The sequence below is a fragment of the Helianthus annuus genome, chromosome 16, assembly GCF_002127325.2.
Source record: "Helianthus annuus cultivar XRQ/B chromosome 16, HanXRQr2.0-SUNRISE, whole genome shotgun sequence".
Classification (NCBI taxonomy): domain Eukaryota; kingdom Viridiplantae; phylum Streptophyta; class Magnoliopsida; order Asterales; family Asteraceae; genus Helianthus; species Helianthus annuus.
The window spans coordinates 104,299,781-104,371,869 of NC_035448.2; the positions used below are offsets into that span (position 1 = coordinate 104,299,781).

Below are 72,089 nucleotides of genomic sequence, written 5' to 3' on the forward strand. Positions count from 1 at the left end.
TCACCATTGGACAACGAGTTAGCCAATGGGTGATATGACCATAGTCACAGATACGGTCGAGTGACAAATACCGATTTGGGTAATTGGTTGATATATAAACATTGTAATCGCTCTTAATACTGTAGATTATAACAATGTGTCGTTTTGTACAAATTGAATGACTCGCCAGTATTTCCCCGCTGATAAAATCTTTTTAAACATGTTTCAGGTGATTTACTGTGAACAAGGAAAAGTGCCGTGTAGCACTCCAATTTGAACGATGTGGCTCAGTAAATAAATAAACATGTTTTTGTAATCAGGGAATTTCTCAGGGAAATTCCTTTATTGTAAATTACAGGGTTTGTCCCAAAACTTGAAATAAAATAAATGGGTGTTTTCAGTTAAACGATCCTGTTAAAATTTCCGCTGCCAAATTAAACACCAATACCACGGGTTTCTGTCCCGCGGCTTCCGAACCAGGAAACTGGGTCACGGGTCGTAACAGGAAGGTACAATGTACACTAAAAAACGAAGCATGTTTGGTTTCTTAAGCTATTTGTTTTTTTGTATTAGGTAATGATTTGTTGCACAAATTTTGATAACAGTTCAAGGATATCAGTTAGGTGTATATATACAATGGTAACAATGAATTCATGTCATATTTCGTTACAAAATTGGGATTTACTTCATCTTCGAATTTAATTAAACCTTAGATCAAGAGAGGCCTTTGTTTTGTGATGTAGGATTATGGGTATGCATGTGTGATGCGGCTGTCTTTAGTTTAATATTGCTGCTTTTCTTTCTATTGATTGAGATAACGCTTTTACATGACCTAATCCCATTTACCCAAATAAAAAAGATGGGAAACTTACAAACAAAACAATAAATATGGTGTGCAAGGAATTATTTAGACTTACAAATAAAACAAAAAATGTTTATATGATCGAGTTTATTTTCTTTGTCTTATATATGCCAAGTATTTTTTATTTTGAAGATGTTGTAAACGTTTAATTAATATACCTTATTCGTCATACATTAATTGTGTTGAATAAAATTTAAATATCCGAATCCGTGAGTATTCACGGGTGATAACCTAGTCAAATACATACATAATCATATCATATTCAAAAGAAATGTTATATTCCAATAACTGACTACTTTTTTCTCTGTTTTCTCTTAACGGCGAATTTCTTGCTCCTTATGAAACTTAAACCCAAGACTCACATTTAAGTGTATTAAAAGGTCTTGCCTTGCTACTACAATAATCCACTACTCATAAAGGATATCTAAGAATCAAATGAAAATATGTATCAAAGATTAATCAATACATACATAATCATATAATATCACAAAGAAGAAAAAAAAACAAAGGATATTTAAGAATCAAATGAAAATATGTATCAAAGTTATCACATAATATACAAATGCGTAACTAGCATTTGATTTATGAGTTTTAAAGAACAAATATAACTACCGTATGCATGACAAACGGAACATTGAATTGAGAAGTAACATATATTACACATGAAACATAACGAATAACGTATAAAAAATGCAAACTATTACAAATCAAGAACAATAGATTTTTTTTTTAAAAAAAAAAAGATAAAATTTATACACAAAACAACTATCATCAATCTTCCTAATGTGAAAAGAGACCTCGGGTCTTGAACAAAGCTACATAGAATAATATATTCTTAACTAGAGTTACGATGAAAAGCCTTATGATTTTTAACATGAAATTCGGTTTCAACAAGAAAATGTTGGATTTGATCATACTTAGCAGTATTTTCTATAGGTTTTTTGTATGCACTTATGAGGAGTCTTAGGGTTTCCATAAAATCACTTGGATATGCATTTGTGAACTGTCTTTCCCCTCTCTTTTGTACCTTATTGTCAAGAATATGAAATAGGGTGTCATTTTCTCCTAGTTAAGGAGTACGCGTGTAAGTTTTCCTAACCTAAAAAAATGTCTCATGTAACATGTTATGGTATTCTAACACGAGCGAAACTAGAAGTATAAATAAATTCATATGTGCACGTGCACTATTGAGGAAACCAAATCGTTGCATGAACCACAATATTAACTTAACAAATCATTTATACTTTAAAATCCGTACTTCGTGTGTATGATGGTGATCATAAATATATTATCATCGTTATGGGGTTTTTGCAACAACATTGACGTACTCAATTTAATTAACATCTTCTAATTCGTCGAAGATATCTGTTATTCCACGAGTTTTATCAATCAATGCATCGTGACAATTAATACATATTATCATCGTTATAGGGTTTTCTGCAACACCATTGACGTACTCAATTTAATTAACATATTCTAATTCGTCGAAGATACCTAATATTCCACGAGTTTTATCACTCAATGCATCGTGACAATTAATACATATGATAAATCATTAAATACTAGCTAAACTAGGAAATCACGCCGTTGATACCCCATTGGTTCAACCCGAGTCAACGACATAGTGATCAAACCATCGTCATGCGCTCTATGGTACCCGGTCTACGAATAAGTCAACAACATAGTGATCACGCCATCGTCATGCGCTCTAGTAATCCTATTCACCACTTATAGCCGTCACCAAGGAACCGACACCGCTGTTGAGGACGAGGAGCTTAACTTGTCACAACAAACTTGAAAACTCTACCCACAATCGACCAACATTGACACACTGGGATTACTAATTAAAAACCGTAGTTAACACCAAAAATCAATTGCAATTGAAAAACTCCTTAACCACTACAACTACATATCCTCACACACTACCTATTGTTGACAAAGTGTTGTTGTACATCACTGAACCTACTAAAAACCATAGGTAAGTATGATTAATGCCAAACATGTAGGTATAATGGTATCTTATTCTAAATATCTACAATTTATAATTAGCCTACAAATCTTGGATTTTTGTCGGCTTATTCAACAAAAATAATTCTTTGATATGCGTAATTTTTTAGGTTTATTACTCCTTACTTTGAAAGCAAAAATGTCCTAATATTTTCCCCTTATTTCTCTTCACACAAACCCATCCAACTACCTACAAATATGGATGCAATTGGCTTTATGGTCGAATTGCATGGGTTGATGGTTTGGGATCTTTAAGGTCGCAAGTTCAAACCTGACTTAAGGGGGGGTTTTCCCACGGTGGTGGGTTTCCTCCTTGATGGTGTTCTTGGGTGAGCCAAGCCTAGAGCGTGAAAATCAGTATGAATGGTTGACATCTAGTCTCAAAAAGGCTCACTGGGTATTGAGGGTAGTTCAAACGCCGTTCAAATGGATTTAGTTTTGTATTCGACTAAGTTTTCAACACTAGAATTGTACCCGCTCGTAACTCACTATGATTATTGGGATTCTTCGTCCATTGTTAACATACCGGGTTAGAAACCTCTGTATTACATTGTTGAATAAAGAAAATATAAAATAGCTAGTAATAAAGGTTTAAAAATTACAAACAGTATTTAGAGATAAAATATGACTGAAATTACGTATAATTTAAGTACTTTAAGTAACAGAGTAATAATTTTGAAAATGAATGTTTTTGCTTTTAGAAATAAAATACGAAAGGTTGAAATAGCAAAAGAAGGAAAAAATAATATTTGGCTGATAAAATTGTGATATAGGGTGCAACCAGTTACTTATTTATTAAGTAAAAATTAATAAACATAAATTAAGATATAAACTCCAGGACACATTTTAAAAAGAGAAAAACACGATGGTTCACATGTGTATTCCCGTATGTTTCATGCCTTGGAGTGCAATCATATCCTAGGACATGTATTTCATGTGTCAATAGTGTAAAGGTATGCACACAATTGAATTCCGCTATAAAGAAAGTCATAAACCATGGAAAAGATAAAAAGATTCCGTTATTCGTCTCAACATCAGTGTTTGGCTCATGTTTTTCTCATCCCCAAACTCACTCGAACATTTTCTTAATAGACATACAGACATGTTAGGTGAAATTAAGAGCATATCTTGATGTCATCCAAGGTGTCCTTGGAGATGTTATGGAGTCCAATGTATGGTATCCCCTTTTCCTAAGAAAACAATGTTATGAATTCTTTGTCAAATAAAGATTGGGTAACATATTCACAACAATGTATAATATTTTCTCAATTTATCAAAATTTACTTTCAACTCGGGCGCAATATATATATTCCCCATATCAGATCTCTTTGACAAAATCCTTTTGATAGAAGTATTCATTGGAAAGTGAACATCTAACAATTTACTAAAGTTAAAAAAATGAAAAAAAAAGTTTCCAACATCGTATTCCAAGAGAAAATTAAAAAAAAAAAAAGTTCTTATTGAATTGATCTAAAGAAGTGCCAATGAGTCATGATTGGCAAACTAGTGAGATTCCCTCTCGGGCATTCAGTTGGTATTAGTTTGATTCATTACAGTATCAGCACTTGCTATAGTAATCAAAAGAGGATACCTTACATCGATTGAAAACAGGAAAACAAATATCGATACCTGTACTAATGTTGTTTAGTTGATATCGCTCCGGTGCGTTCTATGTTTATTGTTTTCTAACATTGCGATATAAATTATATTGAAAACGAATATTGTGCCAAATCGAACTGAAACCGACTGAACAACATATGTATTATTTTATCGTTTTTGCTTTCAATAAACTGATATTGTATCGTTGTCATACTGTTCAAAATTAGTACAAGTATGTAATCATTTCATTGTTTCTTGGTTGACAACGGATGGCGTGCCAGTAGTGAACCCAAACGAACAACATTTGTTTTGGTACCAGTATTTATTTTTATTGTTTTTTGTTCTGATAATAGACACGTATCGCTACCGTTACCGTATAAAAAACATAGGTGACGGTACCAGTATTTATTTTTATGGTTTTTGGTTTCGAAATTTTTTTATTTATACAACTCTGCCAAGTGCATGTATCGTACCGGTAGTGTAACAAACCAAATCGAACCGATACAGATCCAACGCTTGTGGTAACGTACCGTCGAATGTTAAAAAATTAAACATAGACGTGGAATTAGTTTTTTTTTTTAAATTAGAATCAAAGTAATTAAAATACTATTAAAATTTAAAAAACAAATACTTAAAAAATTGAAGTTATTTTAAGTTCCAATAAAATTAAATAATAATTAAAATACTATTAAATTATAAAAAAAAACAAATACTTAAAAAATTAGAGTTATTATTTATCAGCCCTTTGGTTTAATATGTATAAAATCTATGGATATAGCTATTCTCTCAAAAATTAATGGTATTCAAATTGGTGGCGTATGAGAGCTTGTTTTTTAATGTTAGGATGGAATTTAAGTTTTTATGTTGGTGGTGTTTATGATGGAGGTCGTTTTTTTGGGTTTGTAATGATTTGAGTTATAGATTGGTGCGGTACTGAAAAATGGGATCGTAGATAAAAAGCATGTGGTCACGACGGTGTGGTTTCACGTCTCCAGTCACCTTATCCATTTTTGCGTCTTTACACCCCCCCCCCTCCGCTAAGGGAGATGTTATCCTTGTCCTTTGCCAAAGAAATAGCGGGCGTGAGAGGAAGATAGCAATGGGGTCCATCTCCATCAACCAATGAGATTTTGTTCATATTTATCTTTTTTTCTTTTTCTTTTAATATAGTTAAAAGGGGCTTTATAGGTGGCGTTATTTCATACCGTGCAAGTTAACGATAAAAAATCAAAAAAAATCTAAAAAATCAAAAATATTATAAAAAAAATCATAAAAAATCTAAAAAATCAAAAATAAAAAAAATTCTAAAAAAATAAAAAAAATCTAAAAAATCTAATAAATAAAAAATATCATAAGAATTCTACAAAATCCAAAAAATTCTAAAAAATCAAAAACACTATTAAAATAAAAAATATTCTAAAAAATCAAAAAAAATCAACAACGGGATTTTTTTAGAATTTTTTTTTATTTTTTAGATTTTTTTGGATTTTTTAGAATTTTTTGGATTTTTAAATTTTTTTAGAATTATTTGGATTTTATATATTACTAGGTTAGAACCCCGTGTATTACACGGGTTGAATAAATATAATTTTATATATTAAGTAATATAATAGTTATATCTTTTAAAAACTCGTGTATTGCACAATTTAAATAAACACATGTCTTACATGAATAATGTAATCGTTAACATATTTAGTCATCAAGATGTGTTTTCTAACAAAATGAACTTTGAGATACTATTTACTTATTGTAACATCTCACTTTATTTTTTATTAGGTTAGAGAGTTGTTTATTACATGGTTTATAACATTTTACTTTGTTTTTTTATTTATTATTAGGTTAGAAACTTACGTATTACCTGATGTTGGATAATAGAAAAAATCAAAGAAATATTTTAGTAAAAAATATTAAATATACAAGAGATAAGCTGGATATTAGGATTTAATATTATTATTTCATTGGAGTGTAAAACGGGGTAATGGGATCCTTTATTAGAAGTAGGATTCTAAATATACCACATGTATAAAAAAAATACATATGTTCTACATGTATCGAATAAATCCTTTTAACGAAACAGTTGATTAAAATAAATATTTTTATTTTAATATGTGATTATCAGTTATCCTTGTCCTTATCATCAAAATATAAAAACAATTACAACTACCAAGAGTAAATTGCCATTTTAGTCCCTGAGTTTTTGTCCAAATTGTCATTTTAGTCCAAATAGTTTTTTTTCTCCTCTGGGTCCCTAACTTTTCCTTTTTCTTGCCTTTAATTGGGTTAGTGCTAAAGGATGAAATGTGTAATACGTTTTCCAAATAAAGGATTGTGACTGTAATTATTGAAGTTAAAGGCTATCTATTGCAACCCGCTACAAACATAAAGGACGAAAAGTGTAATTTACCCATAATTGAATTTCCATAATAAATATTTAGAAAAATAATTAAGAACGCCTCATAGAGCGCCATGTGTCCCAAACATGGTTTCTTTTATTATATAGTATAGATTTGTTAAAAGAACCGATACTGTGTGAACAACGTTAGTGCCGGTATCGGTATTGTCGAAACCGATGCATCAATTTATTTTTATGGTTTGATTGTTATATAATGTGTGTCGCTATTTTCACGGGCATATCACAACTTTAATATTTTGGCTTTTCTATTCAGTTGATTTATGTCTATTGTATCGATACTATAATGAACCGAATATATATTGACCGAATGCCTGCCGTATAGTGCTGGGAAATCTCACTAGTTAATATTAATAGCATATTTTGTAGAATATAGAGTGCTCTCGGGGAAAAAAAACGCTTTGATGAAAGTATACAATCGAAAGAGAATAACTAATGCCCTTAGGTAGAATAGAAAATGGGAAAAAAAATTATGTCCTTTAAATCATATTGAAGAGATTATTTGGAAAGTAGTTATAATCAATCTAAAGAAGTGCCAATAGGTTACAATTTGTTGCAAATTAAGTGAATGTAGTGATACTCTCGAATCCGATATTGATTTCATCATCCTCGTATTCCAAATTATTTAATAGGTTTCATTATTCTATGGCATTTCAATTATGTGGCATACGGAACGTAGGCTTTTTTTTCTTGTTTTTGGTTATAGGGTAGATCTTAGATTTTTATGTACGTATTGTCTAAGCTGCAGCTACTGGGCTGCAATTTCCAAACTGAGAGAATGTAGTTATTCTTTGAAAATCCAATATTAATTTCATTATCGTCGTATTGCAAATACATGGAATAGGTCTTAGGTTTTTGTTTGTGGGGTACGAAAGCTAGGGTTTTTTTGGTTTTTGTTTGTGGCGGAGCTTAGGTTTTTATGTAAGTATTGTCTATGGTGGTGCCAATGGGTTACGATTTCGCAAATTGAGTCAACGATTTTTTGGTTTTTGTTTGTGGCAAAGCTTAGGTTTTTATGCAAGCATTGTCTATGGTGGTGCCAATGGGTTACAATTTGTAAATTGAGTAAATGTAGTGATTTTCACAAAAAAAAAAAAAAAAAAAAAAAAAACCTCGACATGGATTTGATCATCATCGTATTCCAATTTAAATGTATTTAATTGGAATACTATTTTTGTTAATTTGTTTTTATCTATTTCATAACAATTATCATGGTATTATGGGTTTTTAGTATTTATATATTTGATTGAATGATTGATGAGTTTATATTATATGAAGATTTGCGAATAGGGCCCAAATTTTTTATCTCGAACAGGGCCAAAAATTTTTTGTGATTTTCGGAGACGGCCCTGAATAGGTCTGTTAGCCTACAATGTTTCAATTTTGCGGCATGCAGAAGCTAGGATTGTTTTTGTTTGGTTAGGGTGGAGCTTAGGTTTTCATGTACGTATTGTCTAAGGTGGTGTCAATGGGTTACGATTCGCAAATTTGGTGAACCTAGTGATTCTCATGAAATCCAATTATGATTTCATCATCATCGTATTCCAAATTTATCTAAAGAAGTACCAATGCTTTATGGTTGACAGTTTGATAATATAGCTATTCTCTCAAAATTTATCGTATGCCAGTTGCATTTGAGGTCCCACCTAACCTACAATACATATGAAGCCCTTGTTACTTTTTGTTAGGGTGGAGTTTTAAGGTTTTATATGTGGTCTAGTGATACAGGAGGAGGAGGTGAGAAACTTTGTTTTTTTGAAGGTATTGGGTTTAAATCAAAATAGAGAGGATTACTAATTTGGTGATATTAACATACCAACTATTAACCCAGTTAGAAACATTCTAAACATACACGTTCAAAAAAAATATGTCATAAACTGGATTTTGGTTTTTGTTCTTGTCTTTTGATGCCTTGTAATTCCTAGTTTATAGTTTTCTCAATGAATTGTCTTTACCTTTTAAATATATATAATTTTCAAAACATGGTTTCCCAATTATATCAGCTAGACCCAAAACTTCATGGCACACAAAAACATCTAGGGTTTCTAACACTATTGTTCATGCCGTCTAATGCTACAACAACCGTCACTTAAAGAGGTCAGGGGAATAGGACGTGTGATAGTTTAATTACTAACAAATAAAAATAAATCAAATCTTACTATATTATAAAAGAAACCATTTTTAGGACACTTGTCATCATATTACATCATCTCTTATAGATAATTATTATTTTAGTTTAATCTTTTTTAGATAATTATTATTTTATTTTAATATCTTATATTATAGATAACCCTTCTACTAAATATTATTGGTTTAATATCTTATAGATAATTATTATATAGTTTAATCTCCTTCTCATTTATAATATTATTTATTTGAATTAATTATATTTAAACGTTTTGGTTAGTTTGGTATCAAATAGATTTTACGAAACTTAAAATAAAAATAAATAATATTATTTATCATTTATATATTTATGGAGTTTTAAATAAAAAGTTAAATTTATTGAGACTTCGTTAAAAAATTTTGCAACAACAGAATAATCTATTTTTATCACGAAAACCAAACTTTGTATTAATATATTAAATATTTTTATTTTCACTATACAAAATTACATTTACTCGACCCATGTAATACATGAGATTTTTTTAAGATATAACTTTTTATTATTTGATATATAAAATTAGATTTATTGAATTCATAAAATACACGGGTTTTTTAAGGATATATATATTTTTTTATTTAGTACAGAAAATTACACTTATTCAAACCGTGTAATGCGCATATTTATAAAGATGTAATTTTTTTATTATTTGATAAACAATATTACATTTATTCAATCCATGTAATACACGTGGTTTTAAAGATATAACTTTTTTATTTGGTATATAAAACTACATTTATTCAATCCGTACAATATGGTTCTTATAGATATAACTTTTTATTATTTAATATATAAAATTATATTTATTTAACTCGTGCAATAAATTAAGTTTTTAAAGATATATTGTTTTATTATTTAGTATATAAAATTTATTTATTCAACCCGTGTAATACACGGGGTAATACCTAGTCTAATACTAATAAAAAGATCCCTTTAATGCCACATGACATTCTTTTATAATTGAAGATTTCACTAAAAGTCCATGTGGCAATTTATCATATTACCTCAAACATAATAAATAATAAGAAAATTAATATAAAGATTATTAAATGATTGAATTTAATCTATATACTATATATAAGCATTTCCCATGTACAAAATAGTAAATTCATATCTTTTTTTAAGATGGCATATGAAGGGTTAAGTTAAAATGGATAATTTTTTTACCATTTTGTTCCATCTCTACCCTTATTAGATGGCTAAAATAGTAAATTCCCTCGCCATCATCTGAGAGCATTGAATCGCATCCCTTCACCTCCACTTCCAGTTAAATCTTTCAATTCAATGCCCTGAATCATAACCCTAACCCTTCGATTTGCTAGCCGTTCCAACTGAATATGATTTAACCTGTTGTCAATGAAAGTCAGATGCAAGCAAGGGTGTTCGATTAGGGTTTCTTACAGCTCAGGAGATGAGGGTTATGGGAGAAACATGGAGATAGCACTCAAGCGACGATACTCAGCCTAGGGCAATTGAAACCTATCAGGTCGATTCGGTTCCTTCAAACAATTTCAATTCATATTCAATTTACACTTTGAATTGAATCCACACACATCTACACATACGAGAGAGAGGGTGAGACGAGATCCAGGGGAGATGATAACACGATTCAATGGCGGTTGAAGAAGATCCAACGGTGGCGATGGGGGTTTCAAGGTTGTGGTCGTTTATCTCATAGCATTTTAGGGTTTGTGTTTTAGAACAGGGGAATCAGATATCATCATCCTAACAATATTTTTTTTTTATGATTAATCAGGAAGGTGATGACAATGTCAGTATTGGAGCTTCGACTATTTCCGGTGACCGAAGGATAGTAAGCCTTCAATTTTAGTTTTTCCGGTTGATTAGGTTCTACACATCATTGTGTTTTTTTGTTTTACTTATTTTTTAATTTACATTGGATCTGGGTTCGGTAACATTGCCAGTTTTGATTTATGTATTCTTCTATGATTGCCTGATTGTTGAAGGTTGACAGCATCATTTCCCAATTGGGTTTTTTAAACAAGAACAATACCCTTCTTCTCCACGATTCAGGCAAGGATTAAATCAATTTTTGGCATACGTGTTTTATGTCAACCCTTCAACAAGTAATTCTCATATGGTTGCACATGATGCTCTTAGGTCCGGTAACTCACACACATTTCCGGTGTACCGAGCACTGGTAGAAGGTTACTAAGAGATCGGGGATTTCATGGTGGTTGGTATGGGCGAAGTCGGCAAAGAATTTTTCCGGCACCAGGGTTACAAGGTATCCAATTTTGATTATTCATTGAGATGTAATAGCATCTTATAAATATTATCCGATTGACTGTTGGTTAATTTACAGTTGTGATTTCGAGATGCAGAAGCATTTGCGAGGTAATCTTCGCTTCATTACTTGTTCTAAAGCAACTGACACAGAAGGTGATAGACATTCAGCCATGTATATCTTGTTATCTTTTAATTTCGGTTTCTACATTCTGCATACATTGATATCCCTCAATGGTATTTTAGTTTCTTTATTAATCAGATCCAGTAAAGAGAATTGAGTTTTTGATATCTTTTATTCTATATGCAGTCAGGCTTCAGCACAGGAGAAATTTTGCGTAAATACAGCCGATATGCTTTAAATGAAAAGCCGTTCAACCCACAACTGGTTGCAGCAATGTTTCAACTCAAGAAAGCAACAATGTTGGATGTTCTCAAGTTGCTGAAATTCTGAATGATATTTCAAGGCGGATCGTTAAAGATTATGGTACAAATCTGCTTATATTTTATACAAACACGTAATGTATAATCTAACAAATCTGCTTATATTTTATGCAAACATGAAAAGTATAATCCAGTGCAAGTCTTGGTTTCTATTTCTCCTTAAAAGGTAGCCTAAACAAACTACACGTGTTATGAAAAAGTAAACATATGACAAATAATTGGTTTCTTATAATGATTCTTCCATATTGCAGGTCCGGTCGTCATGGATACGTCGAGATATTCTGAAAAGGGCTTAAGGAGAAAGCTTGCTGTCCAAGCTCTCTTTGGAAAGATCTATTATCTTTCAGAGATAAGATTAATAAAAGTGATCTTTTTCTACATCTGTATTTTTTAAGTGTTATTACATTTTATTGTTTGAAGAAGTTCAACATTCTCCTATGTCCATACATGTCATACATCATTTTTTCTAATTGTACATACATCATTTTTGTTAAACTTAATTACATTTTTAATGTGAATCATCAAAGAATTGAGATGATTAACATCTTATCTTCTTTCAAACTCCGTTTGCATTAGTTAATTCTATTAAAATAAGACGGGAAGTCGAAAATGGATAGATATTCATATGAAACATACTTACATAAGTATGTCTTTTATATCTATTTTTTTATTCTAATCTATACTTAAGTTGATCACTTGATTGTATTCACCTTACACTTCAGTCGGGCTGGCAAGTTGACCCGTTAACCCATTTCTATTATATTATATTTTTTAAAATATGTTTTATGTCATAAATTAAATTGGGTGTGTATTTGATGCTATAAATATAACTTAAAAATGGAAGTTGACATAAATTTTTATGATTTTAATGTAATTTTATTATATAAACTTTTGTTTTTTTGTAGTGTTAATTTTAATATGTTAATTTGCTGAAAAAATAAAAAAATAATAAAAAATTCGGGTTGAACGGGCCGGGTTTGGGTCAGTATGCAAATATTCGGGTTGGGTTCGGGTTCGATTCGGGTTTATATTTATGGTACGATTTTCGGGCTCAGGTCGTGTTCGGGTTCATCTAAAATTTTCGGGTTCGGATCGGGTTGAACCTGCCAAACCTCAAACACGACCCGTTTAACACCCCCCTATAATTAAGGAATGTGTTTTTCTTTGATGGTCTGATCTTGAATTGTATATTAATATGTCATGATTATCTTGAGATTTGAAGATGGTGTTTATATTTCATATATGTCCCCACTTTATTAATATTGAAATTAATAAAATGACTAAAATGCCCTTGGCAGACTTAACAAATATGGATGGAGTTAAGTCAGTTGGACCAAAATGGCAACGATGAAACATTTTTGGATCCAGATGTTAAAAATGAAACCTATGGACTAAACTGGCAAAATGGGCCAAACCACAGGGACTAAAATGGCAATTAACTCATTATGGTATTTATATAACAACTATTATTGTTGCTTAAAAATTGTGAGTGCGCGTTTACAGGTTTGATTCTATGCCGTTTTTTTTTACAAAACCAACTGTTTGTATAAATTTTTAGGAACACATTATATCCTAGCCTTTTCAATATCCCGCTGCAACGCGCGGGTGACGTCAACTCGTTAATTAACATTTTGTAATCACTGATCAAAAGAACATATAGTTCCATCACATGTTTTTCTATTGCGTTTTTCTTGACTATTTTTGTTGGATGCAGTTTAGAAGGCGCATCCGGGTCATATACTCATATATAATAAATGTATGTTCCTCAATAGTACTTTTATGAGTATTCTATTAAATTTGGTTTATTATCTGTGTAAGTAATTCATTAAAGAGCAAAACTTTTACAGTTATCTATTTCTGAGTTAATTTTTTTGGTGTTATATATATATATCACTGTTGTGTTATTGACATTGTTGTTCATTATTTGCTGGCTTATTATTGCACCAGATTTAATTATTTAGTAGGCCGCTTTGCCACTGGATTGCTTTGTCGACACCACCACCTTTCCTTGATGCAGTTGATTACTGCCGTTGTCGGGGTGTTTATTTATATAGATCCATTTAGTATCGTTTAAAATAAAATATATTTAGTTGGAACCAAAGGAAAACCACATGATTGAGAAAATAACAGAAAACGAGTACAAACAACACTGTAAATTATCCATTTCGCCAATACAATCTCTTTTACATGTGTATGGAGCTCCCGCCGCAACGCGCGGGTTTTCCACTAGTATATATATATATATATATAAATATATACTAAAATAATCTTATATTCATGATTATATCTCTTCAATATTCTTAATTCTTAATATTAGTTATCTATTTACCTATACTTTAATATAATATCTCTACTTTAATAACTAAAATTATACTTATCAAAAGAAGATAAGATAACCAAAAATATATACATCCATCACTACTTGATGTAACCAAAAATTTCAAACTTATATTTGTAATTTGTTATTATCATTTTCACAAATGTTAAACATATATATAAACAATATATATAATCTTAGATAATGAACTAATTCCATTCTATCTTCTATTTGATATCACTTTTTAAAATAACAAAATATTAATTTGAAATAAAATATACGAATCCTTTTGTATTCAAAAACAAAATTCTTATTTCGTAAACGCATCATTTAAAATGAGTAATATTATATTTTTCTTTAATTTTGTATGTATAATTTATATTAGGGTTATATGTATTCACATCAAAATTTATATTTATTATGTGTGATGCAAGAAATAAAATGAAATATAAAAAAGTTCAAAATTTATAATTGCTATGTCTTTCATACGCAACCAACCTCAACGATAACATATTTATTTTTAAAAACTCATTCAAGTTTATATAAACTCAAACACACGTTTTTTCCAAAGAACTCGATCAACTCCATGATTATCTTAAAGTCTTTCATTTTCTAATTTTCTATCCTCAAATGCATGTAACACGTGGGTCTATAACCTAGTTTATTATATAAAGTGGACCACTCATGAGTGAAGTTACCAAGGGTAAACTAGCATACTCAACCTAACCTATTTTGCATCAATAACACGATCAAAACAATGATAATGATACTAAATGTGAATCAAACGAACATCTAGATGGATTTTGTTAGTGCCGATTTATAATGTTTACTCACTAACGAAGATGAATAAATGATATATTTCAGCTATAGATGGCTAGATTTGATTATGTATGCGGTTATGAAGCGCCTTAGGGGTTCGTTTATATCACTTTGGATGCGCATCCACCTCTCCTCTATTATTCCTTATTCCCTTGAATAAAAATTATTGTGTCATTCTCTCTAGTTATGGAGACCGGTGGTTAGTATTCGTAACACAATAAATGTCACATGTAACACATTATGGTACTTTAGCATGAGTGAAACCATAAGTAGAAACATATACATATTTTAACATATGAATATGAAACGATTGGTCTTACATAATATTATGGTACCTTACATAAATATCTTAAGATCCTTAACCTATAAATGGAAACAATCTTGTTATCCTATTTAATAACAAAAGGATTTCATCCTACCTTCTTGTATTTATTATGGACATAGAGCTAATTTATTTATTATAGACTTGGAGCTATATAACACTAGACCTAGTCACCGTGCATTATAGTCGCCACAACTCATCTTACTCACCATGGATCCAACACCACCAACTCTCGAAAAGCTTAACCACCATCATTGTAGAAATTTTGAAAACTCAGATATGTGAAAACCCTAGCTAACACCAAAGCTTAAGCAAACATAACTCCCAAAGGCCTCAACGACTGTATTTGCATATACTAATACACTAACGTCAACAAAATTCACTGAACATTTAAAAACCCTAATCGATGCTACACCAATGAGCCATCACCCAGAAAAATACATATGATGCTTGATACACAAAACCGTAAGACTCGAGATTTAGAATCTCAACACATGATCAAGATATATAATTTCCGTACTCTAGCTTGTGGAAGTACAATGACATTATAATTAGTGGCAAACATGTAAATATAATGACATCTTCGTTAAACTTAAACAAATTTATCTACCAAAGACCTCAGCCACTATAGTTGCACATACTAACCACTAACGTCGACAAATTTTACTGAGCATCTTAAAAAACTTTATAGATGCATAACAAAAGGTTTTATGTTGGTCTAGTGTTGCACTAAGGTAATGAGCCATCATATATCTACTAAGCAAATACATGAGGCTTGATACACAAAACCTTAAGACTTAATATCTAGAATCTCAACACATGATCAAGACTTCCCTGTCTTCTAGCTTGTGGAGTGTATTGAGTATATTATATCTATAACATTATAATAAGTGCCATATAGGATTAGGATTAAATACAAATGCTTTTAATTGTAAGAAGGGTACAAAGTCTTTAAAAAAAACTCACTACAAAAAAAAAAAAAAAAAAAAAATCTAAACACCCACCACCACCAAAAACCTAAACCCCCCACACCCCCATCACCCAACCCCAAAAAAAAATTTGTTTCTTTGTTTTTTTTTTTTTTTTGCCGAGGGGGTGGGGGTGGGAGGTTTAGGTTTTTTTTTGTGGTGGTGGGTGTTTAGGATTTTTTTTAGGTTTTTTTAGGTTTTTTTAGGTGTTTGGGGGGGGGGGGGTGGCGGTTACTGAGAAACTAAACCGAAACGTAAAACAATAGAATAAAATAACTAAGTCCATCCAGGACTCGCATGTTGGACGAACTTGTCAAACGCAGAAAAATAGATGTGACGCGACGGGTCAGTCAAACGGGAAAAAATATACGAAAAAATGTTGAACCCCACACGCACGTTGCGGTGCGTTAACTTACAAAATTTAGAACGGAACGAAAAACTTTGGAAAGATGAAAAGTATGATGGACCAAAATTGAAGTTATTTATTAAATTTAGATAAAAATAAGGATAAAAATAAGTGATATCTATATATTAGTTAATAATTAATATTAATATTAGAAGAAACTTATTAAATAAATATAAATAAAATTTATGAGGTTGAAGGAGAGAATGTCATGTGACATTATTTGGAATCTTTTATTATAAGTTAGATTATTACTATAATTTTATCCCTCGTAATCAGTTGGGTTTCTTTTATTTATTGGGTTATTGGATTTTAATAATTCTAAGTTTTACCAGTTGGCCGATAATAACTCTAACTTTAAAAATTCCCTCCAATAATCCTAACTTGTAAAAGTTTGGCCGCCATTGATCATTTTCAAACATATAAGAATTTGACCTCCTCAATAGATTCAATTACACCTAGAGACTCCTTAATTGATTTAAGTGCACCTATGTTAGAAAATGACCAATGACGGCCAAACTTTTACAAATTGGGATTATTGGAGGGAATTTTTAAAGTTAGTATTATTATCGGCCAACTGGTGAAACTTAGGATTATTAAAATCCAATAACCCTTATTTATTTATCTAAGTATAAAATAAATCAATAAACATAAGTTACGAAATAAACGCCATGGCACATTTCAAAAGAAAAAAAAATTGTGATGTTTCACATAGTGGTATGTACATGCCTTGGCATGCATTCCTATACATGCTTACGGGCTGTTTGTTTACTTCTTAATTAGTGGCAGAACTTGATTAAAAGTTCCGAAGGGGCGGAAAGTCATGGGACCCAATTTATATTTTGTATAAATGTTTGAGCAAAATAATTGGGGGGGGGGAATCCTAAATAATTTTAAGACGAAAAATATGAAATTTTACACTTCTAATCGAAACATTCAGGGGGCGGGTGCACCCCCCACTTTACACTAAGCTCCGCCATTGCTCTTAATGAGTCTCTTAATGGTTCAGACCACTTACTGGTTCAGCACTTAATGGTTCAGACTGTTTGTTTCACGAGCAGATGTCTGAATGGTTCAGACATTTGCCTCTGAATGGTTAAACATTATACAGAGTCTGAATGGTTAAGACATCTAATCTGAATTCGTCAGACATTTGCCTCTGAACGGTTAAGCATTATACAGGCTCTTAATGGTTCAGACCTCTTACTGGTTCAGCACTTAATGGTTCAGACCTCTTATTGGTTTAGCACTTAACCATTCAGATGTTGCCAAATAGCCCTTTAGACATGTATTGCATGTGTCGATAGCTTAAAGGTTGTCAAGTCACAAACAACCAAATTTCACCATAAAATACGCCATAAATCATGTAAAAGGTAAAAAAAGAGTCATTAAGGGTTGAATATATTTGACTCAAATTCGTTTTTCGACTCATGCCTTTCTTGTTTTACAAAAACTTAGTGTGATATGCAATGTCTAGTTTCATGTGATGAGCACTTGTCACATTCACACCTCATCCTCTATATAACAGGACTCAAATATTTTCATTATAGACATACAAATATTTTTCATAAGAGACATTCAAACACAATACTAAACATGGATCCGAGAGCATATTTTGATGTTATCAATGATGTCGTTGGCAATTTTATGGATCCATTTGTACCCACTGTCACAGTGACCGCGTACTTTGGTGACCATAGGTTGACCAATTGTAGTGAACTTAGATTGGCCACAGCTCAAATTGCACCAAGGGTTGTCATAGGTGGTAACCAGGATGAGCTATACACACTGATCATGGTCGACCCGGATGCGCCAAATCCTAACGAACCATCGTCGCGGGAGGTGGTTTTGTGGTTCGTCACTCACTCTATTAATTTTTTTTGGGTATTTTCTTTTTGGAGTTAATTACTGTTTTCGTCCCTGTTGTTTGTCAAAAATCACTATTTCACTCCATTAGTTTAAAAATTGTGATTTCAGTCCTTGTGTTTTCACTTTCGTAACCATTTCAGTCAATCTCGTAACCATTTCAGTCCTTGTACTAACAGAATAAATGGATTGAAATGATTACGAAAGTGAAACCAGAGGGACTGAAATGGTTACGAAAGTGAAATCACAGAGACTGAAATCACAATTTTTAAACTAATGTACTAAAATAGTAATTTTTGATAAACCACAGGGACGAAAACAGTAATTAACTCTTCTTTTTGTGTGTACAAATGAAAGCCTGTTTTGCTCCGTGTTTCAGGATAGTGACAAATATACCTGGTGGAACTTCGACTGCTGAAGGTAAACAAGTTATTTCGAGTTTAAGAGATTTAAAACATTTCACGTTTCTTACAAGTACTTGTGTATGTTATAGGAAGCAGTGTTGTAAAAGTCGGATTACTCGGCCGAGTACTCGGCGAGTACTCGGTCCTCGGACCCCCTCCGAGGCGACTTCCTCCTAGGCGGTCTCAATTAGTCGGCCTCGGGATTACTCGGGAGTACTCGGTGCCTAGTCGGCCTAGTCGGCGCCTAGTCGGACGTAGTCGGCCTAGTCGGTCTAGGCGGTCGACGTGGTTTGTTGACTTTTAATCGGTCAAACTCGGTCAAAATCGGCCTACTCGGCCTTGTACTCGGACTACTCGGCCTTGTACTCAGACTAGTCGGACTTGTATTCAGAATATTTGAACTTTAAACATGTTTCATTTTAAATTATACTCAGTTGACATGAATTATGCTTATTTTAACACATAAATAATATATAACAATTAATTTTCTTTATATTTACCATGTCCGCGTACTCCCCGAGTACTCTCCGAGTACTCCGATTACTCCCAACTCCCCAGTCGGCCGACTAGGGACCGCCTAGCGACTTTTACAACACTGATAGGAAGGGAATTTATGGCATACGATGTGCCCAACCCTCAAGTCGGGTTCCATCGTTTTATAATGCTTCTGTACAGGCAAGCATCACCGCTCAATGAGATTGAAGCACTTCCATCGCGTGATTGCTTCAAAAGCAATGAGTTCGCTGAGAAGCACAACCTTGGAACACCGCTCGGGATCGCTTACTTCTATGTCCGAAGGCAAGCAAGAAGGAATGCTTAAGGATGACTCGTTGGTCATGCTTCAGACCTATGTTGAGTGATGCTGTTATTGTATATTGCATAATAAAATATGATCAGAAGTCTTCTTTTATCTTTATTTGACCATTTATCACAAAATAATTATACATCTTTTTACTATTATAACCATCAAATGTCTCAAAAAAAAAAAAAAACACTAGATATATTTTTTACTGACTGTTATATACACTAAATAAATATAGACTATATACTGACTTGATCATCGGAGGGTGTTTGAAAACCTTTTGATAAACGGGTCAACCCAGTAACCTGTCAGGTTGATCCAGACACGGGTTGTGTAGCTAAATATATTCGCGGGTTTGATCCAAACCCTGAACCCATTTATACTAAACCCCAAGAGAGAAATTTCATGTGAGATTTATGTTGTATTTTCATCTACATCCATATAGATGTTTAGGTAAATTTATTACAAACACATATAAAAGAGGTCCGAACCGTGTTTGTTCGGCTGATGAATCATATTGTTTGTTGCCCCTCAAAAGTCCACAAATCACCATGGTGGTTTTAACTTGGATCTTGGGCCACTCTTTATTGAAGAGCCCATCAAAAGCCAACTACTGCAGTGTCGCATACTAATAGGTGGGCTAGAAATCCAATTTTGTATTAATAAATAATAACCTACGTTATAGAATGTAGAGTGCTCTAGGAAAAAGAAAGGCCTTTTGATGAAAGACAACCAAATGGATGTTGGGTACAAAATGGGTTGTGGCTTGCTAGTTAATGTGTTTGTGTCTAAGCAGTTGGTCATGGGTTCGATCTCTGCCAGCTGCAAATGTTTTTCTTTTAAACCTAGCTTAAGAAATAAAAATAAAAGTATTTTTATTAAATGACCATATTAACCCTAAGCTATGCACATTTTTTTTAACTGGGGTTAACTTTTTGGACTGAAATGACACGTTTCTAGAACGTCGGGGAGGAAAATGACGCATTTTTGAAAATTAGACTGAAATGAACAAACCACAGGGACGAAAATAGCAGTTAACTCTTCCTAATTATTTATTCCTAAGTTTCGTCCTCTAGTGCCTCCTCACTGCCCTATTTCTTTTTGGGTCCATTTGCAGCCTAATAACCATTTGTTAAGCCTCTGGGATGCGGACTTCAATTCACAGCCCACTAGCTCTTATAAATATAGAGTCTGCAAACAGTGAAAATTTTAAAATCAAGCCCTGTTCCAACTTTTCATACAAAAAAGCTTTATTGAATTTTATCATCCTTAACTACTGGCCATTGGCCGCTGCCACCCCCAACTATCACTTTGACGCCTGCCACCCCCAACTCAACACTTAGTGTGTTCTGTCACCAGATCACTAACTTTTAATTCTGTTACTATACGTTTGGGGGTGTCCTAAGATCCCTAAAACCTTCCCAAGATCCCTATGACACCCCAAAAAGTGTAGTAACAGGATCAAAAGTTAGTGACCAGTTAACGATTTGGTGACAGAACACACTAAGTGTTAAGTTGGGGGTGACAAACGTCAAAGTGATAGTTGAAGGTGGCAGCGGCCAATAGCCAATAGTTATGGATGATAAAATCTAATATCCCTACAAAAAATCATTGAACTACATCCACTAATCCATAGTAAATTCTAAGTTCATATGCAATTATGGAATTTTCATTTAGTTTCCTCCACCAATCAACTTCATCTTGCTTTTCAACATTTTGCAAATAATCATTGTTTGTATTATAAAATAAAAAAAACATTTAATAATAATTAATATCTAAATACATGTTTATAAATGCATCGATAGATTATGTATTTTTACTAATTGAAGTGTGAATATTGCAAGATATTAATATATAAAATATGTGTAATTTAATGTGTATTAGATACTCAACATCTTCACAACTCTTGCATCCTCTATATAACAAGACTCGAATATTTGCATAAGACATTCAAACACAATACTAAGATGAGCTCAAGCTCAAGAAGTCAGGCTATCACTGTCGCCCTTCAGGGTATTGTGGAGCCATTCGAACCGACGGTTGATATGACAGTGTACTATGATAACCGTTGGATAACCAGTTGTTCGACACTTAAGTACTCAGACGTTACTCCAAATCCACCAAGGGTAGAAATAGGCAATGAGCAACCCAACCAACTATACACATTGATCATGATCGACCCGGATGCTCCCACCCCAGATCAACCATCGCATCGGGAACTTGTCACATGGTTCGTCTCTCGCACTTTTTTCATGTTTTACTTATTTGCTCTTTTTATGGTTGCAAATGAAGGCATGTTTTATTTTGTATTTCTTATTTACTTTTGACCAACGTGTCTCAGGATTGTGACCAACATACCCAGTGGGAGCTCATCTGCATCTGCTGACGGTAAAACCATTGCTTTCAGATAAATGTTATTGGGGTCTATAAGATTTTAAACATGTCCCGTTTATTTTGTAGGTACGGAAGTCGTGCCGTACAATGTTGTTAACCCTCGAGGTGGGTTCCATCGACAAGTCATGCTTTTGTACAGGCAAAGTTCGATAATCACCCAGATTATAACAGTTCAGCCTCGAACTAACTTCAGTAGTAGTGGCTTTGCAGCCACACACAACCTTGGAAATCCGGTAGGGGTTGTTTATTTCCATGTTCGTAGATAAAGACAAGCTTAATAAGTAAACGCGCGCTTGAGCATGATTCATGGGTCATGCTTCAAATATATGTTATGATATATAGTTATTTATAATATAATTTGAAATATATGAATTAGTACATTATATATAAACAGATGGGTTTAAGTCTTGTCTAACTGGATCAAACTTCCTCCATGGCTGCAACCAAATTATCAAACTTAGCCTCAGTAACTCCTTTTACAATTTTACCAAGTTTAAGGATCTTGAAGGTAGGAACCACCTTTATGCCTAGCTCCTTTGCCAATGGCTGCCAACACACATCAATATTACCAAGAGAATTATGTGCAAAAAAAATTTGTTGGATACAACTCGGTTTTTAATAAATTAGAAAAAATAGACAATTATTGCCGAACAAAATAGTGTTAAACTATAGTTAATCCATAAACGCTTGTCACGTTCAATTGTTTAACAAGGATGGCATATAACCAAGTTAGATAAGTGTGGGAAGCTCATGCCTCGGCTGTGAGCACCTCACACTTTTAAAAACATAGCTGACTTGTGACATGTGGACTATGGAACCTAATCAACCTATGTAGATAAGTGTAACATAACATATAGATATACTGACTTCCTACTTTCACAGTTCAAATTGATTAACATATAATAAACCTCCTAATCCAGTGGCACATGTTCATATATAAGATTCATAAACTTCAATATCCTTTATCAGTTGTCCTAACTGATGATTACATATTATTGAGCTTATTTTCACAGATATGTTAATGACTTAATTCTACTTTTCAGATCTGCAACTAATTCTTAACGATGATTACATATTATTGAGCTTATTTTCACAGATATGTTAATGACTTAATTCTACTTTTCAGATCTGCAACTAATTCTTAACAATCAACAATTAAACTAACAGAATAATGCAGGATAAGTAAATAATAATGATAAGTTTACCGTTGAGTGTATATATCGAGAACGACAGTTTTATCACCGGCGGCATGGCCAAATCGAGAATCGTCATATTCCATCATAAAAAAATGCCACAAATCATGTAAAAGGTCAAAAGCGAGTTGATGGTGAGATCTAACATAGAACGATTTCTCAAATTGAGAATCGTCATTTTTTGTCTCATTCTTTTATTACTCGACACCTATACAACTCTTGCATCCTCTATATAACAAGACTATAATTTTTTAATTATGTATAGAGAAACATACTAACTCTATACTAAAGGTGAATACCAACGTCTTAGAGTGTGTGTAGCGTAGGCGATTGCATAGGGCCGAGGAGGATCAAAAACATTTCTAGTTGGTTTGCATCAACCATAAAATGCAAATCTAGCCGGAAAAGATATGTGTTGGTCATGTGTGAGTGTCACACTATACTAATGAGCCACAATTCGTATTCGAAATCTATAACGAGTGCCGTTACCATAGCGAACCAAACCGGTACCGATATCGGTATTATTGATGTGTGCAAATACTACCTATAATTAATACTACGCAATTAGATGCACATATTCAAGTTCCAAATTTATAGAACGATCAGTAGTTATCAATAAAACTATAATACACACGTGTAGGACGTTGTACCTATCATTATCCAGTACAATATAGGTAAAGTATCGAGTATCGAATCTGTGGACATGGTAGCTGTTAATACTAAGTCCTATGTTAATATCTAATCAATGAAAAGGAGTTGGTTTTAATTTTAGAAAGAAGACAAGTAAGTACATTTGTGAAATAAGCATTATTATGGAAAACTTTGAAAATATTATATTTAGAAACAAACCATTTAGATATGAAATCATCAATGTAGGAAAGATCGTTAGATTTGAGTTTACTTATGAAAACCCTTATAAGATTCAGATGAAATGCAAACATCGAACTTCATGTAAAGTGCTTGAATGAATAAAAGTCCAATAGGTTGATCCCATAAGACCAAGAGAGTAGTGCTATAAATTGACACTAACAACCCTAATTTCATGAAGCAAGTTTTACTACCTTCCCTTATGATTTAAGATTTTTATATTAAGATCCGGACGATTAGGCAACCGACGAGTTGCAATTCGTGATCCTGACCAACATAGTAAAAACTAATTAGTTTTAAACCATTTTGTTCAGATCTATTCCCTAAGTACGTAGTTCACACATTTTACTAATTTAATACCGATTTGTCTATTACCTTGGTAAGGTGTCAAGCCTGAGGTTAATGATCAACAATATAACCCGAAGATAGTATGTATCAAATAAAACAAGCATAGCATCTTAGAAATGTTAACACAACCACACAAAACCAATACATAATATACAGCTAGATACATTGCTTTTACATGGAGTTCTTTCTGAAGCCGCATGAAATCGTGACCAATGTTGCCGCTGATGCACAAGCAAAAACAAAAAGTGGGAATGAAATGATGACTTTTATCTAGTATTGTAGTGTTCTAAATTAATAAAATGTGGTCCTTTTTTTCTAGTATTTTAAAACTAATGAATGTGTTTTTTAAATTTAATTATTATATATTTTGATATTTTAGTAATATATTTAATTTAATACTTTTTTACATAAAGGAGAGAGAGTTGTAGGATGGGTAAGATAAAAAATATAGATATCTCGTAGCCTAATGCCTAACGGTTATATATGGCGGTAACCATAGGTTGATCAATGGTTCCAAACTTAGAGTGGGCCTTGCTGAAATTACATGATTCTCACAAGAGGTGAACATGACGAGCTCCTAGCTCATATGGACCGTCGGGGTCGCTTGTTTCAGTACCCATGACTTTGCAAACACGCACAACCTGGAAAGTCCAGTCGGGGTCGCTTATTTCAGTGTTCATAGAAAGGCTAGAACGAACACTTGAGCATGGTTGATAGTTATTTATAGTTTAATTTGAAACATATAAATTAGTACTTATAGACAGATGGGTTTAAGTTTTGTCTAACTGGATCTAACTTCCTCCATGGCTGCAACCAAGTTATCAAACTTAGCCCCAGTAACTTCTTTTACAATTTTACCATGTTTAAGGATCTTGAAGGTAGGGACCACCTTTATGCCTAGCTCCTTTGCCAATGGCTGCCAACACATATCAATAATATTACCACCAGAAGTCATACAAAATGATATCAAAATCAATTCTATCGGTTTTTTCTTTTTGTCAGTTATGCAGAAAAATACTTTATGATGGATAACTCAGTTTTTTCAAAAAACATATAAATATATCGAAGATAAAGACAATTAGGCGATTTGGATTTTAGTAATCCAAGCTATGACCCGTTAGCCAATAATAATTCATACTGGTTCCTAACTTTCATTTTCGTCACTATGGTCAATCCCACTTTAATGGAAAAGTAACTCCGTCTGAACATAACAGTATATTTAAATTTATATATTAGATACTAAGATAAAAGCTAAGTTATATCTTAAATGAAAATCGGGAAAAAAAGAAAAATGTTATATATCAAACAGGGTGAGCTGCAAAAAGAGAGAACTCTAGTAAACCTCGGTTACTATACGTATAGAAAACAAAACAAAACAAAAGAAGTTATTATATTTAAGAACTTGTTTGAAACATACAATAACTTTAAAAAACTTCATAGCTTGATTGATAGTCTAAATAGTAATATTGGTGGTATACATACACTTCTTGGAATATTATAAAACAACTATACCTTATTTTCTTGATTGCAGTCAAGCTTTAGAAATACAACATCAAGATTCTTCTCAGCCAATTCTTGGAACCTTGGCGCGATTATCTTGCAAGGACCGCACCTATCAAGATCCAAACAAATCAGAAACCGTGAACAATATAAAACCACACTGATTACATAAACACCATTACACATACGGTTATGTTATAATTATAATTAACAAATAAAACCATGTCTCATACAACTGTTTACCAAGAAAAAAAATTACAATAATCAAGTCGGATTCAAACAATACTCGTGCACACCATACGTTTACCCTCTCATACGAGAAAGTTAGGATGAATTGCATGTCTAATGAAAGATTTTGTATAAAAAATCTTTTCCAAATGGATCAATTTTTTACTGTTCAAACCAAGTAAAAAGATGTTCAGAAGTCAAGATTTACTGTTTTTTGGGTGGAGGAGATACCTTACAAGATATTGCCCAAGATATTGCCAATTAGAAGTTGCCACAAATATAAGTATAAAAAAATGCTAACATAAATATCATTCATACATAAGTTATCCCAACACAGTAATAAAGAACAGGAGAAAGAAATGTCAAAAAGAAAAGTCAAGTATATGTGTTAATGTATGGATCTAGTTGTAATTATATAAAACACTAAGATCTAAGTATATAAGTTATGCTTCAAGTTTGTAATCCAGATTAGGGTTGCATCCGTTTTCGAAGCGTTGTGTCCCTTCCACCAAAACCGTCCCCTATGTATGTACATAGTGAATCAATCTCCTAGAAATATATCAGTCCTTACTGTTTACTAAAGTTTATGTATTCTCTAAACACTCATTGTTCCATTGTTTCTAATCTTGTTCCTGATTCAATCAGAACAACTCTGTGTTGTTTTGTTCCTGGTGATTAATTCCTGTCCAACACATAAAGCTTATTTTGGCTTGTACGGAGAGCAACACCTCGCGTATGTGAAACTCGCGTCCCAGCTTTCGAGACCTAAGAACCTCTTAGCACCTCACACTTTTATGAACATAGCTGTCATGTAAACTATGGAACCTATATAGTAAACTAGTAAAGTATAACACAATATAATGTTTAAAGTAATTAAGTTTGTATCTATAGCATCTTATTGAACTGACCTAAGAGATACACTAATTTCCTACTTTCATAGTTCAAATTGACTAGCGATCATGCAAAATTTCTTACATATAATTATAAATTATTAATTCTACTAAATTATTCCCAAACTGAAACACTCTACTAAACTTAATTTCACAATAAGTGAATTCTACTTTCCAGATCTGCAACTAATTCTTAACAATCAACAACTAAACTAACAGAAAAATGCAATATAAGCAAATAATAACTAATTTACCACTGAGTGTACATATCGAGAACAACAGTCTTATCACCGGCGGCATTAACGATCGGCCAAAACGTATCCTTATCGACCTCCGTAACCACACCGACAACCACCGCCGTACCAGAGGCTTCCAAACTCGATCTCACCGTCAAATTCCTCAATTTGTTGGCGGTTTTACTACTCGTCGTTTTCACTAGATTGAACGACCGGCGAACTTCTCCGACGATGTTCGATTGCTTAGTCGGCCATGACGACGGTGATAGCGAGGGCGGCGGTGACGGTGACGGCGGTGAAATAGGGCGGCAGACGTGATGAATTTGTAACGCCATTGTAGTGGTGGTTGTGGTTGTGGTTGGTGGAAGACGGTTATGAGTGAGTGTGTTTTGGATGTTAGATGGTTGATAAGTGATAATATGATATCTGGTGTGAAAGGACGGAGTTACCCTTGGGTTTGGTTGATTTGATGGGGGAGATATGTGGGTGATTTGGGTAGAGAATTTATGTGTGGTTGCCATGCAGGTTTGTACTGTGACAGAATGATTGGTGGATGTGTGGTTGAGTACTATTGCATATACAATCGATTAATTATTATTTGATTAATTATTGTCTTAAATCTTTTAATGATAAACTGATAAATATTAGTCTACTATAGTGTCATAATGTCATATGAACAAATAAAATAGAATAGTGACATTTGCTCAAAATGTAAAAAATATATAAGACTGGAAGGTATGGAGGAGGCAAGTCATTTAAGGATAGGCCATCACGTAGACTGTCACGTAAGCGGATGTGATGATGGACCTAAAAGGGATAGATCTAAGGGGTGAGGATGAACCCCTTTATATGTATGCATGTATGTATGTATGTATGGGTAGAGGATCCTGTAAAAAGTGCCCAAAGTGTGAGAAGTGTGAGAAGTGTATTATAACACTATATATAACACTATATAACACCATATAAACACCGTATAACAATATATAACACCATATAATACCATATAACACTTTGTAATACTATATATCATTATATAACAAATATAACACTATAGGTTGTCTGATAGCATGTCTATGATAGATGTATAGTGTTATATTTGTTATATAATGATATATAGTGTTACATAGTGTTATATGGTATTATATGGTGTTACATACTGTTATACGGTGTTTATATGGTGTTATATAGTATTATATATAGTGTTATAATACACTTCTTACACTTCTCACACTTTAGGCCCTTTTTACACTATCCTTACCCTGTATGTATGTATGTATGTATGTATGTATGTATGTATGTATGTATGTATGTATGTATGTATGTATGTATGTATGTATGTATGTATGTATGTATGTATGTATGTATGTATGTATGTATGTATGTATGTATAGGTGTGTGTGAGGGGGTGAGGCCCGGCTTGGGCGGCTTTGGGCGAACGAAGAGGACGGGCGACGTAGCAAGGGGGTGGCGGCAAGAGGACGGACCTGGGGACGAGCCCCATACCGTCTGGTCTAACTACCATGGTTGTAAAAATCACGACTAGACGCCAATTAATCCTCGATTAATCGTCAATTAATCTCGATTAATTGCCTATTAATTACAATTAATCCCGGTTATATCCGATTAATCCCCGGTTAATCCCGATTAATCGTTAGTCCCCACCCCACCGATTGACTAGCGATTTCTACAAGCATGATAACTACAACAAGAAAAACGAAGGAGTTACCATTTTCTCTTTTATTTTATTCATCTTTCTAAGTATATTTCATAAACATCTTCTTCATGAAACTTCATTTAAACTAGTTTTTTTGTCTTCGCGCGCGTTGCAGCGAAACCGAGCAAATGAAAATGTAAAACAAACATGATTTGAAAATAAATAATGTTGTTTAGAAAGCCAAACTATTAGAATGATTTAGTTTGTCATCGTACTGTTTTATGATACCAAATAAATACTTTACTATAAGTACAATTTCGTTTTTAACAAAACTTAAAATGGAATGGTCGGGAAAAATCAATCATAACTACGTACTTAAGTTTTAAGAAAAAGTTATAAACATATAATATTAAAGAATTATCAAATTAATCGATAATATATGTTCTAAAAAGGAAAAGAGAATTATTAAAAAAACGGTATAGGAAATATATGGTTTTAAAAAAAGAAAAATAATTAAAAATATATTATTAAAAATAAAAAATAATAAAAAAGCTATACATTATTATAAAAATAAAATTACTATTCATCAAGCTTAACTAATAATATATATATATATAATATAATATATATATAATATATAATATATAATATAATATAATATAATAATATATATATAATATATATATAATGTGTAAGACTTGGTTTTATGAAAATATTGTTTAGAATTTATTAGCTTTTGTGAGTTCATCTTTCATCACATACCATGATACTATTTAAGGTTCATCGATTTTGCATTTTCTCATTTGATATTTTTTTCTTTATATTTACTTAGTGTATCCCGTTGTTGAGAAAAATATGTTTGCTAGTTTGCAGGGACGGCTCAACCATTTTGATGGTTTAAAGCGAAGTACAATTTCGAGACCTTTTCCAAAAAAAAAAAAAAAAAAAAAAAAAAAACCACACACTCATTTTGCTTCTTTTGCCTTCTAGAATGATAGAATTCATTCTTACAAAATCTATTTGCTATTATATATCGGATCAATCAGCAATGGTAAATATGGTATTAACTATTCCCTTCAATAGCCGCCCCTTTGTTCCAGAGTTCCCATGCCGTGATACGAATCCCTACAAACCCAACCAACCAAGCCCATATTTCACACATAATTAAAAAAAAGGTTGATGCCCTAATGAATTGAGGGCCTAAAGCTCTAGCCTCATTAGACCTGGACTTGGACCAGCCCTACTAGTTCGATAGTCAATCCACGACAAACTGCACATCAACTTGCTCCAATTTCATAGACCATATAATGGTCTTTGACCAACATGTAAAACTATCCCATAACATATAAGACCCACACAACTTGTAAAATATATTGATATGGCTTAAGTGCCAAGAATAGTTACCTATCACATAAATTTGAAAAGACCCGACATAAAACTAATTAGACCACATGTAATGGGGTTGTATATGACGCCTTATCCTCCCATAACGCCCCATAGCGCCTATGAACACCATTACGGGGGCGCAATGTGGGGCCTCTCCCTCCTCCTCACGAACACCATCACGATGTGGCCCTTTCTTCCTCACTCACACATATATATACATACATATATATATATATATATATATATATATCCCCACTACACATTCAAGTTATATAAAGCCCATAAAACCACTCTCTTACGCATTTCGCCACTTGTCACATAACGTCCCCACAAAGGGCTTTATAACTACACTATCGCCTTAGAACTAGAGTTTGTTTTCGATAGAATTAGATTTGCTATTTAAAATTGAAAAAAAATAATAATAATTGAGATATTTGTTTCATTTACCAAACAATGACTTGAAAAATAGTATTAAGGGTAGGGGTTGGAGCCATACATACATTTGATTATTCAAATGCACAAACAATCACGCAATTGCATTTTCTGTAAAACATTCAAATCCTCTAATAAAAAAGCAACCTCCTTTTGATCGATAATGAGGTGTTTGACGCATGCAATCGTGCATTCGTGATGGTGGCTGTTGCATTGTTTGTAGGGTTTGTTGTTGGGGCATTGGTGGTTGTTGTTGTTGAAGTTGTTGCTGTCTTGTTTCTTATTTGGAAATTGGGGGAAAAAGAAGAGGTTAGGGTTGTCAATTCTCTAAAAGATGATGATCAACTCCAATTTCCCTTTCCTAATAAACAGGTACTTTCTTTAATTTCATGTTTCATTTATCTGTCTGTATTTGAGAAATTTTGTTATGAAAGCACTCATATAATAATTAGTTAAAATGTGGCGGAAATGGCGAAGAAATGTGCATCTCGTTGACCTGCATTTTACCTGGGATGGTTTAGATTGTTTGAAATATTAATGCATTAACCGGATTGTTTTGAGATAGAACGATAGGAATTCGGTTAGGGGTAACGGCTAGGAATAGCATTCAAACCGAAAAAACGGATAGACAGCGGTAGGTTGATCGAATTACATAATTCACTACTCGAACTAATCGTTGCGCAAGTCTAAACTCAAACGTAGATACCGATGACACCACAATTCAAACTTTGTCTGACAACATTCATCATTCGTTTGTGATTACATAGAGGAAAACTAGAAATGCAAACCCCACATTGGCTAACATTTAGGAAAATGGTAAACAACTAACGAAATTCATCATCATCATATTCAGTAAATCCCACCAATAGCAAAGCAAAGGTAGGGTCTGAGGAGGGTAAGATGTAGACAACCTTACCTCTATCACGTAGGAATAGAGAGGCTGCTTCCAGTGAGACCCCCGGCTCGATAGTAGTTTTGCATCAAGCCTTGGACATAAGGCACATAACACTCGGCAATCGGGACAAAGACCGATTAGTGCATGTACCCTTTTGTCTTTCAGCTATCAACGCCACCACATGATGCATGATTAACCGTCCTCAGCTTTTAACGTTATTTTCACGAAATTAGTAAAATAACGTTAAAATTAGTGCACTTTCACTTTTGCCCCCGATGGCCCACACATATATACATTAGAGTTAATTACATAGTTAGTCCCTCCATGTTCCGATTGCTGAGTGTTATGTGCCTTAAATAAATAAAATAACATAGAAAGAAAAAAAATGGGATGAACTTGCATGCCTGCATGTTCACGTCGTCAATTCACCAAACAAACAGGCTTGTGGTCTTGAACCGGTGTCTTGTTAATGATAAGTCCATAATCATGAACGGGTCGGTGACCCGATATACAACATAGAGGTTGAAGTTTTTTGTAAAACTATTGTTATCGTGTAATATGTGTCTATTATTGTCTATAGTTCAACCGTTGTTAAAGTTTCGAATGTTGTACTTGATGAGAAATGGTCTTTGAGTGTTTGGTGTTGCATTTTGGAAGTGATTGTATGATTGTTGCATTAACACATGACCGTCTAAGTAGGTCGAACCGCATTGTTAACACATCAAATGCAGTATTTCATATTAAGAAGATGTGAATATGGCGTTGGCGTTTTGCTTTCAAAAGTGATTATCCGATTAGTGGGTTTTCAAGATGTGAATAATGCGCTCTGATGCACGCAACGTTGTTTCTTATGTTTTTTTTTCCAGATTTTATGAACGGGGTTCGGTTTTTTCAATAATTAATATCTTAGTATGCTTGATTTGAACCCAAAAGCACAACTCTTATCTTCTTATTACGTCATTGGTTTTACTTTAAGTATGTTTTTAAAAGTTTTTATGTATAAATAATTTTTTAATATCTTTTTTTATAAAGATGCGCTCGCATTGCGCATCACGCATCAGATTTTTGGACCAAACGCATCGGAGCGCATCACACAATTTAAAACCAAGGTTGTGCTTGCAGACTTGCAATTTTACGTATATGCTCGAATGTATAAACTCTTTTTTTTTTTTTTTGAAATATAACAATCTTATTTCATTCATGTAACTCCTTCTAAACTGCTTGTTTTCTTCAGGGATGGATTTGGATTTTAGAAAAAGAAAAGATCCCAAAGACTTCACAATCCACCGATAAAACTTTACGCCAACAAAAACGTAAAATTGAGGCCTTTGACGTTACACCTGTGAAGAAGCATGCAACCATCAAGGATAAATCACTCATGATCACAGAACCAGATGGGACCCTCACAAAAGTTTATCTATCAGGCTGTATTGTAGAAGCCGTTTCTGCTGCAAATCTAGCCTCCAGAAAATGGTTACGTGTTCTTTGCCAGAAACTCTGTATTGTGATTGTTACTTCGTAAAGAGACAGGTGGCACTTTCGACCCATGCTCATCTGTATGGGTGATTCGGGTTATGTTTGATCTCAAATGGGTAAACGGGTAATATATAAAAAAGGGTAACAGGGTCCACATGTCAAATGGGTTGAACGTGCCAAAAGGTTAGAAAGGTTCAAACAGGTCGAAAGTTGCCCAAGATGTATTTTGAAGAAGAGTAAAATGCCATTTTCGTCCCTTAGGTTTGACCACTTTTGCGACTTTCGTCCAAAGGTTTGTTTTTCCGCATCTGGATCCAAAAGGTTTTAAATCTTGTGATTTTCATCCGACTCGTTAACTCCATTCATTTTTCAACGACAAGTCAGGGGTATTTCCGTCATTTAATCTTGCCATTTTGATATAAATAAACAAAACAAATAGCTAAAATGACGAAAATGCCCCTAACTTAACGTAAAATAATAAATGGAGTTAACGAGTCGGATGAAAATGACAAGTTTTCAAACCTTTTGGATCCAGATGCGAAAAAACAAAGTGTTGGACGAAAGTCGCAAAAGTGGCCATACCTCAGGTACGAAAATGACATTTTACTCTTTGAAGAATAAACTAAAACATTTTTGTTCAAAAAGTTTCATTTTTATTGAATAACTACGGATTTACCTTTTTACAGGGCCAAAAAATATCCTGTGAAAGTGGAGAACAAATCATCAGATATATATCATGGAAGCAAGTTATTCTACTTGTATTTCGAGACATCATGTGAAAAAGAATCGTGGTGTAAAGTTCTACGTCTTGCTTCTTGTGAAGATAAAGAGAAACTTATATGGTTTTACAAATCACGCGCAGAATTTCATAACTATCTGGCATCATTAAATGTAGAATATCCTTCATTTTTAAAACCATCTACAGGTATTAATCCAGAAATAGGGGATAGATCGGTTAAAGTAGATGGTTCATCTTCAAAAGTTCGCCATTTTTTGAAAAAACTTACAAAAAAAACTTCTAAAACTGCCAAAGAAGATAAAAAGAGCAGTGAAAATTCGGTCGGCGGGTCTTCGAAGCTTACTCAAACGGAAAAAAAATCTAATGAAGGTGTTGAAGAGAAGATTATCCAAGCGATGATACCAAAATCGGTTCCGTCTGGAAGCAGAAATTTAGGGTCCCAAAATTCGGATACGGATTCTAATGATAAAATGTGTAGGGACGACGGAACTTTATGCTGCAATTTGTTGATATCGCGGTTGTTTTTTGATGCGAAAAGCAGTGTGGATTTGAGGAATTTGATGCAAGCACATATTCAGGTTTGTAGCATTTTTTTTAAATAATGTCAAATTTGTATGATCTTCCTTGAATTTCCAAGGTGACAAGGATGTATAAATAATTAAATATATTAGCAAACATTTTGCTCATATTTAAGGGTTGTTTGGATGTGCATTCTAATTGTAAATATAACAACTTTAGATTCCCGAATCAGATGAATCACATGCTCAAAATAAAAAATATTTACATAAAATACTTTTCTACTTGTCTCTGTATTCAATTCATCTACAACTTCTTACCTACTCCAAATCAAATTATGTTTTCCCTCAAGAATCAGAACATCATGATCATAAATCGGTTCTTGCCTTATCGGTCCCCATGTAAAATATCAGTGTCAAATATCGGTTTTGGCGATATTGACCGATGTGTGACTGATATATCACCGATTTGTCGTTCTTCTTATTGCTGCTGTTAGTGTTTTGCAAGTTGCAAAAGATAAATTTCTTAATGGTAGGAGAGTATACTGAATTGTTAGTGTTAATTGTTATATATATAAATTCTGCTTGATATTATAATTACCGATATCCTATTATCCCATTCCCACCGCGATAACCTATACCTCAAATATCACTCCTTGACCTATATCCGATTTTTTTACCGCATTAACTGCATAACCCTAAACTGATAAATGGTATAAGTGTGATGAAAGTTGTTGGCGTTATTTGTGCCTAAAGACATTTTTCTTGTTTGTTTGAAACTTTGAATAGATAGAAGGTTTAAATAATTATATAAATGATTATTTTTGTGTATGTAGAGAATGTTATCCATCGCAAGGACTCCGAGTTTCGTAGGCGAAATAATTTGCACAGACGTAAATCCAGGGGTTATTCCACCATATATTCATGGTATGAGGGTTGTACCATCAGATCTGAAAGAAGTGGTTGCAATGGAACTCGATATCGAATATTACGGTGGGGCCGTGTTAGATATTGAAACAAGGATTGAAATGCAGGAGCTTGAAAATTCAGATTCCAAATCTGTTGATGATGTCACCACTGATCTTCTAGAAGGTTTTGAGCATTATGAAGAACAGATTAAGCTTAATGAACAAACTAATCAAGCCGTGGAGCTTAAGGATGATGAAAGACACAAATTGGGTAAGTTTAATCATTTTTATCTGAAGTTTTGTTGGTTTATAAATTATAATATTTCAATATGACATTTCGCAGCGTCTGATTTGCGTTTTGGAATTGATTGTCTGATCGCAATAAGCGTCTTTTAATGTTTGGATTAATAAATTCTACTTTAGATAATCACTGCCAAGCCCGTGTTCGCCCAAGCTCAAGCTCTGTTCGGGCCGGGCTTGTTTATTATTTTCATAAATATATAATTTTTTATTTATATACAAATATAATTATTTATACATATATATGCACACACATAATTTAATTTATACTGTTTAATTATTCTTATCATAACTATATATTTATTATATGGGGAATTATAAATAGGAAACTCACTTGAGCTTAGGAAACCCATGGAACTTTTCGTCACACACCCAAAAGAAACTTCTTTTTATGAAAAAATAAACAGACGTAATATACATGCCGAGTACTTTTAAATAAATAAATAAATAAATAAACTTTTGCTTTTACGTGTGTAAACATATCTGCATTTTGCTGTTTATATAAATATGATGTTACCTATGTAAAATACGGATTTTGTTTTTTGTTTTTTTTAAACCACTCAGCGATTTTTTGTTTTATTTATTTATTTATTTTTTGCTCAAAACGTTTTCATTAAAAAAAATTTCTATGAGTTTCCACGGTTTCCTCAACTAGAGTGGGTTTTCAATTTATCCTCCCCTTTATTATATAAAATAAAAGTTGATATTGGTATAATTGATAGGCTCCATAGCCTAGTCAAGCTTGGCATGTGAAGCTCAAGCTCGGGCTCGAGCTCGTTTATTAACTGAACTTCAATTTTTTTAGGCCTGAGCTTGCTTAAGCTCGGCTTGGCTCGTTTCGAGCTTTTAGTTAGCCGATCTTGAGTAAATCACAAGCGGCTCAGCTTGTTTATACCTCTAGGTCAGACTATTATCATTTTAGCTAAAAAGGAAATGAGTTGAATATTCTAACATTGGTCCCTCGCGTAAGTGTTTACAACCTCCTGAAGAAATAGTCTGTAATCATGTTCAACGTATCTATAGGAAATTAAAATAAAAAAACAAGTTAAGTGTAGCGGGTCAAATCATCTTGACCCCGTACTGTTTTTTTTTTATCTAATTTATTTGTTTTCTCAGAGGAGACCAAAAGTTTTAAGGGCAATGAACAAACAGCATCTACTTCTACTCTACCAAAGTGGAAATCTGTAATAAATTCTGTCGCAAAACAAGTCTCTCAGGTTTGTAGAACAGTCTTTTCAGGCTTAACGCATATTAATCATGACTATATAGAGGTGACAGTTTCGACCCATTTAGTTATGAATGTGTTATTTCGGGTTATGTATTATCTCAAACGGGTCAACGAACCTGTTTTGGCCTGTTGTCTTGTTCCTAATAATATTGTCTTCTTGTTTGTGAAGGTGCCGCTTTCACTGGCAATTAGGGTAACAACTCTTAGAGGAACGCTTAAAGTATACATAAAACCTCCACCTTCTGATCAAATCTGGTTCGGTTTCACATCAATGCCGGATATAGATTTTAGTTTGGAATCTGCCGTCGGTGATCACAAGATAACCAGTGGACATATTGCATTGTTCATAATCAATAAATTTAAGGTAAGATTTATTTTCTTGTGCAACTTTATGCTTTTAATTTCTTATATATACACCAGAACAATGGTACATGTTGACTTTTAAGGTCAAAACACCTAATCTCCCAGATTTTGAAAAGTATGAAACATTGTGAATGTTAATTATCACATAACATATATTATTTAGTAAGGCTTCTTTATAATCTATATACAGTGATATATGTTTAATAATTTAATGCCCCGCTTGCGGTGTGGACATATAATGTATATATGTGTGGGTGATCCGGGGGCAAAAGTGAAATGGTACTAACTTTAACGTTATTTTACTAGTTTCGTGAAAATAACGTTAAAAGCGGCGGATGGTTAATCATGCATCATGTGGTGACGTTGATAGCTGAAAGACACGGGGTACATGCACCAATCAGTCTCTATCCCAATTGTTTGAGTGTTATGTGTCTTAGGTCCAAGGCTTGATACAAAACTACAATCGAGCCGGGGATCTCACTGGAAGCAACCTCTCTATTCCTACGGGTAGAGGTAAGGCTGTCTACATCTACCCTCCTCAGACCCTACCTTAGCTTTGCTATTGGTGGGATTTACTGAGTATGATGATGATGATGATGATGTTTAATACTTTAAATAAAAAATTATATAAATAATAGGCTTGTTTAAGCATGTTCGAGCTTGAAACATGAAGCTCTGGCTTGTTTACTAAACTAACTTATTTCTAGACTCGAGCTTGTTTAAGTTCGGCTCGATATGAGCCTTCACACCCCTACCCATTTATGTGTTTTATACATGATAAAATATAAGATTGCAAGAACCATATGAGAAGAACCGTATATAAATGTAGCTTGTTCATATATATTACAATGAGACGCATTCAACGCATAATAACTAATTTTAAAGCAAAACTGGTTCACATTGTTATTGGTTATTAGTTCTGAAATGAACGCCGGTTAACCAGAGATCTAAGCAGTCAATAGCGGTGCTATAGCGGTTAGCGGACCTCAGGGTGTGTAGCTGTCCAAATATTGGTGGCCTATAGCGGTTCCACTATTAGCGGCGCTAAATACCGCTATTTGGAAACCTATATAGCGGTTATAGCAGTAACGGTGTTTGATTGTGTTAATTCTTAAATTAAATACTTCAAAGTTACTATTAGTGTTTGATTTGCAACAGGTTTTTGATAATGGAATGATATTACTATTAATATTTTTCAAAGATATATTTATATATATAAATACATAAATTATGCATGGTATAAAAATTACCGCTATAACCTATATATATCATATGACCGCTATTTGATTTTGGACCGCTATAACTACATAGCCATAGATATGACATGTTCATAGTGTCGGATACTTTCTAATGAATAACTTCCACAGGGAGCCATTCGTGAAACCATGGTTCTCCCCAACTGCGAAAGTGCAACAGTTCATTTCATGTTAGCCGAAAAGAATGATTGGATCCCACAACAATCTGCACCATTTATCTGGGCCAACCCGGAACTCAACCCCGAGCCCCCCACAGAACCAACAATCTCACACGAGGTCCCCTGTCCCCAACCTCCTGACGAAATTCATCCACAAGACGTCAGTAGTACAACAGAAACCACACACAATCAAACATCATCAGATGATGATGAAAAACCGACTGAAAATGATGAGAAAACGCCGTTGTTAGAAAGCACGGAACAAAATGCGGCAGTAGTGGAAGAAAACGTTGGGTTTCCGAGTTCGCAACCTCCGTCACCGCCTCAGGCGGCGGTGGCGGAAGAGAATAAGGAGACGGCGGATGAGAATAAGTTGAAGAGATCGGGAACGAGGGCGAAGATGTTAGGGTTTCGGAAGAAAATGGGGGAGAAACTCGAAGAAAAGAGACGGAATATTGAAGAGAAAGGGAGACATATGGTTGAGAAGATGCGGGGACCGGGATGAGGGATCCGATTTGTATGTTTTCGGATTCGGGTTGTAGTTTGTAATATGTATTTTCTTGGTCGTTGATTCGAATCTTGATTCTACGATCTATAATACGTACATTTTTGTCGATTTTGTTTATGTTTTTATAGTGTATATTTTAAAAATAAAATGTTTTTTTTTTTTTTTTAAAGCCGGTTTTTAAAATCAAAATATTTTGTGAGTCAATTTTCGTAGAAGGTTTTAGCCTGGGTTATGAGTGTTCATGGCCTGATTTTGACTGTTTTGTGGCCAAACTTTTTAGTAACGTTTGTTTAGTGATTTTAAACTAAAATGTTGAAACTCAGTGGCGGACCCAGGAATTTTTCCATGGGGGTGCAGAATATTTTTAAAAATTTTAGGCCCCTAGGTATATAAGTAAAAAAATCGGTTTGTATCGGGTCGGGTCATGTAAAATAAACGAACATCAAACTAAATTTATATAATCATCAAAAATATGTCAAACCTTGTTACAAACATAATTAAAACGTCGACGCCCTACAGGTTTTCATTTTTTGAAATCTATCCAAAATATCATCTAAAACTAATTTCTTAAGCAATTCTTTTTTTATATAACATAAGTTCATCGCTTCATAACATAATGTTTCAATTTTAGCTTTCAACTATTCAAGCCCTAGAAATCATAACGTAAGTTGTAATCACCCTAAAAATATATAAACAACATAATCACCCTAAAAATCATCTAAATAACCATAAACAACGTTAAAGCACATAATTCAAACCTATTTAACAACTTTATTACCCTTTTTTCTCCTATAATATCAACCAAAATCATCAAAATAACAAAGAAACTTACCGTGTTCGGATTCCGGTTAGATTTGGTGTCAAACGACGGTGGTATGGTGGCTTATTACGGTGGTTGCTGGCTGCTGGACTGTTGTTGCTGGGTGATGTTGTTCGTTGCCAGTGCAGGGACGCAAGAGAGAGAGAGAGAGAGAGAGCGGGAGAGAATTTCTAAAGGTTTTGGGCTTTAATTATTTTATTATAGTTTGAAACATTGTTGGGTTTGGTTAATGGGCTAAGACTTAGTGGGCTAGCTAGTTAGGAATCATAAGTGGGTAAAGGTATGGGTATTGGGGTTTAAAATATGAATTACTTTTTACCTAAGGGGTGCAGACGAAAAATTTCAGGGTTGCGGTCGAAAAATTTCAAGGGGTGCGGACGAAAAATTCCAAGGGGTGCGGACGGGATTTTCGACGGAATTTAGTACTAAATTTTTTTTTCCCCGGGGGTGCGCCCGCCCACCTTGGGTTGACTTTAGGTCCGCCCTTGTTGAAGCTAAATCAATCGTTATTAACGGTTTGATTGTACAGTTTGGCCTTAAAATTATCCAATATCTAACATGTAACTAGTGAGATTAAAACCATGAGATGCGACAGAGGGAATTTGGTCCGTTTTGGTGCACTCGTTTTAAACGAAAGAGAAACATTGTAATCATAAAGTTTAGAATGCATTTATTTTTTAAAAGGTGTACAATTTATAAAAAAGAAGTAAATCAAATTCATGTCAAATACTTTCCAAAATTGCAAAGATATTAATATCCTACATGAAATGAACAATTACACTGCCAAAATACACTCTTACACATCCATCATAGTACATAGTTGTATGGATCTTCTTAAAATTGATCTAGCATTTTTCCATGGTAGATCTGCAGATTTAGAAGAATTCAGTCACAGATGCATGGATATGGATCTTCTTAAAATTGGGTTATGTATTGCCTGCTCAATTTCTATCTTATGTTATCTTCACGTTTAACTTCCATAGGAAGCCATTTGTGAAACCATGGTACCCCCTAACTACGAAAGCGTAATAGAAGTAGAGGATCGTAAGTTGAAAAGAATGGGAACGAGGGCGAAGATGTTAGTGTTTCGGAATAAAATGAGGGATAAAGTTGAAGAAAAGAGAGTAACGGAGAAAGGGAGACCTACGGTTGAGAAGAAGATGCATAGTTTGGATGAGGGTTGTGGTTAGCATTTACATCTGTTTCATTATATTTTCATCTTAAATTACATTAAAAAAAACTACATTTTCTCTCTTTTTTTAATTAAATAATACTTTTTTATAATTTTATTATTACATTTTCTCTCTCCTCCACTCGCAACCACTTGCAAAATATATATAAAAAATTATAAGTGGTGAATAGTGTCCCCAAAATATACAGATGAACAGTAACTTTTTTTTTCTCTTCTTCACTCACAACCACTTTTTATACTTATAAAAGCTTCACACACATAATTTGATGGTATGGATGTGAATGCTCTAAAATGTACTTTCTTGGTCGTAAATTCGAATCTTGATTTTGCGATCCATACGTTATGTATTTGTCGACTTTGTGTATGTTTTTATAGTATATTTAAAAGAGTAAATTATTGTTTTGGTGTCCGTGGTTTAGCCAGTTTAACCATTTCAGTCCAAAAAGGAATTTTTAACATATCATACCCCGAAGTTGTATTTTATAACGGTTTTGGCCCCTGACACTAACTTGGTTACTTTTTTTGCAGTTAAGTGAAAGGGTAATTAGGTCATTATATACCTTAGGGGTTGTTTTTTTATTATTACAAAGTTCTTTTAATATTTAAGAGATTATTAATGCAATTACTCAAGGTTTTTTATTATTTTGTTATTTTCACGATTATTATTTGACAAAATATGTTTTGTATATATAAATACACTAGGTTAGAACCCCGTTTATTACACGGGTTGAATAAATGTAATTTTATATACTAAATAAAAAATATTATATTTTTAAAAACCCCATTTTGTGCGGGTTGAATAAATGTAATTTTATATACTAAATAAAAAATATTATATTTTTAAAAACCTCAATTATTACACATGTTGAGCAAATATAATTTTATATATTAAATAGTAAAAAAATTATATCTTTAAGAACCTCGTTTATTGTGCGGGTTGAATAAATGTAATTTTATATACCAAACAATAAAAAGTTATATTTAAAAAAAAACCTTGTGTATTCACGGATGGAAGAAATATAATTTTATATATTAAATAATAAAAAAGTTATATTTAAAAAAAACTTCGTGTATTGTACGGGTTGAATAAATCTAATTTTATATAGTAAATAATAAAAAAATGTTATATCTTTAAAAACCCTGTGTATTACACCGGTTTATCTATTGTTAAAAAAGTATTTAAAATTATATCTTCAAGAAGCTCGTTTATTGTGCGGCTTGAATAAATGTAAATTTATATACCAAACAATAAAAAAGTTATATTTAAAAAAAAAACTATGTGTATTCACGGGTGGAAGACATGTAATTATATACTAAATAATAAAAAAGTTATATGTGTATTCAACCCGTCTGTTTTACGGGTTGAATAAATGTAATTTTCTATAGCAAACAATCAAAAAATGTTATATCTTTAAAAAGCCTGTGTATTACACGGATTTATCTATTGTTAAAAAAAATCTCTCTAAATCAAAATAGATTTTTTTATTATTTTTTAAACTAGGTTAATACTATTTTAAATTTTTGATTTGATTAATAAGTTGTTTAATATAATTTCTCTTAGTTAACAATAATAACATTAACAATAAATAATATGCATGTTTATCTACTGTTAAGTGAAACAATGCTTGTTAGTTTAGATAAGACTTTACGATTTCAAGTTAAGTTGATGCCAATAATTTAGAGTTATAAGATTTATATCAATTTAATTAATATTTAATAATTTAAATTAAATAATAATTATCTACAATTAAGGATGGTCTAGAATAATGACAAGTGTCCCTCTATTGGTTTCTTTTATTATATAGTACTAGCGGTAAGACCCGTGTGCAAACACGGGTGGTTTCTTAGAAAACCATGCATAACACATATAAATGATGAATATGGTTGTATTTATAGACTTATAAATAGATAAGTCAGTCGGTAAATACTTAAAGTTTAGAGTATAAAAAAATATACAATTTATTAATCTTTTGTAAACGAAATAACATTTGCATTCAAGCATGTTACTTCTCCAAAAAACAATATTTTAATTCAACAGTCGTTTCAATCCCCTTCAACCTCCACAAAAACACTATTTTAACCCAACAGTGGTTTTAAACCACCGTTTTAACCCAACAGCGGTTTCAACCACTGTTTTCTTCACAACACTCTGCTTTAACCCAACAGTGGTTTCAAACATCTGTTTTCATCCATCTGTTGACCAGTCAACAGATGTATCAACCACTGTTTTATTTTCAAACATCTTTTCACAACAACAGAGCTTTCATCATTTAAACAGACCTTTGCCAATATTACAAGCTTTTAAACTCTCAAACCTAAATATTCATTTAATTAATTTAAATAACAAATTTGGTTAATAATTTTAACACAACTAATTATATAAAATGTGAAAGTGTCAAACAGAGGTAACTATATAATAAACAAAGTTCAAAACTGCAAACAACATTCAGTAAAATATAACATAATGATTTCTAATCAATGGTCGAAACAGTAGTCTTGATAAATAAAGCTCCTTTCGGACCATTGTAGTTGTCAACATGTTGGAGGTATTTCAAAACTTCATTGTTCAGATCAACTTCAACCATATCCCCCCAAATGCTTGTTATCAGCCACTTGTTGTTTTCAATTATATTATTCCTTCGGCACCAATCTACATAATCAACTACACGAGGATTATTGAAAGCAAACACCTTGATCCAGCCTTCTTCTTCTTCATATCTGAGCAAATCAGCAGTTAGCTCAGCAGACTTTCCAATAACAATCAAATGCAGCCTCTTTGCGATGGTCAAAAATGCCCTTGGCAAGGATTGACGACGATACTCTTGGGAAAACGAAGCATTCTGAAAGTCTCAGAAAGAACATCGAAAGCAACAATGTTCCTCTCACCTAGTGGATACCAATAATTTGAAACCATGAAATATATGGTTTTATCAGCATAAATTCCTGGAGACCATGAATAACTGCTTGAACCATAATTATTTATGCTACCGAAATTTATTATTCTCCATGACTCACAACGTCATGAGTAAACACGAGCAGTAGCCACATTACGGTAACATCTGATGTTCAGCACTTTCAGATCATTGGATTGATCAAATAAATTCCACCTGTATCAGAGTTTCGATCATGAATATAATTTAAGTAGTCGTCAGACAAAACCTTATAGTGCCTGGTAGCTGGATTCCAAAGGATCGGCTCACAGCAAATCCCTTCATTGCAAACTAACAACAATCCATTAAATGACGATAAAATACGTAAGAAGGTAGGGTGGACATTGTTAGGAAAACTTAAGGTTTTGCTTGTAACGACATCCGAATTACCAGCTACTATGTTGTCAACGACAATTGACATGTCTTTAAAGGAGAGTAGTTTCTTTTGTAGTGAATCTCCACTTCGGAGAGCATGCATCATCTCAAATGCATGACTTGACAGTTCCCTATAAAAATTTTTGCAAAGACATTTCAAACGACCAATATCTTTTGCAGGGAGCCTTGTGAAAATTTCGCCAACAATCACTTGAAACCCAATGTTTTCCATTTTGCAGTGAACAAATGCGTGTTTGAAAGCCAAAGAAATTGTAATGATATTGATAAACAAAAAACTTTGAAGATGATTGAGTAGATGGATGAAAGTGGTAATAATGAAAGCAGTTTCCCAATGTATTTTATATACCCAATGAAGGCGGTTATGACTAAATACATCGTCAGACTAACTTACTGTTAAAGAATATGATGCGATGATGGTTAGGCTTCTAATGCGAATATGATCCATGGGAAAAGTATAAAATTAAATATCAAGAAATCCAAAGGACAAATTTTAAACCTTAAAAAAAAAATACGTTATCATAATTACAATTAACCTCTTCATTTACCATAAGACGCATTTACCATAAGACAGAAGTGAGTGAGTGACATGCATTAATTGCAAATTACATATCCCCAGGCATTTTGAATTTGAAATTACCGGCAATTTCAGAACATCTGCTGCGCTTTAAGGTTTTGCCAAAGGAAAGACTTTCAACCTCTGCTGGCTTTAAAGGATAAATATAGGCAGAGGTTTTGAGATGAGGCAGACCTTTAGATAGATTTTAAAATGATTTTATATATATTAGGCTTTATGATGCAGTAATGACATAAGAAAAACATTGTTGGACAGCCTCTTTGGCTGCCACAACAGCTTTTCTTATGCCACATCGGGATTATTTACCATTATCCGCATTTCAAAACTTCAACAATTGTCTTTCAGAACCTCTGTTAAGCAGGATCTAATGTCTATCATCTGTTGTTCTTTAAGATCTGTTGACCCATAACAGACCTCTGTTAGGCAACAACAGATGTTAGCAACAGTAGCAAGTCAAACAACAGTTAGATTAGCAGAAGATCACTACTAAACAGATGTTCTCTTTGGGCAGACTTTACCTTTGACAGAGATTTAAAGTAACAGATGTTGATTATTTGCAATTGAGAGGAGGAAATTCTTCAAAAATCTATGTTAGGCAACAACAGATGTTGGCAACAGTAGTAACTCAAACAACCGTTAGATCAGTAGATGATGATTTCGAGCAAATGTTCTCTTTTGGAAAACTTCAAGTTTGACAGATCTATACAGTAACAGAAATTGATTCTTTGTAATTCTTCAAAAAAATGTTCAAGCACACCTCAACATCAACATAATCTAAATCAAACTCAGAGACAATTTCACACCTCAACATCAACATAATCTAAAAATTACATAATAATACTTATGCACCTTAAAAATAGTGAAAATAAAATGCTCCGCAAACATTAATAGGAATAAAATTTAATTATGAGATTAAAAGATCAACAATTACATCGAGTACTGAACAACGAAACTTTAAAATCGAACAACAACACCAAGAAATTTAAGAATCTAACAGCCAAAATTAAGTGCTTTTAGCTTCAACTCCATCGAGTACTGAACCTCTTAATGTATATCTTTGACAATCAGCATGAACTCCACGGAAGTTGAAGGCATCACCATCAGGTTTCTGGAAACCCGGTCTCTCGTGAACAGACCAAGATGCAGTCCATCAAAATACCTCTTCAGCTTTTGAAGAGTAGCCCTATTCTCATATACTTAATTCTCAACTTGCTTGATAAAGAGCTGCTTCAAATCATCGGAGCCTGCAGAAGTGTATGCATCTTATATATATACATTCCATACATCAAAATTCCAAACTTTAGGCATCTTTTAATTCAAAAAAGGCAGGAAAGAACAAACTGAATCTACTTATATATCTTATCAAATAAAATCTTATCTTACAGTAGAAGCAGATCCTTTCTTGCGTTTAGTAGGAACCATTGTAGATTTTACATCATCATCATCTGCCCAAGTCATTCATAATCATTATTTAGTCATAACCCAGATTAATTTAACTGTACATTTAATAATCTTTCTTTGTGTTTAATTTAATACCATCAATAACCCGCAGATGATTGTATGAGTTTCAAACAACTGTGATTAGACTAAAATATAAAGCGAGAATTAGAGTAGACAGTTCAAAATTCAAAAATTCAAAATTACAAAAAAAAAAAAATACTTTCAACGATGTTGGAACAATGATGCTGGAAACAACTGTAAAACAATCATCTTCATCATCTGCTCAAATCATTCACAACCATAATTTAGTCATAACTCAGATAAAAAACAATTACGAAAAATCAAAAACCAAAACAAACATAATTATATATATGACATTACCATCATCAAGGCAAACCACATATCCCTAAAAATTGTTCTGAAAGTGGGTCAGAGACAGTTTCCATTTTCTCTTATCATTTATGAACAAATGACGAGTACTGAGAAGAAGGGATTTGAGGGAGAGATACATTGGAAGTGTGGTTTGAAAATACAAAAGCAGAGAACACGAGAGTGTAAATATGAAGAGTGAAATGAGAAAAAAAAAACCTTTATATAAGAAGATGATTGATTGAAGTGAGCGAGTGACATGCATTAATTGCAAATTACATATCCACAGGCATTTTGAATTTGAAATTACCGGCAATTTCAAAACATCCGCTGTGCTATAAGGTTTTGCCAAATGAAAGACTTTCAACCTCTGCTGGCTTTAAAGGATAGATATCGGCAGAGGTTTTGGGATGAGGCAGACTTTTAGATAGATTTTAAAATGATTTTATATATATTAGGCTTTATGATGCAGTAATGACATAAGAAAAGCCTTGTTGGACAGCCTCTCTGCCTGCCAAATCAATTTTTCTTATGTCACTTGATTTTCTCCTTTTATAGAAAGTATAGATAGATATGTATTTTCATTAAGCGTTTGTTTTTTATAGACGTCGTTTTTAAAATCATTTGTTTTTTTTAACTTTTTTAAACCGTCTGTCTTTTTAAAATTATTCATTTTTAAACCGCTTGTTTATTAAAATCGTTCTTTTTAAAGTTATTTGTCTTTAAATGTTTTTTTCTAAACGATTCATTTTATACCGTTCTTTTTAAAATCAGTTTTAAACTTTTTAAAAAATTCGTTTTTAGTCATTAATTTTTAAAAGCGTTTCTTTTAAACCGTTCCTTTTAGAACCGTTGTTGATATCGTTCATTTTTGAAACTTTGTATTCAGTTTACTTATAGCCGTTAGGGAAAAATAACTTCAGAAAATGAATGATTTCAAAAATCGAATGAATTTAAAAACGATCAAGAGTAGTTTAAAAAATGAAGGTTAAAATGTCACACCCCCAAAAAGAACCACCTAGGGAACACCCCTGCTAGGCGTGTGACGTACCAACAACGAGCCACTAATCATTTTGAACTCATACAAGTTTGTAAATGAAATTCTCATTTATTAATAACAAGTATCAATAATATGTTTAAACAAAACCCAACATGTTCAGCGGAAGCATTAACGAAACCACAGTTTAAATATTCTCAAAACGAATGTACGAAATCAATGAACCCATCACGTGTATCCAAATCAAAGCGACCTATGACCACTCCAGCCACTCCAGACAGCAAGTTCCTAACCCAAGACATCTAACGACCTGCGAGCATGCAACAAATGTATCAGACAACGCTGGTGAGTTCATAGTTTTACGAAAATGTTGATTACCAAGTGTTTAGTTTAGTCCATTGAATATAAAGTTGACAATATCCCGAGTACAAGACGGCTCCTGATTTACATTGCCCTTTCTCCAATGCTCCTATCAAAACATTGGTCATGACTAGGTCATTAGTTCAACACCCGTCGTCCCAGGTACGGGGTGAGGTTGCCAAACCTAAGAAGCGCTACTAACTAATACCATGTTACCTCTCAGGTAACCAAACAACACGGAGGGACTTTAATGGTGATAGGATGAGTATATTATCCAACATTCCCAGATTTACCACAAGACGTATTCCTCTCAGGAATACCCAATTGATTTATCCAAACCCATCCCTCTCAGGGATGCCCAATGACTGTCCTAACCACCGGGACGCATGCTCAAGAGAAATGAACTCACCTTAGGTTTGCTCGGTAAGACTAGATATTCGTTTACATTCACAGTTGGTCAACCAAGTCCTAATATGGTTACCATTAAGAATCAGTTCCACATGTAATTAGCCACATATTCTACACATGCAATAAACAAGGATCGTACATGCATTTACACCCAACGTCTCACGTGTCATAATAGTAATTCACGTATTTCTTAGCTCTCATCATGTATACGTAGTGACATACAAGAGTCACACATGTTCTATGAATCATAACAGTTTACCATGCAACATGTCCGTCGGTTATCATCATGAAATCTCATAATAGTTAATATTTCATTTCATTATTCACACCGTGTACAATTTAAACAAGTTAGTGGCCCACCCGAGAGTGCTCAACCCAAGAATCTAGCTTACAATTCATATCAGTTCATGGTCCATTAACCCGCACCCAACCAACCAACCGAGCCCAAACTCTCGCCAAGGTGTGGCCCATTTCAGTTGGTTCCGCCTGCTGATACACCTAGGCCCAAAATTAGTTCGCACAATAAATTATTATTTCTCGGTCCATATTCAGTATATGACCCAATAGTTAACACATAAACCCCATGAGATGCTTATCCAACCACCCTACCCGGCCCAAAACATCGAGTCCAAACCCAAACCACGTCCCTTATACCCGTGGACCCTTAACTCTCGTGCAGCCCAATAACGTCAGCTTGAAACCCATGCAGCTGAAGCAGGATCCACGGCCCAGATGCACCCCAGGCTCACCCGGGTGTGCGGCCTGTTTTGCTGCTACGTTTTAATTCACAAAAGAGGCCCAACTCATGTGTAAGTGGGCCAGTGTTTTGGTGCGATTCATTATGGCCTTTGGTCCAGGATATGTTTCACATTCAACGTCCTGATCAATTAGTTATCAACTAATATTTCATGAACTTTCAATCAGAACATAATCTGGATTAAGCACATAACCACTATCATGTAGACAAATAATCCTAACCCGATCTCACAATTATCCCTCTAGTCAATCGACAAGATCAATTAACACAGGTAATGATGAATATTCCTAAATCATGTACATTCATTTACTAGCATACTGTAACCTTGGTCAACTCATCTTGATTTATTTACGGCCCAATCATGATTCGGTGCTACTCATATTCATGCAATTACCTAACCACCAAGATCCCTATATCATGCACACAGTAATACGCAATCACCACATACAAGCATGATTTAGTCACAACAATCGATACACTACACATGCATGACAGGAGGTTTTGATTCAAAACTTTAAAGAGAGATTATACTAACCGAAGGAGTTAAGGTATAAGATGAACCCGACGTAAAGCTTCACCGGGGGGGGGGGTACCGTCTGCTATCGCAATCCAAGTGAGGGGTGGGGGTTATTTAAGGTTTGCAACTAATTAAAACATAACACCTAGTTTACGTATATAAGGAGAAAAGGAAGGTTGGGCCGAGAAGTTGCAAGCACAAAGAAATAATATAAGGGTATTGGGCCGGGTTTGTGACAACCCGCATAATTACAGGTACTGTACAAATTCATTAACCCTAATTATGTGCTTAATGACTGTGCTTGATTTCATATGACGTTTTAAACTGCTTACTGATTTATGTTTCATACATACATGTGCATCCTTTACATACAGTCACTCCATTCATTTCATACAGACTCTTAGTGACAAACCTGATGCACAAAGCACAGTTAGCACAGTGAGCGGGTAACTCAGACACATGCTGACAATGCCAGCACATAGACAGACACTATTTTTAGGCCAGTATGGGCCAGGGATAAAACACTACACCAGTATGGAGTGTAGGGAAGTGAGGACCATAAGACTATGTCACTAGGTGATAGTTTGAGTGCCGGAAAGTGCCTAAAACGCAATTTAAATACAGAATTCTGCATTTTCAGTAACAATTCAGCTTTTAACACACTCATATTATACAGAGTATTGACTAAATGGTCCTGGACACTTTCCTAAGTGTTGGAATTAATTTCGTTACAAAAAGATGCACAAAAGATGCTATACGGGACAATTAAACGCTTTAAACGTTACGATACGCAACCGAACAACCAGACATTGCCCGAGACACGAAAATATTATCAGAGATATTATTGTATCATTTTTAATTAATTATGGTCACAAAAATACCCATACACCATGTAAACATGACATACACCCACTATACTTGAAAACACCCTTAACCTTCTAATTATTTACCTACTAACTATCAAATTTTACACTTAACCCCCCCCCCCTCACAAATTTCGGCCCACTTATGGGACCCACCATAATCATCACTAAATCCCAATGAAATATTCCTTTTTAATGTGATTGGACCTCCTTATGTGTTGATCTTGCCAAGAAATATCCATGATGACACTAGGTTGGGCTATAAGATTCATCTCATCATTTCATCTTCTCTACAAGTTCACTCCACCATTTTATCACTCTCTCTCCCTCCCTCTTGGCTGCCCATATCCGCCACCACCACCATCACACCAACACTCACTCATTTGATTCACTATCAAGTCCAAAACAAGTGTTAGAAGGAGTCTTGTGAAGCTTGGAGCTTGGGATCTTGAAGAAACATCACCCCTTGCATTCTCACGCCATTTTCATCATCATTTTCTGTTCACAAGTTCATCCCTAGCCCTTGTGCTAGTTGTAAGTCTTCGATTTAACTCTTGAATCACTTCTACGTCGATTGTTCGAAACATTGTTGTTTGAAGCTTAAAATAAGAACACAAAGAGAAAGTGAACAAGGAACCTAAACACAAACTTATATAATGATAAAATCTGGTTGGATTATGTTGGCATAAGTATGCATGTTGTTTGATCATTAATTTCTCGATAAACCCGTTGTTAGAACAATCGTTTATGCGTTTTTAGTCACTTCTACAATGTAAACAGCTTGCTGAGTTGAATTTCCAGCCAACTTCAACAGGCTGTAACGGGACCATTTTTAATCAAAAAACTGATTTTCTGAAGCCTAAAATGTGCATTTTGGAATAACTAAACAAATGGCGCTGGAATCGTAATTTTTCGAGACCGTTTACTATTTTTAAAAGACTGTTTTTGGACAGTAGCTCAAGCTGCATTTTTACTGCAGAAAAAGCGTGTTGTTTTCAGAGTCATAACCTGAAACCTGAGTAGAATCAACTCATGGAATTTTTACAGGAGATGGTCACCGTTGTCAGGATGATCTTTCAACTGGAATTTCATCAATCGGACTTACCGTTAATTTTTAGTGAATTATTCCGTAAACTGCAATCAGAAAGTAACAAATCTGATTGCAGTCGAGAAAATGATTTTTTATAAAATATGGGTAACGAACTGGACTCTAATATTTCTACATAATAAATTTTGGAACATGCAGAACCTTCTGTAAAAATTTGAGAAATTTTGGAAAAGGATAACTATTTTATAAAAATCCTCGAAAACAGTCCAGTTTTGGGTGATTAAGCTGAAATAAAGTAAGTAATGCTTTGTATGTCTATATGTCGGTTTGATTATTGAAAATGAACTACGGGATATACGTAAAAGAAAATGATATGCTATGAAGCATGGACACCCCTATTTACAAAGGATACTATGGCGAAATTTTCCAAAAAAAAATCCTAACACTTAGTAAATATTTTCGGGACAAGCGTTACTAGTATATTCTAGACTATGTTTTTCAAGCATAAAACTCGCCATAATTTTTATAACGAAATACAGAATATCGGGGGTTGGTTTTATACAGGAATATTGTTAAATATGTATTCTCTAAAATGAGACTTAAAAATATAATCCCAATATGAACAGACACATGTAAAATATCCCATCCTTGGGAAGGAAATACGAATACACAAGCATGAGGAGTATTCTTACTAAAATATTAAAGACACTTTAAAACGTAACTCAAAGGCACTAATCAATACTAAGACAAGGCACGACCCGTTCGTCTAATAGACGTTAGACCATTGTAGGTAGTCGTGTTTGCTGAGGAGATTTGGGTTACGAGTACCGAAGACGCAATACTGTGAGTTCATGTCCCCCCTTTTCTCTTAACTGTTTTCAGTTTTATACTTCGGGGGTGAAATACATGTTACAATTATTACAGACTTTTACAGACATTTACAGACATTTACAGACCTTTTTATACATGGTATGATTAGCTAGGGAATTTACTGCTAGATCACGTGAATGGGTAGGCTATTATCGTAAGACCATTAATCCTTGTATAATGACCGAGGGGCATGAGTGATAGATCTATTGGGTGTTGCAAGCCCCACACATGGGCTAGCGTGTGGCTGCATGTGGTGACTATGTCGTTCCGCCGGAAGGACCGGTATGAAGTACGCGTTACAGGTTTGAGTGCTTCCTAGGCCATATCACTTATTAATGTATTAGCTACACATTAATTGATCTGTTTTTCCTTATTGCTACATACCAAGGACATACATTTATACAGACATATTTCACAATCTATACAGACACACATTAACGATTTATACAGACTCACATACACATGAACTCGCTCAACTTTTGTTGATGTTTTCCAAACTACATGTATTTCAGGAAATTAAGTATGGATCTGGCGGGCTTTGGAATTTCAAGTCATGTTAAGTATAAAGATGTCATCCATGGTTTTTGGGTTTGGCCAGTGTGTCTTAATCCTGGACGAGACACGTCTTCCAAACTTGGATTACAACTATTATCTTTGACGAGTCCTTAGCAAACTTTTACACAATTCATCTGGTTTGTAAAACTTAAATTTTGAAGTCTACGTTTTAGACAATGTTGTTATGTTTTAAACTCATTTTATGGATGACAAATCTTTGGTATTATCATATAGATTGTTTGATATGGTTGAATGCAATGATAACAAGTAAGTCACCCCATAATCACGCTTTCGCAAAAGACAGGGTGTGACAGCTTGGTATCAGAGCCTCGATCATACCGAACTAGGATTCTTTCTCGAGTCTAGACTATGATCATCAGCGCTCTCATGAAAACGTTTTCAAACATTTTTACATTGCATACACTAAACATCCAGATCCAGGGCACAAACATTTTTACAAACAAAAGGGCACAAATACACATTTCCAAATTTAAATTTATAATTCAGTCTTAGAGACTGAGGGAGGATCAGTCTTAGAGACTGAGGGAGGATCAGTCTTAGAGACTAAGGGAGGATCAGTCTTAGAGACTGAGAGAGGATCAGTCTTAGAGACTAAGGGAGGATCAGTCTTAGAGACTGAGAGAGGATCAGTCTTAGAGACTGAGGGAGGATCAGTCTTAGAGACTGAGGGAGGATCAGTCTTAGAGACTGAGGGAGGATCAGTCTTAGAGGCTGAGGGAGGATCGGTCTTAGAGCCCAGGAATTTAGTCTTAGAGACTAGGGAAATTTGGCCTTAGAGACCAGGGATTAAGGAGATTTGGTCTTAGAGACCAGGGAGTTAGTCTGAGAGACTAGGGAGTTTAGCCTGAGAGACTGGGTAGGATAGTCTTGAGAAGACTAGGATGATTACATGCTTACATTGTCGTTATATACACGCTTAATTGCTGTTCATTGAAATACGTGCATAGGCGATGACTATTTGCATACGCTAACTGATAGTGATTACTATTGAAATATATACTATGACTACCATGTACCGATACACATGTCGCTTGATTAGAAAGCGGGTTGTCAGACATTGATGACCCTATGGCCGCCACAGATGATGAGACTGCACTTGCACCGGAGATATTTATGACAGACACCGAGAGTGACCCTGACACGCTGACCAAGGACTAGGACGACTCTCAACCGACTGCGCTGCCAGACTTTGGTGATGAACTACCCCTACTGATGGCTTCTCCGACAGGAATTCTCCTGTCACTCTTGTTTATGTCCATGACCACTTCATCACTGGACATTCTGATAGTGAACACACCATGGCTCCAATCCTTGACAATACGCATCATGTGGACCTTTTCTTCCAAAGGGTGGCTACTCGACGAATAGTCGATGACGTTGACATGACTATTGATGGTCCTCCTGACGACATCCATGGTGATGGAAAGTTAGACGAGAACGTTATTATAAATATCACATCTGAGACCCTTGTTATCAGGCTATCCTTTGCGCCTAGTATACACTCGATTTCAGACTCCTTTGAGTCTGCGACATTTACGACTTTACCAACAGGCAGGTTACCGCTTTTGGCTCCCAACACGGACGACGACGCCGCTTTGACTACTGCACTAACACTTTCTCAAGATCACATACCCTCACACTTCCCAGGACCTGCCCCTGAGGCAGCTCCAGTTCCTTGCGGGCCAGCTTGATGTTGCACCTGCTGAACCTATTTAAACGTGACATTATTTCCTTTGGACTACTATACCTTGCACTCCTCTTACCAGACCCAGTACCTGCACCTATTGAATCTCCTTTGTTTGAGACATTTCTACCGCACCTGCACCCGCTGATGTTGCATCTATGAAGACCGACGTCCATTGCACTGACATGCCTACCGCTCTCTTTCAAGACATACCCGCACCCCGGGAAGGCGCTCCAGGTCAGCACCCGCATAACGATTCTTCTGCTACGACAACATTTTTCCTAAACTTAACAAGACGCACCATTTGCTACATTCACCTCTACAACGCTGGACAAGTCATTTCGGTGGATACCTATGCTACACTATGTTGATTTTAGACCCTTGTCATCCCTCACATTATGGAGGCTACACACGGGATGAGTACACCTGTCACATGAGCTACAGTTTGAGGATATGATTCGCAGAGTGTTGGAGCTTGAGCTGACACCACATTTGGTAACTTCAAATGCAAAAACATTGCATAATTGAAAACATGATTTAAGTATTTACATCACAAGACAGCATATTGCCTGAAAAGTTTATGTAAGACACCACACCCTCCACCCTGTCTATTGCCAGTATACTTTGATCCTCCACATTCATCACTGTCTCCTTTGGCACACTCACATGCTGCTATTACACCTTCTTGGTTATTACGGCTCGTTTCTTTACTGTCGAGCGACAGGTCAGTTAATTACTTCAACGTATATACAAGCTTGCGGAGGGGTTCACGCATGATAACAATTTACTTTTCTTTCCTCCTCCACCTCAGTCACCAGTATAATTGGTTTCTGGATTATGTGGACTGCATTACATTTGGGTAAAGACACTAATGATAAGTCGGGATTGTGGAGACTTTTAAAGACTACTTTTGACCACATGATTTGGATACACTGATAGATTTATTGGGCAAGGGTAGGGTGACCCTGTGTCCCATTTGATGTAATACGCTTAGTAGACACTATGATTATGGGTGGTAAATGATGAAAGCTCAGTCGCTATGTTCTTACGAAATACGTGTTGACCTGCATATTTGTGCTATAGCTATAATACTACATGCTTACTTGCTACGTTCCTATCTACAAGATGTGCTATAATTGTGCCGATATGTGATTGATTGTTATAACAACTACGTATATACATATATGTAATACACCCCCCTGGGTTTCAGTAGTTAAGTAGATGCTTTTGTGCTTATGTTCTTAAAGAAACCTGACCTATCCGATCTTCCTCTTAGAAGATGCCAATTCAAGGAAACACCGATACCAACAACCCTCTGCCGACTACAGAGGCGGAATTTCAAGAACGCCTCATACAGGTCATCGCACAATACGAGGCCCTCCGCTCCGAGCGCAACGGAGGTACCTCAGGAAGTAACCCACCCAACGGCTGCACCTACAAGCAGTTCTTGGGCTGCCAGCCCCTGCATTTTGACGGCACTGGGGGTGCCGTAGCCTTCGTGCGCTGGGTTGAGAAAACGGATTCTGTTTTGCGTGTGAGCAAGTGCGCCCCGGAGCATCAGGTCACGTACATTTCCGGACTATTCCAAGATGGGGCACTGTCATGGTGGAAACTCCAGGTTCAGACGATGGGAGAGGCTGCTGCATATGCTTTATCATGGGACGAACTGAAAGAGCTAATGCATCAAAAGTACTGTTCGAGAACAGAAAGCCAGAAAGTGGAAACTGAGTTCTGGAACTTGAAGATGGAAGGTCCAAAAATAGTTGAGTACGTGGAGAAGTTCCACGTTCTATCGCGTGTTGTCCCCTACATGGTAGATCCAGAGTTTAAGAAGATTGAGCGTTTCATTTAGGGATTGGCACCCCAAATCATGAGCATGGTGACGACATCGAAGCCTACAACGATCGCTGAAGCCATTAATCTAAGTGTGGCCTTGACTGAAGAGGCAATCAGGTTGAACAAATTTTCAACCTCTGAGGAGAAAAAGGAGACTCATGTAGAGTCATCTAGAGACAACAAGAGAAAGTTCGCAAACTTCAAGCAGGGTACTCAGGCGAATAACAACAACAAGGCCAAAAAGGGAAAAGAATACATGGGTAAACTACCTCAATGCGACAAGTGTCGACGACATCATACCGGGCGATGTAAAAATGGAAAGTGTGACAACTGTGGTAAAGTGGGACACAACAAGGAAACGTGTTGGCATGAGACGAGGCGTGGAAAGAAAGGTAAAGGGTGTTATAATTGCGGTGACACGAGGCACTTTAGGAAAGATTGCCCAAGGGAGATTAAACAAGATCGTGGGAAAAATGTCTAACACCGGAGCTAGGGAAGCACGCCAGGATCCAAACATGGTCATCGGTACGCCTCATAGTAATCAATGTTATGCGCCTGTGCAATTTGATATTGTTGTCAAATTTTAGCTTCAAAATATACTTGTTTTAATAGTAAGTAAGATAGATATCCAATATTCGATCAAACTAGCTTAAGGGAAGCTTCGATGTGATGCTTGGGATGGACTGGTGGTCGAACAACCAAGCGAAGAAGGTTATCCGCATCCAGATGACGAACGGAGAAACGACCGTGATTCATGGAGCAGGATACGCTCCTATGGATTATCAGGTATTGAAGATACGAAAGCTTTCGCACAATGGGTGTGTTGCCCTCTGGGCTCATGTCGTGGACAAGGGAGCCGAAGAACCAAAACTCGAAGATATCTCTGTGATAAAAGAATATCCTGAGGCCATCCCCGAAAACTTGCCAGAATTATCTACTCACTGACAAGTCAAATTATGCATCGATTTGATTTCCAGGCGCCGCGCTTGCAGCCAATACACCTTGGCAATTTACACCTTCAGACATGCAAGGATCGACAGTGTAGTTTCAGTAGCTGATAGAGAAGGAAGATAACAGACCAAGTTTCCCATTTTGGGTAACCCAGCTCTGCTCATCAAGAAGAAGGATGTGACTTTCAAATGAGCATCAATTACTAGGAGCCGAACGAGCTAACCCATGAGAGTCGGTGACTCTCGCTAAGGATTAACAAATTACGTATTTAACTAACTGTGAGGATCCAACTACTATTACATGACTGATTGATGATCGAGTGTCGTTAGCGATGAATTCAGGAAGAAAGTATACCAGGGAAATCGTGGGACGATAACTTGTTTTTAGACGCACACAAGATGGTGTTTCCTACTCAATACACAAAACCGAGTTACACAGAATACGAAACCTTGAGAACCTAGAAAACATATGCTTAGGACCCTTGGGAACCCAGGTCCAAACTTGTAAAGGTTGTTACTTAGACACCATATTTGTTAACTCAATCGAACACCATTAACCTGACATATATGCCATTTCAGTTAACAGAACAGAAAGTACTTGAAATTCTTTCATTAAGATCTTCACTTTTGCTTCCAGCCGAGTAGATGTTTGCATCTCTACTCCCCTTAAAGTAGTTGCATCGCTTTGATTTTCTTCGCTAAGAGCGAACACACATTTGCTCTGAATATTTGGTCATTTCTCCATTTTAGCAAACACTTATTGTGTCATTACTTGAAAACTCACATATTACGCATGCACCTTTTGCTACGCGTGCGGTTTCATTTCGAACGCTTCATTGAAATTCGAATATTATGTTGCTAAATCTAACTACTGGTTTGTGATTCGAATGGCCTACATTATTGTAACGGTTGACTCTTTGCTATCAGGTCAACACACATTCTCGAAAACTTCTTTTGTTTCAAGATACATTCATGGTTTATTTTTGTAACCATGTTGGGATTCCCTTGTTGATACATACGTTTATTGTCAGGTTACGCTGAAACTAAGTTCAATTGTTTGAACTTATCCATTTCACACGTTTGATTTGAGACGCAATATGATGTATTGGGAGCATCATATTCAAATATTCTTGCAAAAGTTCTTTCATTACGAGTCGTAGTAGATTCGGTCGGTCTACGACTCCACTAAATCGTTTGATTGGTTTCAATACCTTGCGGTGATATCTTCACAAAATTGAGCTTGCGCTAAGTTGGTTACTCACTCCATACATGGATTTAAATTATTTGCTTGCTCTAAATCCATCCCGTTTATCACAATTAAAGCAATCTCAACACGGTTGTGTGTTAAGGCAATGGTACATAGATTCATTTCATAAACAATGTACCTCCTAACGATTCTTTCATTGTCTATCGAATACCTTGCGGTACTTATTGCTTCCCACCTTCGATCGGAAACAGTGGCTCTTTGATGTTCCGAATTCAACTAAAAACTTTGCAACATTGTGTAAATCAAATCTTCAGGCTTGTTTCGGTTCACTTTCATTTGATTTAAAACACAGTGAACTTGTTCAGTCGCCACTATTATTGAATTACGTCATTGCGACACCTTGTGGCGTCATTACAAACTTGTAGCATGTGCTAATCATAGTCAGTCGTTTCACGCAAAACTACTTATACTTTTGTTTGAACTAAGTCATTTAAACATTCCTGATGCAACTACGAATCAAGACAATGATACACCAGATTCGCTTGCATTTCGTTCGGTGTATTTTCACAATTCGAAAATGTCAACACACAAATCCTTACCATTTACTTATTCGAAAGTTGACAAGTCATTTTCATCTCTAAGTTATTGATTTTGAGTTCACATAGCTGATGCTACGGTTGTGAAAACTCGTTGGCATATTGTGACCGACTATCTAAGTATCCTAATAGACAAGACTCCTCTTTTGTGGAACCCCTGTTAACCGGATTGCACTAGACTACACGTCGATACGTCTTGTACCCTCGACACCAAATGCTAAAAGCACATACCTTTTAACTATTGGATTTGTGATATATATATATATATTCTTGGACTCACCTGAGGTGAGTAAGGTTTGATTCGGTTTGGTGATTACCTACCTCAATATTATTCATATACATACACGTGTGACATAACTCAAAAAGAGTTAAGGTAGTACAAATTTCGAGGACGAAATTTTCTTAACGGGGGAAGAATGTGACAACCCGCATAATTACAGGTACTGTACAAATTAATTAACCCTAATTATGTGCTTAATGACTGTGCTTGATTTCATATGACGTTTTAAACTTCTTACTGATTTATGTTTCATACATACATGTGCATCCTTTACATACAGTCACTCCATTCATTTCATACAGACTCTTAGTGACAAACCTGATGCACAAAGCACAGTTAGCACAGTGAGCGGGTAACTCAGACACATGCTGACAATGCCAGCACATAGACAGACACTATTTTTAGGCCAGTATGGGCCAGGGATAAAACACTACACCAGTATGGAGTGTAGGGAAGTGAGGACCATAAGACTATGTCACTAGGTGATAGTTTGAGTGCCGGAAAGTGCCTAAAACGCAATTTAAATACAGAATTCTGCATTTTCAGTAACAATTCAGCTTTTAACACACTCATATTATACAGAGTATTGACTAAATGGTCCTGGACACTTTCCTAAGTGTTGGAATTAATTTCGTTACAAAAAGATGCACAAAAGATGCTATACGGGACAATTAAACGCTTTAAACGGAACGATACGCAACCGAACAACCAGACATTGCCCGAGACACGAAAATATTATCAGAGATATTATTGTATCATTTTTAATTAATTATGGTCACAAAAATACCCATACACCATGTAAACATGACATACACCCACTATACTTGAAAACACCCTTAACCTTCTAATTATTTACCTACTAACTATCAAATTTTACACTTAACCCCCCCCTCACAAATTTCGGCCCACTTATGGGACCCACCATAATCATCACTAAATCCCAATGAAATATTCCTTTTTAATGTGATTGGACCTCCTTATGTGTTGATCTTGCCAAGAAATATCCATGATGACACTAGGTTGGGCTATAAGATTCATCTCATCATTTCATCTTCTCTACAAGTTCACTCCACCATTTTATCACTCTCCCTCCCTCCCTCTTGGCTGCCCATATCCGCCACCACCACCATCACACCAACACTCACTCATTTGATTCACTATCAAGTCCAAAACAAGTGTTAGAAGGAGTCTTGTGAAGCTTGGAGCTTGGGATCTTGAAGAAACATCACCCCTTGCATTCTCACGCCATTTTCATCATCATTTTCTGTTCACAAGTTCATCCCTAGCCCTTGTGCTAGTTGTAAGTCTTCGATTTAACTCTTGAATCACTTCTACGTCGATTGTTCGAAACATTGTTGTTTGAAGCTTAAAATAAGAACACAAAGAGAAAGTGAACAAGGAACCTAAACACAAACTTATATAATGATAACATCTGGTTGGATTATGTTGGCATAAGTATGCATGTTGTTTGATCATTAATTTCTCGATAAACCCGTTGTTAGAACAATCGTTTATGCGTTTTTAGTCACTTCTACAATGTAAACAGCTTGCTGAGTTGAATTTTCAGCCAACTTCAACAGGCTGTAACGGGACCATTTTTAATCAAAAAACTGATTTTCTGAAGCCTAAAATGTGCATTTTGGAATAACTAAACAAATGGCACTGGAATCGTAATTTTTCGAGACCGTTTACTATTTTTAAAAGACTGTTTTTGGACAGCAGCTCAAGCTGCATTTTTACTGCAGAAAAAGCGTGTTGTTTTCAGAGTCATAACCTGAAACCTGAGTAGAATCAACTCATGGAATTTTTACAGGAGATGGTCACCGTTGTCAGGATGATCTTCCAACTGGAATTTCATCAATCGGACTTACGGTTAATTTTTAGTGAATTATTCCGTAAACTGCAATCAGAAAGTAACAAATCTGATTGCAGTCGAGAAAATGATTTTTTATAAAATATGGGTAACGAACTGGACTATGATATTTTTACATAATAAATTTTGGAACATATAGAACCTTCTGTAAAAATTTGAGAAATTTTGGAAAAGGATAACTATTTTATAAAAATCCTCGAAAACAGTCCAGTTTTGGGTGATTAAGCTGAAATAAAGTAAGTAATGCTTTGTATGTCTATATGTCGGTTTGATTATTGAAAATGAACTACGGGATATACGTAAAAGAAAATGATATGCTATGAAGCATGGACACCGCTATTTACAAAGGATACTATGGCGAAATTTTCCAAAAAAAAAATCCTAACACTTAGTAAATATTTTCGGGACAAGCGTTACTAGTATATTCTAGACTATGTTTTTCAATCATAAAACTCGCCATAATTTTTATAACGAAATACGGAATATCGGGGGTTGGGTTTATACAGGAATATTGTTAAATATGTATTCTCTAAAATGGGACTTAAAAATATAATCCCAATATGAACAGACACATGTAAAATATCCCATCCTTGGGAAGGAAATACGAATACACAAGCATGAGGAGTATTCTTACTAAAATATTAAAGACACTTTAAAACGTAACTCAAAGGCACTAATCAATACTAAGACAAGGCACGACCCGTTCGTCTAATAGACGTTAGACCATTGTAGGTAGTCGTGTTTGCTGAGGAGATATGGGTTACGAGTACCGAAGACGCAATACTGTGAGTTCATGTCCCCCCTTTTCTCTTAACTGTTTTCAGTTTTATACTTCGGGGGTGAAATACATGTTACAATTATTACAAACATTTACAGACATTTACAGACATTTACAGACCTTTTTATACATGGTATGATTAGCTAGGGAATTTACTGCTAGATCACGTGAATGGGTAGGCTATTATCGTAAGACCATTAATCCTTGTATAAGGACCGAGGGGCATGAGTGATAGATCTATTGGGTGTTGCGAGCCCCACACATGGGCCAGCGTGTGGCTGCATGTGGTGACTATGTCGTTCCGCCGGAAGGACCGGTATGAAGTACGCGTTACAGGTTTGAGTGCTTCCTAGGCCATATCACTTATTAATGTATTAGCTACACATTAATTGATCCGTTTTTCCTTATTGCTACATACCAAGGACATACATTTATACAGACATATTTCACAATCTATACAGACACACATTAACGATTTATACAGACTCACATACACATGAACTCGCTCAACTTTTGTTGATGTTTTCCAAACTACATGTATTTCAGGAAATTAAGTATGGATCTGGCGGGCATTGGAATTTCAAGTCATGTTAAGTATAAAGATGTCATCCATGGTTTTTGGTTTTGGCCAGTGTGTCTTAATCCTGGACGAGACACGTCTTCCAAACTTGGATTACAACTATTATCTTTGACGAGTACTTAACAAACTTTTACACAATTCATCTGGTTTGTAAAACTTAAATTTTGAAGTCTACGTTTTAGACAATGTTGTTATGTTTTAAACTCATTTTATGGATGACAAATCTTTGGTATTAGCATATAGATTGTTTGATATGGTTGAATGCAATGATAACAAGTAAGTCACCCCATAATCACGCTTCCACAAAAGACAGGGTGTGACAGGGTTAGTTTATAAAATGGTAGCCCAATAATATTTGTGGTGGGTGCGGCCCACATACCTAAGTGTGTAACAACACATAGAGCTATCGTACGTTTTAGTTTACGCTCGACAGAATTATATCAGTATAGAACACATAACGAGAATTTAAGATCACAAGATTACACGTCACTAACTTTGGAAGTTCGGGTTGTCACATAAAAAATGATGTTTATAAAAAAACAAAACCTTAAAAAATAAGTCAACAAGTGTAAGCAACTAGAAAATGCACGAATTTAATAAAAGAAAGGTGGAAAAAAATAACGAGTTTTGAATAAACAAACAATCCAAAGAAATGGAAGATTTGAAAAAAAAAAAGAAATAAACCATTCTAAAAAGTTTGAAAATGAACGATCTTTTGCAAACCATTTATTAGAATTTTTTTTTCAAATCTTACATTTCTTTTGTTTTTTATACACGTCGTTTTGTAAAATTTAAATAATGAACGACCTAAAAAGTGAGTAGTTTATAAGTGTTTAAAAAATAAATGTATAAAATGTTAAAATACAAACGACTTTAAAAAGAACGATTTAAAAAAAAGAAATAGATTAAAAAAGTAACAATTTTAAAAACGATAGATGGTTTAAACAAACTGTAAAATAACTAATTATTTTTGAAAACGACTTTTATAAAAATAAACGGTTAATAAAAATACATATTTATTTGTATATTTAAAATGTATTTTGTTGAATAATAATCGTGAAAATACCGAAATAATAATAAAAACACTTAAGTAATTGCATTAATAATCTCTTAAATATTAAAAGAACTTTGTAATTATCAAAAACAACCCCTAAGGAATATAATGACCTAATTACCCTTACACTTAACTGCAAAAAAAGTAACCAAGTTAGTGTCAGGGGCCAAAATCATTATAAAACGCAAGCTCAGGGGCCTGATATGTTAAAAGATTCCTTTTTTGGCTGAGATAGTTAAACTGGTTAAACCACATGGGCCAAAACAGTAATTTACTCTTTTTAAAAATAAAAATGATTTAGGAATTTTAAATTTAAATTTTAAAGTAGTTTTGAAAGAGTTTTTTTCTCAAATTGGTGTTGGTGAAGAAAATATTTACTAAAATGGTGTTTTTTAAAAAATATTTACCAACTTGGTGTTTTTCATTTATTTTGTACTTATCTTTCATTTTCTATGTAACATATAAGACCCTTTTATATTCTTTTTATTCAGTTAATCTAATATCTATTATTTATATTATTATTATTATTATTATTATTATTATTATTATTATTATTATACTTTTTATGTTTTTTATTCAATCAATTTAATAAACTATTATCAATATTTTTTGCTTAAGGTTCAAGATGATACAAAAAGAACTTCATATAAATACTTTTGTTAAAACAAAATCTTCTACATGAAAAAAAAACCTCAAAAAGAAAACTTCCCAAAAAAGTTTCATTACACAACCACAATGAACTCACAAAAACAACATATTTGTGTTTGGGGACTTCTGCACGGAAAGGTTTGCACAATGAGAACTTCATAAAAGGTTCAGTAAAGATTCAATTTCACAAAGATAAAACAATTCAAGACGAAAACATAAGGAATATTTCACAAAGACAAAACAATTCAAGATGAAAATATAAGGAATATTTCATACTTTTGCTGGAAGTCTTCTTTGTGGAAAAATCAAAAGCATAATTCTATTATGCCAAAAACAATCTAAAATTATTGTTCTTTCATTTTACCTCGTAATTTTGTTTTTCAAAATCTAAAAGAGATTAACTATAATTAAATGGTAAAAACTATAATGAGTTGATGGAAAATATGTAATTAATAGAATAATACCGTAAAAAGTATGATAAAAAAAATAAAAAATAGATAGTAGAAAAAATATTGAATTAATTGAATAATACCATAAAAAGTATGATAAAAAATAAAAAAATAGATATAGTAGATTAACTAAATGAAAACAACATAAATATGTTGGTTTGAAAATAAAAGATAAATACAAAATAAATGAAAAACACCAAATTGGTAATACTTTTCAAGTAACACCATTTTGGTAAATACCTTTTACACAAACACTAGTTTGGGAAAAACTCGTTTTGAAAACCGGGTTGAAAGCTAAAATATATGTTTAAAGTTTAAAATGTGTGTAGCTTCTATAATAAAACATAATACATTAGGAAGGTGGGTGTCAGTTTGGATAGAGAACGACACGGCACGACAAGAAGACAAGTGGGTGGGGGGATGGGGTTAGAGCCGTTTCTCGCTTCTCCCATCCAACATATCCATTTGCATCTTTATTTTAAGGTCGGAGAACTCGCTACCCGATAGTCGACCGGTGAGATGGGGACTAGCGACTACTCGGGATTAATCGGATCGGGTTTTTTAATGTATTTTTCAGTTTTATGTATACATATACACATTTTTATAGGTAAGTAGCTAGGTTTTAACTCCTACTCAACTCATTTTTTAAGTATACAAGATTAATAATGGAATTCACATGGTTTGGTTGGAAACTGGCCGGAATTTAGAGGTTTTGGCCGGAGTATATAGGTTTTTGCAGGAATCTGGCCAGAATCGTTGATTTTTGGCCGGCCGACTAGAGCCAACTAACGATTAAGGGACTGGTTAACGAAAAGTTACTCAGTTACTGACCAATTAGCGACTAATCGCCAACTACTCGCGATTTTCACAACACGGCTTCATTTTACTCTTCTTTCTTCTCCATTTTGTAATGACCATCCTGATTTCACCCTTTCCATCTCATAGTTATCAAAGGCGCATAGGCCTCGCCTGTGGCCTAGACGCAAAGCTAAAAAAACGAGGGCCTAAGAAAAAATAAACGTACTTAAACGAAAAAACTAAAATATATTATGTAGTTAACAAAATAATAAATATATCTTGTATGTACATAAAATTAATATTACTCTCTAGATGTATTTATAGAACTAATATAATTAAATATTAAAATCATCTCAACTAGTTACAAAAAGAAGTTTAAACCTTTTAAGATAATCTGTGTGAAAGAAATATTATCATATGCAATTGTGTACTTGCTATAATAATATAAAATATGGATGGGAGTTGGCTACAAAGTCCATTTTTCCTACAAAGTGTACAAAGTTATAAAACACCATAATGTCAACCATAAAACACACTCGAAACCCACAAATAACATAGCGGAGGTTACTAAAACACCATATTTGTGGGGTTTGTGTTGTGTTTTAAATAATAAGGCTTTGATTATCGAATGACTAACATTAGTGTGTTTTATGTTGATTATCATATTGTGTTTTATATTCATAGTTGTATGATGGTGTGTTTGAAGTTTTTAAGGAATGTTAGGGTTTGGATACTGTGTTTTAGTGATCTTCACTATGTTATTTGTAGGTTTTGAGTGTGTTTTATGGCTGAAATTGTGGTATTTTAAGACTTTGCACACTTTGTAGGAAAAATGGACTTTGTAGCGGAACTCCACCCTATAAAATATTTTGAAAATTAAATGAATTATTTAACTATGTAGTGTCACTGCTGAGCAATAGTATCTTTTCTGCAAAACAAAACAATGCCCAACTTTTCTACAATAGTGCCCAGCTTAACTTTTAAGCCAAGTCCTATTTTTCATTTCTCATCTTCTTCCTTCTCTCCTCTTCAAGTTGCTGCTCTCCGGTGACCACATATATTTTCCAGACAGAATATGGCATTAATCTGTACAATTTCGTCGGAAACCAACAAGAATACAGCCAGAAAAGTCACTAGAAAGTCGTTTTTGGCCAAAAACTTACCAAAAGAGCGCCTTTGACGGCGCAAGGTGGCATGGTTGCGCCTCGCCTGAAAATTGCGCCTAGGAAAATCAGGCGAGCGCTTTTGATAACTATGCTCCATCTCGCATCACACATTCACATCACCTTCCACCTCAACCAAATTATCCCTCAGAGCATCCTGTCTGTAAAACCTCACAAATCATATCGATCAAGAACGTGATTCAACCTTACGTGTACCACTACGTGTGAAATCCATATTAGACGCAAAAAGTAGTAATTTGGCAACACAAGACGTAAATAAACTTTTATGATTCGGCAACACTTCATGTACAAAATCGTGTGAGAATCGTTACAAATGAAAACAAAGTGCAACCTATTTATAGTGGATTGGCCTTTGCACTATTCTATTTAGCGCAGAGGCCTCTACGCCACTAACCCCTAACGCAAATACATCCCCTTATGCACTAGGTCATCCAAACCACATTCTAAGTGGGTTCAAACACAATACATGTATTACAGATGCATTAAGCATTGTGAAAGACCCAAAACACACATAAGATGCTCTCCAAGCTATTGTAAATGAATATGCTCTAACAGAGTCCTCATTGACAATAGTTTGAGGTTTTCATCTTCGGTCTTACTCCTAGTTGTTCTTCCAACCACTCCCGAATGTATATCAGAAGCAAAGCAAATACATACAACACGTCAAAACTTCAACGCTTGCTCTATATCCTCCAACTTGTAAAATATGTCATTATAGTAAAGGATCTTGATATCTTCTGTCGAGAAGTTAACCAATGACATTGATCAAGCACCCTGATAACCTTGTTATCCTTAGCCACAACAATCATAAGTTCACCTGTGACTTTATCATAATACCACCATCTTAGCATCTTCAACACATCTTGCTCTTGTTTCCTTAGTGGTCTTTTCTTCAAGATCTTTGGTTTAGGAAACTTTAGCACAACCCATGGCTTGTTTGTTGCTGGATTAGTTCTGCCAAGACCTAGCCATCTTTCTATAGTTTGTGGCTTCAAATACTGAAACTTGGTTTCACATTCCAGCTTCATTCTTCCACCCCGACATTTTTGTCAACATACACATCTTCCTCTTCTTTAGTAACATTTTCAATCATGATCTCATCAAAACCTTTCTCATTGTTTAAAGTCATTTTATCCATTGTTGCTACTATAACTAGATGTTCTTCATTCTTTCCAAACATCTTCTCTAATTACTCTTTTGAGTAATTGTGAACCATTTCACCTTCTTCAATATCTAGTGTATGTGACAACTGTCACTTTTCCGTACATTCCGTACACTAATTGAACAGTAATCTGTGCTTAAATAATTGTGCATGATCTAGTTTACAAGACAAATGAATTTTTGATTACTGTTATATATATACAATGGCATTTCATGTTGCATGACTTTATTCGTTGCTACATGCAACACGAGATAGTTCTAACGATACACAGAACATAATTGGCACCATTAACAGACAAACTAAAAATACTGATGATGACATAGACAGACAATATTTTGAGGTCCAGTATGAGCCAGAGACCAAGTGATACACTAGTATAGTGTGTAGGGAAGTAAGGACCACAAAACTGCATTCCTAAGTGATAGTTTAAGTGCCGGGAAGTGCCTAAAACCCACATAAAGTGTAGAATTCTGCATAATTCAGCAAAAATCAGCTTTTTAACAAGCTAGTAATGTGCAAAAATATGACAAAATGGTCCTGTGTGCTTTCCTAAGTGTCGGGAATTAAAAGTGTCACAAAAAGTTACATAAAGGACACTATACGGTATAACTTAGCACTTTAACGGAATGGTATCTAACCGAACAACCGGACATTACCCAGAACACCAAAATATTGCTAGAAGCATTGTTTTATTATTTCTGAGCTAGTTAAGACCCCCGAACATCATATTACATGTTCTAAACACCTAGCATACCTAGCCATGAATTTTTAACACTTTTAACCTATTTAACTTAACTTAACCATGGTTAAGGCTTAACTACACCCCCTTTACCTATGGTTATGGTGGTGACCCCACACCACAATCTTAATTGATTCACCTAGATATTATTTGATTGCTTTGAGATCTTGCTAGATATGGTTAGATCTTGTAAGATTTATAAAGATCTACTAAGATTATATTGTGTACTATAAGTAAACTATCTCCATCATCATCTTTCACACTTCACAACATCTCCTTCCTCCCCCTCTAAAGCTTACGGCCCAACACCCCCATTCTACTTCCACCATTTTCATTCCACTAACAAGCATTCTAAGGTGATTTTGAGGTGTTAGAAGGTGCCTAGCGAAGTGTGAAGCTTGCGATTTATCAAGGACCTCACCCGTTTGCTTTTATCTACTCAAATTTCATCATTGTTTCTTCCCTAGCTTGAAGCTAGTAGTAAGATTCTTTTTAACTCTTGTTACTTCTATTTTGAATGGTTAAAAGATGTAATATGTTGAAATCACTAGAACCATAAAAGACATAAACTTGAATCTTGAAACATATGATGAAACATGATGATATATGAATGAAATGAAGTTGTTTAGTATATGAATAATGTTTGCTTGTTGTTTACTAGAGATGATGATGTTAATCATCACATGGAATTTGCTAGATGGTGATTTAGTACATAATCTAGCAAGTGGGAGGATGATCATAATATCTTCTAGTAAAGATATGAACTTGATGAATAAATATGGTTTCTTGGAAAATAATAAACAAGTAAGTTAGTAAATTTGTAGATTCAAGATTTACAAACGATTTTCCAAGAAAACCAAGTTTAAAAAGATGATTTTCGAAAGATCATGATTTTTATTAAACCTACACTATTTTAGTGACAAAATAAGTGTAGAAATACTTTTGAAACAAGAAGATGTGATAAATGAGCATTTTTGTAAAATATGTTTACAACTTGTAAACAACTAAAACCTTCAAGACTAAAGTTTACCAAGAAGTAAATATATTTTGAAGGGTAGCAGAGGCTACTAAATACTTTACAAAGTCACTACACATTTTTGTGAAAGATCAAGTTCATGTTATTATGTAAAATATATAGTTTTTGCACATGGTAAGTGTAAGATGATTAGTGATTTGTTGTTGATTGTTTGGATGATTTTTGAAAAGAAAATGATATTCTAAATAGCATGGATACCTCCATTTACAAAAGAAACTTTGGCGAAATTTTCTAAAAATTCCAACACTTATAAAATATTTTCTAAACAAGTGTTCACAAGTGTGTTTTAAATTATGATTTATAACATAAATTTTGCCACAAATTTTTGTAACAAAAATACAAGTATTGGAGGTTGGTTTTTGTAAATAAAAATGGGTAAATATATATTTGGAATATATATTTTATAATAAAGACACTTTTGTGGATATGTGTATACCTTGTGTATAGTTACATTATTTTTGGGTTTAAAGTAGTATGACTTAACAAAATATCAATAATTTATAATCCAAAATAATACCAAAAATCACAAGGAATAAAGTATATAAGTTACACACTTAAATATTGGCAAATCGAACAAGAACATAACTTATAAAATATTCCGGAAAATACCATTACAAATATATTTTTGGCAAATATTGTTTTGGATACAAGAAATGAAAATACGGTTTTTGAAAATATTACAAGAGTAATATTGTATTTTCGACCAAGAGAAAATATATTATTTTGGAAGGAAAAATATATATTTTCTTGTCAATACGTTATTTTTGGACAAAACAAGTCTATATATTTTCTAAGTGAAACTTGAAAATATATTATTTTGGAAACTACAAATACAAGAATACGAAAATACATGTATGAAATACTCCCATCCTTGGGAAGGAAGTGTGAAAATAAATACTTGAGAGGTATTATAACTTCGGATAATGTTAAAGACATAAAGGAAACGTAACTCAAAACATGAATACTAAGGCAAGGCATGGCCCGCTCGTCTAATAGACCCTAGCACATTGTAGGTAGCCGTATTTGCTGACAAGATTTGAGTTACGAGTACTGAAGACGCAAAACAGTGAGTTCATGCTCCCCCTTTTCTCTTAACTGTTTTTGGTTTTGTAACTCTCGGGGGTGGAATACATGTTACGAATACTTAAAACGGTATGAATTGCCTATGAAATACTAGATCATGTGAGCACGGACTTAATACAGAAATGCCATAAATACACAATTAGGGACGAGGGTTAGATCTAACGGGTACGGCCGAACCCCACTCATGGTCACAACTAGTACCTAGTAGTGCTTCGGAGTCCCAGTCGAGGTTAATCGACACAGTCGAGGTTAATCGACACAGTCGAGGGTAATCGACACAGTCGAGGTAAATTGACACAATCGAGGTTAATCGACACAATCGAGGAAAATCGACAAGGGTATAAGCCATTACGAGTGCTTCCTATGTCCTCACATGCCTTAAAGTCCTTGTAAAACATTCATGTTCATACACGCTTTTCATACCTGTTTACAAAGGAGTCTCTTAAAGATTTACAAGAATTACAGTACACAAACAAGACGCATGAACTCGCTCAACTTTTGTTGATGTTTTTTCCAAAATTACATGTATTTCAGGTGACAGGATGGATCTTGGGCATGGGTGTCATAACTAGAAGTAGACTTCAAGTTTATATGTCATCCACTTTTGTTGGTTTGTAACCTAGTCGAAGGTTGTGTTTTAAAAACTTGAATAACCAGTGTTTGTAATACTCAAATTTTATGAATGGATGAACATCGTTTTGATCATGTAGTTGTTTATTACGATTGAATGCAATGATATTAAACCAGTCACACATCATACGCTTCCGCAAAAGTTAGGGTGTGACAGTTTGGTATAAGAGCTTTGATTGTAGTGAACTATGATTCCTTCTCGAGTCTAGACTACAATCACTAGAGTTCTCTCACGAAAACATTTTACAAAAAGGTTTTCATTGCATTCACGTAAGCGTCAAGATCCACGAGTCAAACACTTTTCAAGAAGAGACAAGG

At 34.3% G+C, this 72,089-nt stretch overlaps 3 protein-coding genes and 2 long non-coding RNA genes across 8 annotated transcripts; 4 read left to right on the forward strand and 1 right to left on the reverse strand.

The window, feature by feature from the left end:
- The first annotated feature begins 10,224 nt into the window (after positions 1-10,224).
- Positions 10,225-11,061, forward strand: LOC110872596. Its single transcript, XR_002554548.2, has 3 exons — positions 10,225-10,677; positions 10,778-10,834; positions 10,989-11,061. It is a non-coding gene; the product is annotated as an uncharacterized LOC110872596 (long non-coding RNA).
- Positions 11,062-11,142: 81 nt separating this feature from the next.
- LOC110872594 lies at positions 11,143-12,233 on the forward strand. Of its 3 annotated transcripts, XR_002554547.2 has the most exons (5): positions 11,143-11,269; positions 11,348-11,424; positions 11,579-11,755; positions 11,837-11,878; positions 11,964-12,233. It is a non-coding gene; the product is annotated as an uncharacterized LOC110872594 (long non-coding RNA). The 3 variants fall into 3 exon arrangements; XR_002554546.2 differs by lacking the exon at positions 11,837-11,878; XR_004884396.1 differs by lacking the exon at positions 11,837-11,878 and having other exon boundaries at positions 11,348-11,379.
- A 5,874-nt stretch (positions 12,234-18,107) lies between these two features.
- On the forward strand, positions 18,108-19,757 carry LOC110871013 (protein MOTHER of FT and TFL1). Of its 2 annotated transcripts, none has more exons than XM_022120014.1 (3): positions 18,108-18,394; positions 18,787-18,827; positions 19,487-19,757. In XM_022120014.1, exons 1-3 carry the CDS (start codon positions 18,138-18,140, stop codon positions 19,669-19,671), a joined length of 483 nt encoding a protein of 160 aa, XP_021975706.1. In that variant the 5' UTR covers positions 18,108-18,137; the 3' UTR covers positions 19,672-19,757. The 2 variants fall into 2 exon arrangements, with proteins under 2 accessions (XP_021975706.1, XP_021975705.1); XM_022120013.1 differs by having other exon boundaries at positions 19,414-19,710.
- A 5,346-nt stretch (positions 19,758-25,103) lies between these two features.
- Positions 25,104-27,702, reverse strand: LOC110872597 (thioredoxin F-type, chloroplastic). Its single transcript, XM_022121412.2, has 3 exons — positions 27,288-27,702; positions 25,928-26,027; positions 25,104-25,331 (listed from the first exon to the last, which is right to left on the reverse strand). The coding sequence occupies exons 1-3, from the start codon at positions 27,602-27,604 to the stop codon at positions 25,197-25,199; spliced, it is 552 nt and encodes a 183-aa protein (XP_021977104.1). The 5' UTR covers positions 27,605-27,702; the 3' UTR covers positions 25,104-25,196.
- Positions 27,703-30,776: 3,074 nt separating this feature from the next.
- Positions 30,777-39,198, forward strand: LOC110872598 (testis-expressed protein 2). The gene is made up of 7 exons (XM_022121413.2): positions 30,777-31,113; positions 32,871-33,109; positions 33,799-34,429; positions 35,203-35,545; positions 36,691-36,791; positions 36,972-37,166; positions 38,533-39,198. Exons 1-7 carry the CDS (start codon positions 30,940-30,942, stop codon positions 39,082-39,084), a joined length of 2,235 nt encoding a protein of 744 aa, XP_021977105.1. The 5' UTR covers positions 30,777-30,939; the 3' UTR covers positions 39,085-39,198.
- The last annotated feature ends 32,891 nt before the right edge of the window (positions 39,199-72,089 follow it).

Coding starts and splice junctions, on each gene's coding strand:
- LOC110871013 (XM_022120013.1), top strand. CDS start 18,138: ATGGATCCGAGAGCATATTTTGATGTTATCAATGATGTCGTTGGCAAT. Junction 18,395..18,786: donor TCGCGGGAGGTGGTTTTGTG/GTTCGTCACTCA, acceptor TCCGTGTTTCAG/GATAGTGACAAATATACCTG. Junction 18,828..19,413: donor TGGAACTTCGACTGCTGAAG/GTAAACAAGTTA, acceptor CAACACTGATAG/GAAGGGAATTTATGGCATAC.
- LOC110872597 (XM_022121412.2), bottom strand. CDS start 27,604: ATGGCGTTACAAATTCATCACGTCTGCCGCCCTATTTCACCGCCGTCA. Junction 26,028..27,287: donor CTCGATATGTACACTCAGTG/GTAAATTAGTTA, acceptor GGATCTTGATAG/GTGCGGTCCTTGCAAGATAA. Junction 25,332..25,927: donor ACTGCAATCAAGAAAATAAG/GTATAGTTGTTT, acceptor ATGTGTTGGCAG/CCATTGGCAAAGGAGCTAGG.
- LOC110872598 (XM_022121413.2), top strand. CDS start 30,940: ATGGTGGCTGTTGCATTGTTTGTAGGGTTTGTTGTTGGGGCATTGGTG. Junction 33,110..33,798: donor AATCTAGCCTCCAGAAAATG/GTTACGTGTTCT, acceptor ACCTTTTTACAG/GGCCAAAAAATATCCTGTGA. Junction 36,792..36,971: donor TCGCAAAACAAGTCTCTCAG/GTTTGTAGAACA, acceptor TTGTTTGTGAAG/GTGCCGCTTTCACTGGCAAT.